This window comes from Eucalyptus grandis, chromosome 8, assembly GCF_016545825.1.
Source record: "Eucalyptus grandis isolate ANBG69807.140 chromosome 8, ASM1654582v1, whole genome shotgun sequence".
Classification (NCBI taxonomy): Eukaryota; Viridiplantae; Streptophyta; class Magnoliopsida; order Myrtales; family Myrtaceae; genus Eucalyptus; species Eucalyptus grandis.
Genome location: NC_052619.1, coordinates 37,985,046 through 38,045,993, shown reverse-complemented (window position 1 = coordinate 38,045,993; position 60,948 = coordinate 37,985,046). Strand labels below are relative to the sequence as shown.

At 37.6% G+C, this 60,948-nt stretch overlaps 5 protein-coding genes across 8 annotated transcripts; 4 read left to right on the top strand and 1 right to left on the bottom strand.

Annotated features, from left to right (window-relative positions):
* The first annotated feature begins 11,444 nt into the window (after positions 1-11,444).
* LOC104417115 (transcription factor FAMA) lies at positions 11,445-14,063 on the top strand. Of its 2 annotated transcripts, none has more exons than XM_018860809.2 (5): positions 11,445-11,575; positions 11,726-11,860; positions 12,021-12,668; positions 13,069-13,509; positions 13,795-14,063. In XM_018860809.2, exons 2-5 carry the CDS (start codon positions 11,837-11,839, stop codon positions 13,882-13,884), a joined length of 1,203 nt encoding a protein of 400 aa, XP_018716354.2. In that variant the 5' UTR covers positions 11,445-11,575; positions 11,726-11,836; the 3' UTR covers positions 13,885-14,063. The 2 variants fall into 2 exon arrangements, with proteins under 2 accessions (XP_018716354.2, XP_010026737.2); XM_010028435.3 differs by having other exon boundaries at positions 11,449-11,613.
* A 6,702-nt stretch (positions 14,064-20,765) lies between these two features.
* Positions 20,766-23,279, top strand: LOC104414337 (60S ribosomal protein L13a-4). The gene is given in 5 exon segments (XM_010025409.3): positions 20,766-21,115; positions 21,536-21,591; positions 21,594-21,651; positions 21,763-21,850; positions 22,810-23,279. Coding segments are annotated over 5 exon segments (618 nt in total). The 5' UTR covers positions 20,766-20,843; the 3' UTR covers positions 22,954-23,279.
* Positions 23,280-27,426: 4,147 nt separating this feature from the next.
* LOC104414336 (probable pectinesterase 29) lies at positions 27,427-31,888 on the top strand. 2 transcript variants are annotated; one of them, XM_018861920.2, is made up of 5 exons: positions 27,427-27,988; positions 28,361-28,523; positions 28,682-28,891; positions 30,947-31,194; positions 31,701-31,888. In XM_018861920.2, exons 1-5 carry the CDS (start codon positions 27,720-27,722, stop codon positions 31,804-31,806), a joined length of 996 nt encoding a protein of 331 aa, XP_018717465.2. In that variant the 5' UTR covers positions 27,427-27,719; the 3' UTR covers positions 31,807-31,888. The 2 variants fall into 2 exon arrangements, with proteins under 2 accessions (XP_018717465.2, XP_010023710.2); XM_010025408.3 differs by having other exon boundaries at positions 27,429-27,988; positions 31,681-31,888.
* A 274-nt stretch (positions 31,889-32,162) lies between these two features.
* Positions 32,163-42,192, bottom strand: LOC104414334. Of its 2 annotated transcripts, XM_010025404.3 has the most exons (14): positions 42,032-42,192; positions 41,885-41,961; positions 41,681-41,792; positions 40,792-40,874; positions 39,693-39,758; positions 38,443-38,543; positions 37,532-37,650; positions 36,633-36,673; positions 36,249-36,337; positions 35,553-35,730; positions 35,327-35,443; positions 34,535-34,579; positions 33,416-33,547; positions 32,163-32,731 (listed from the first exon to the last, which is right to left on the bottom strand). In XM_010025404.3, exons 1-14 carry the CDS (start codon positions 42,117-42,119, stop codon positions 32,597-32,599), a joined length of 1,383 nt encoding a protein of 460 aa, XP_010023706.2. In that variant the 5' UTR covers positions 42,120-42,192; the 3' UTR covers positions 32,163-32,596. The 2 variants fall into 2 exon arrangements, with proteins under 2 accessions (XP_010023706.2, XP_010023707.2); XM_010025405.3 differs by lacking the exon at positions 32,163-32,731 and having other exon boundaries at positions 34,535-34,622.
* Positions 42,193-58,394: 16,202 nt separating this feature from the next.
* On the top strand, positions 58,395-59,006 carry LOC104417114 (agamous-like MADS-box protein AGL62). The gene has a single exon (XM_010028434.2). It carries the CDS (start codon positions 58,395-58,397, stop codon positions 59,004-59,006), a length of 612 nt encoding a protein of 203 aa, XP_010026736.2.
* The last annotated feature ends 1,942 nt before the right edge of the window (positions 59,007-60,948 follow it).

The window sequence follows — 60,948 nt, the reverse complement described above, 5'->3', positions numbered from 1 at the left end:
TCTTCAAAAACTTCTATCATTTGACACAAATTGAAAAGCAAAGTGCAGTTGAAATTCATTAGTAAAATACAATTAAACCATAAAAAGTTCAAAATACTTAATATAAACCATGAATATATAACTTCACATCTTGTTAATTCACTTGAACTTCTAAACACCTTAAAACAAAACAAACGACACTTAATTAATACTCAACAAAAGTTTTAAATTGAAATTACTATTAGTGCTATAATATAATATAACATACATTTTACTTAGGTTTGAATATATAAAATAATTATAAATAATATAATATAATATAATATAATATACGGGGTTGGTCGTTGGACCGACTCAAAACTCTTAGGGCCAGGGACCAACCGCAAAGGTGTTGGTCCCGGTTTCAGGACCAAGGACCACCCAGGTCCCCTTAGGAACCGGACCAGGACCAGCAGGGTTGGGCCGGTCCAGGGTCGGTCCAGGGTCGACCCTAGACCGCTGCTCACCCCTAGCATGGGCCGTGAAGATGCAGACTGGGCTTGCTACAGCGTGCTGGGTTGCTGAAATTGCCGAGCTATGGGCTGAAGCGCGAGGAATGGGGCTGCTTCGTGCGAGAGACATCGGATGAACGGGCAGCAAAGAGAGAGAAGCAGCATCGACGGTTGAAGCTGGCTGCTGGCGAGCTGGTGGAGACCGAACAAGACACGAGCTGGAAAAGATGGACGCCGAAGGAGCTGCTCGGTGGAGATTTGTGGTCAACAAAGGCTTCGGGGGTTGACTGGATGCGTGGCTTCGAGGGATGTGGGCTGACAAACGTTCGGTGGAGGCTTTGAGCAAATGAAGAGAAGCGAAGGTGGAGAACGGGGGCCTTGGGTCTTCGGTGAGATGTGCTCACCTGCTGCTGGACGCGTGGGGGAAAGGGGTCAACAAAAGAGCTCCACTTGCAAGGATGTTGACTCACGTGGGGTGCTTGAAGTAAAATGAAAGAGAGAAACAAAAGAAGCAAATGAAAGGAAAGTGAGATCAGCTGGTTCGGTGGGTTGCAAAGAAAGAGAGAGAGGTTTCGCACGATGAAGAAGGAATGGATGAGGCGTGCGAAGGGGAGAGAGAAAGGGACACAAAATGTCCAATAGAAAATATCTAAATCATCATAATTTGGTCTCTAAAGTCTTCATGTTTATCATTTATTGTCCCCCAATTTTATTTTATTTTTGAAGTATAAATCCACTGTGAGATAGTCATGCTGTGAGGTGACATGAAATGAAGCTGCGGAATCAACAACTTAGGTAGAGTTTTGGCATGTAAGATTCACACAAGTGTCCTCACAAATAAACACAATATCACCATCGGATGCAACTGTCGCCATATCATGTTTCTCTTCTTTCTTTCAATCTTCATTTCTATCACAAGACTTATCTCTCTTTGGCAACTAGCACTCTTTGGCAAAGTGTTCCATCTTGCTACAATTTTAGTATTTCACCCTCCTCCTTGGCCTTGATTTCGGCCTTCCTCTTAACTTGCCTTTTTATCACTATTTTGGAACTTTCTTGGTTGACTTATTACACTATTTTCTATGACAAGAGCCTCTGATTTAGAAGCATAATTTAATCCTTTTTCTCTTTATTTCTTCATTGAGCTTTCTTTATTGATTCTCATAGAAAACATATCATAAGGAGCATAATTGTTTGATTTACACAATCGAGGTCTCCCAACTATCGGGGAGAGTGCCGAGTAATAGACATGGTTGCAACTAATCATCAAGGTCAATCTCAAGATTTGTCAATTAATTTATAACATCTTGAAACACCTTGAAACTCATGTTCCAACATGCTACTTCCCATCTTTGTATCTCAAATTCAGAAGTCTTTTAACTAGAAAGTCTTATTTTGTTGAGTTCTCCTCTCATAGAAATCTTATAATTTCTTCCACAAAGTGTCCACTTTTATTTCTTGAGCAACATAATGAAACACACTATCGTCAATCCATTGTTGGATAAATCCAACCATTTTTCCATTCATTCGCTCCCATTCATAATCTTCCTTATCTCCTTTAGCTTCAATACCCTCAATAAGATCAAACAAACCTTTACAATATAACATGTCTTCCATTTGAGGCTTCCAAATGGAGTAATTCCAAGCATATAATTTAAACATGATGCCACTTGTTTCCTTCATTTAACACTAGAATCTTAAAGTTAGCTCTAATATCACTTCGTTGGAGAGAATTGAGGCAACAATCAACGAAGAACTAAACCCAATCGAGATTAATTTCTCTCCCAAATTAAAGCGATCGAAATCAACATAACCCCAACAACAATCGGCCAATATAACATTGCAATAAGTAAATATAACGCTGGAATAATAAGGAGACAAGGCCAATGACAACACCAAGGTTTTACATGGAAACCTATTGTGGAAAAAAGATGGACCTTCCAAAAACTTTCACTAATCACTAAGAATAATAGAATACACAAAATGTTCTTATCTAGTCGTGCATTAGAACCTCAACGTTAACTATACAACTATATTTCCTTACCACAAGAATGGATTAATATAAACAGAACAAGAAAATCCCAACCATAATTGGAAAATTTAGAGGAAGTTCTCAACGAATGAAACTAAATAATTTGTAACTCTCGATCTCAAGAACAACATACTTAAAATTGAGTCAATTCTGTCAACGTTTGGCCTTCAAATTCGGATCGCAAAGTTGCACCCCTCCCTTCCCCTTTCTTCATGCACCCTCTCGGTGACCCGCTCTCTTACTTGCAGGAAGCAACCCCCTTCCTTTTCTTTGCTTTTTGACTTTTATTCTTTTTTATTTCCCTTTGTTTTATGCTAGCTGGCCACCCATAGAAGTGGATCTAGCCAACACTCTCGTACGCCAATACCTTCCGTTCAACTTTCGTCGTATGTCTATGAAACATCTGACACGGCGGTCTGCATAGTCCACTTCTCGTTTGTGATCCAGATGCATATGTCACGTCTGCGCGACTTGTGATATTTATCACCTCTTCCAATTAGTATGATCATTCCAAGAAAGCATTTGGTGTCTGGTCCAATAACCTTGCCTGTGAAGCGGGTTGATCTTCAGCTAATGTTGGTTGCATTACTTCTAATGAATTATGTAGCTTTTATTTTACTAACGTCAACGGAATATCAATAGCTTATGAATACACAGCGGCATAAAACATGTCTGAAGTCATGGTTGTCCAACGGTAATCTTTACACGATACACGATGCACTCACAAATCCACTTCATAGACATCTTCAATTGTAGGAGCACGAACACATAATCAACCCTTCATGTGGTATTGAGGTGTTACCTACTCTATGCCTTATGGAACTTCATTAAAAAAAAAAAAAACCCCCTTTGAGTGTGTTTTTGTTTTTTGTTTTTGTTTTTTTTTTTTTTTGGTAAAGAAAAACCTTAGAGTGTGTTTGTTTTTAATGAAAATGATTTTCATTAAATGATTTTCATAACCTTTATATATATAATTTGCTGAAAGTGGATAATTAATGGGAAAAAAAAAACTTGACAATGAAGGAAAACGACCATCTTTAAAATTGAGAAGAATAATTTCTTCTTTAGGATTGAGGAAAACGACCATACTTAAAATTGAGAAGAATGATTCCTCCATTCTTAAAAGAAGAAATCGTTCTTCCGAACTCTTTTTCCACATGCACGCTCACAAAGAGTTTCAATTTGCTTAATCTCTCTCTCCCACTCTCTATTGGTCTTCACTCATCTTCGATGCTTCTATAACTTTTCTTCTAATCATAATCTACTCTTGTGTTGTTTCATCTTCTCCTCGAATTCATTCCTACCATTAACTTCAAGCAAATATAAGTGTTCAATATGTCATAGGTATATTGGACAAAATGATCATTTTGTCGTATGAACTTTCACTTGGCTCTGTGTCTCATTTTGTCTGTGGACATGCCAATATAAGAAGTTGTTCATTTTCAATTTTACAATGAAATTTCATTTTCTTTGCTTTCTTTTTTTTAATGCTTACTGTGGTATCACTTTTTAATTACTTTTTGAAATGGAGGATCATTTTCATGTAAATTTTTATGAGTACTAAGAGATTTAGTAGTTATTTGCATTTTCTATTTTTTTGGCAACCTTTTTTAGTTTGCTTTAATTTAACAAAAATAAATAAAAATTCATACTCCATACATTAAAAGTATATTAGAAAAGCATTTCATTATCGTCTTTGTATCTTATATTATGAAAAAAGAATTACAAAGTGGACAAGATAATTTTGAAAGTAAAAGCAAGACATATATATATATATATATATATATATATATATATATATATATGTCTTGCTTTTAATTACATCGTTTTTTTTTGTCGGTCTGATTCATCTTACGCTACTCTTACACTCACTCGGACTTTTGTCCCGCCCGCTTGCGGTGTGTGAGCTCGAAACCCACTCCCGAAACTTACGCGTCCCCACCCCATCCTCCCGTGGGATTTGAACTAGCCTCCCCCTGCCATATAGGATAGTTGAATTACATCGTTAAAGAACTAAAACCAGCCATCTCCCTTGAAAATGATTCTCATGGAAAATATTTTCTCCATTCGGCATGTTTTGGCAAAAAGAAATTGGTGGACAACCACAAACATATATCTAGGGAAAATTTATCAAAAAAGTTATAAACAAATTGTAAAGGTGTCAATTCAGTTTTAAATATTTTAAATTTGTTAATTTAATCAAAAAATTTTTGACAATTTAGTCATTTTGCCTAATTTTGGGTAGAAATTGCTGAAGTGGACACTAGCTATTATATGATTTTTAACGTGAATAACTTTTATGATTTTTCTAATTTTTCTTTTTTTTATTCTTTTTCTTTTCCTTTTTTTTTTTTTTTTTTTTTTTAATGTCTTGACTTTACAAGCAAGGGCTCGCGGTTTGTGGCCTCTCGCTTAGATCTAGTAAGGGCATCCCGCCCTCGCCTATGGTTGGTGGAGGAGAAAAAATAAGAAGGAAAAAAATAAATAGATTCATAAAATTATTAAAAATTTGCAAAAATTATTTACATCATCGTAGGTCGTGCTATGTTGGATGGTTTGTATTCACGTCAACAATTTCCAATTAAAATTAGCCGGAATAGCTACTATTAAATTAATGTCTCGAGTTTAAATTCGGATAAACCGAATTTATTGATAAAGTTTTTTTTTCCGGAGGATTGAAAATCAGATGAAGAAAGAAGTAACAATTTTGATCTGCTTTTCTTTGGGACGTGCAAATTAAGACAAAAGAATTTAAAAAAAAAAAAAAAGGAAACGAATCCCTGCAGTTACGATTTCCCTTAAGAAAGGAAATCAGATCGTGGGGCCCAGAGTCAAAGTGTTGACTCTGGGCACACAAACACATCCGAAGAAAGAAGCCTCTGCAGCATCATTCTGCCGCGTGAAGCCAAAATAGGAGGTGGGCCCCAGGTCAAAGTTTGACCTAGGCGCACACACACGTATAAAAACAGAAATTTGTTTTTTTTTTTGCAGGTCTTCTTCCCCCATGCGAACAAGAAGTCGCCGAAGCCTACGTATAAAAAAGCCGTGTTCACGCCCGCAAGAAAAAGAAAAAGACGCAGGAGATTTTTCTTTTTGGCATATGGCTTGGATTCGCGATAATTTTGTATCATGAGTTTATATCCAAGTGAGTTATTTATTTATAAACATTTTGAATTTATTGTTAAATTTCTGATGTCTTTATTTTTATTTTTCGCTTATTTCTCTAGCGATTTCACATCGACGTAAATTTCCCGTGTATTTTATTCCAACAACTACAATGACAAATCGTCAAAATGTCAAGGATTAAATTAGTTAAATTGAAAGATTTGTGACTAAATTAACATCTATATAATAAATTTAGAACTTTTTTTTGATAATTTTCCCTATATTTAGTAGGGTAGAATGGGGACCAAATCTTCTAAGTTTATATGGGCACAAATTAATACGTGTTAACATATAGGCTCGATTTTTAGAGATAGAAAATAGAGATGCAAATATGCTGTATGGCAAAATATCTCTGACCATTGAGGCGGGGAGTAATAAACGGTCTACAGATATGAGTGTGTACAATTTTTAGAGTTTCATATTTCCTGGCGCTCTTATTGGACTCGTCAGGCTACTTGTCCCTTATGCTATCTGAGCAAGTACCAAACAAGTAAAATCAAGAGGTATCTCGTATTAAGTAAATAAATTGTAAAAAGTAAAAACTACTATCGAAATTCTAATATGGAGTACCCGAATAGTTGTAGCAGAATGGATACACTAGTTGGGACGACAACCTGACGGGGCAAATTACATATTATCCTCAAGTTTTTAGGTTTCTTGCAAATTGCCCTTTGACATTTAAATATTTGCAATTTGTACCCTTAATTTTTTAAACTTCTTGCAATGTGCCCAAAACCTTGCCTTCAACCAAATTATGCTGGGATAATTGCCCAAGAAGGTTTAGACCTATAGTACAACAGGCAATTTAGTCCTAAATTTTTAATTTGACTTTTTTTTTTGTCGAATAATTTTTTAACTTGAGTCATTTAACCAATTTAATTCTAAACTTTTTGACGATTTCTCAAAATAGTTATTCCCACTAACTTTGGCCATAAATCGCTATTGCAAACATCGGTCATCCTATGTAACACGACTTGCATTGATGTGAATATTTTTGCAATTTGCTTAATTGTCTTTTTTTTTCATGTTCTTTTCTTTCTTTCTTTTTTCCTATTTCAATTGACTAGTAGTGGGTGCCTTGGCGACGCCTGGTGGAGGTCGCCACATAGGAAAACCTAATATATAATTAACTAATACTACTTTTTGTTTGTTTATTCAACAAATTCGATTGATTAATATGAGTTGATTTTCTATTATGAAGAAAAGCTAACCCAATAGTTGGGCGGCTGCAATAGCTCTAACAAAAATGGAGAAAATTTCTCCTTTAAATTGTCGACTATAAAAAAAATATCTAAAAATGTTACAAAATTTATGTTAATCACGTTGAGAATGGTTCGAGACACACAAGGGCCCTGATCATGTTGTGACTCTTGACCAGTCCATGGATACCAACAGAAAATAAATAGGCACGCAAAATAAGTACATGTGCAAGTATCATTAACCAGCTCCCTATTAATTTAATATGAACAAGAAATCAACTAAGTCAATTGACTATAATATAAAATGTAAAAAATAAAGGAATATATTGATATTTGGTAACATATCAAAATAAATAATTAAAAATTTATACATTAATAGTTTTCAAATAGAATTGAAGATAAATGGATTTCATGATAGAAAACAAGCCAATATTGATTGAACTAATATGTTAGCAATTTCTAGTCAAAATTGTTTGGAATGATTATATTGAAAAATCATCAAAAAGTTTAGAATTAAATTAATCAAATTGAAAAAATTAGTATTGAATCGGCTATTGTATAATAGATTCAAGACTTTTGGGATGATTTCCCCCAAATTGTGCTCCGATCTTCTATCACATTACAACACCATGACTTATTTTGGAGGTGAAATTCATCAAATGAATATTTACATATTAAAAATGGGAAAAATTGAAAATACATTGCACATAAGAGCATATGACCAAAATTTTGACAAGAGTAACTGATAAATCTAGTTTGGAAATGTGAAAAGTATAAGAAAAGTTCTAAACTTATCGCATTTTGTGTCAATTCAGTTGTAAACTTTTCAATTGAACTAATTTAGTTATAAACATTTTGAATTTATGTCGGTTGAGTCCATCTAGCTAATATAAACAAGAAATCACTGATGCAAATGTCGGCCATCCTACGTAGTATGGTCAACACTGATGTGAACATTTTTTAAAATTTTAATTTTAATTTCATTTTCCTTTTTTCTTGTTTTCTTTTCCTTTATCTTGGCGAGGTTGCCGAAGTTCGTTGACCCCTTGTCGGCCATTGACCGAGGGCAACGAAGCCCTCATCGGTCACAATCCTCACCCGGCCTCAACTAAATGTGGACGCAGTGGAAGTGGGCCTTGCCCTCATGCCCTCAAATCTCGTTTCCTTTCTCTCTTTGCTCTAACCTGCACCTTTGAACCCCTTTCATACCTCAACCTGTAAGCTCTCGTATCAACGCCACCTCACTCTCCCCAGCCGTCTGCTCCCTCTTTTGCCTCCCTAGGACACCCACCCCCTCATCCTTTGGCCTCCACTTGTCCAAGTCCTCCTCACTTGGCGAGGGCGCGGGGTACGAGGATGAGGCCACCTCGCCCATCTAGGCAAGGTGACCTCACCTGCGCTCACCTTGGCCTTGCCCACATCTAGACTGTGTTTTGAGGGCCGGATAAAACTTTGAATGTGATAACTTTTATCATATTCAGTGTTTGGTGGAGTGACGCGACATCTAGATATGACCAGATATAGCCTACATAGTCTGGATAAAATAATTCCACCTAAGAAATGGATTAGACCTAAATAGGATATGTAAAATCTGGAAAAAATAAAATAAAATAAAAAACCAAATTTCAGATTATCAACAAAAGCTTTTGCTATCCTTGCAGCTGTTGCCCTCCCTTCCCGTCATCTTTCTCCCTCTTCGTATTTGACTTGTTCCTGTTCTGTTCACATTCACGACTCACCCACATGAATACAAGAAAGCTATGAAAAATCACTGAAATCCACCCTGCTTCACTCCGATTGGTGATCAAGATTTTGATTCTGGTCTGGATATTTCACGCCTGCGTACGAGGAAGAAGTTGGGGACAATCCATCATATGTGGGAGAGCCTCCTTGTTAGTGTCTTTAATTCCTCTTTTTTTCTTTATTCTTTTTTCCCTCTCTTTCTTATCTTCACCGTTCTTATCACGCCCTTCAAAATCTTGATTTCAAATTGATACCTTGACTTCTTAAAATGTAATTACCATCAATGAAGAGTTGGCGTCAATGGATATTTTTTTTTTTTTGTCGGTCCTACTCTAATCCTACTCTAACACGCTTTTGCCCTGCCTCCATGCAAGGCGTAGGAGTCTAAACCCACTCCTGAAATGAAATCGTCCACATCCCCAATCCCCCACCTCACCTCCCCCTTTCAAGTTGAAAGGGTGGCCACTGAGGCGAACCCTCAGTGGTTCGATGGATTTAGAGATGAAGAGGCATTCTCTCACGGTAGCCCACACATGAGGCGGTTTCGCTTGTCGAACAGGCTATGGGAGAGAGGAGCTTCCTCCAATTGTTAGTGAAATAATGAAGGCATGAAGAGTGGAGAGGTACAAGGATGATTAGAGAGAGATATTTAGAAGATTTTTAAAGATTTTTAAAAATATTCTATCTTGATTATACCATACACATGATAGGATTTTTTTTTTTATATAAAAAAATTCCGTACGATATTGAGAGAATTTCTAATCCTCCCTTATCCTATCCTATCCCAATTCAAATTCCGAATGATCTAACACAGGTAGGACTTTTGGGATAATTTCCCCAAGTTCCGCTTCAATATTTTGTCACATTACAATGACTTGTTTTGGAGGTGAAATTCATCAAATGTATATTTTCATATAAAAAATAGAACAAATCATAATATATTGAGAATATATCACCAAAATTTCAACAAGACTAACTGACAAATATTGTTTAGAAATGGAAAAAGTGTCAGAAAAGTTCTAAACTTATTACATTAGTGCCAATTCAATCTTAAATCTTTCGATTAAACCAATTTAGTCATAAACTTTTTGAATTTGTGTCAGTTAAGTCCATCAAGTTAATTTAGGTTGGAAATCACTAACATGAATGCCAACTATTCTATGTAACACGGCTAGCACCGACATTGACATTTTTTAATGATATTTTTATATTTTTATATTTTTTGAAAATTTTAATTTTCTTTTTCCTCTTTCTTCTTTTCTTTTTTCTCATCTTCTTTTCCTCTGTCCTAGCAAGGGTTGCTAGAGCTCATTGGCCCTCATTGGCCATTGGGCGAGAGTCATGAAGTCCTCATCGGCTGCTAAGGAGGGTTGACACTTGTGCCCGGCCTCATCTAAATGCGGGTAAACCAAAGGTGGGCATGGTCGAGGCTACCTCGCCCAAAGCTAGGTGAGGTGGTCTAGCCTTTATGCCCTAAAATCTTGTTTCTTTTCTCTCTCTACTTTGCACCTTCAAAGCCCTTCCATTTCTGAACCTTCAAGCTCTTGTATCAACACTACCTCACTCTCCCCGGCCGTTCGCTCCCCCTTTCGCCTCCCAAGGACACCCACCCCCTTGTCCTTTGGCCTCCGTTTGTCCAAGTCCTCCTCACCTGGCAAGGGCATGAGGGGCCGAGGGTGAAGTCACCTAAACCAAATCTAGGTAAGGCGGCCTCACTTGCGCCTATCTCCACCTCGCCCACATCTAGGCGAGGGTTGCAACCCTCACTGGTGATCGACAAGGGTTTTGTAGCCAGTGAGCTTTGATGACCCTTGCCCATATAGAGGGAAAAAAATAAAAAGAAAACAATGAAAACAAAAGAAAAAGAAGAAAGAAAATTAAAGTTAAAATTTTATTTTTTTTAAAAAAATAATATGATATTATTAAAAATTTCCATGTTAATGGCAGCCATATTTCGTAGGATGGCTAATATTCATGTCAGCAATTTCCAATCTAAATTATTAGATGAACTCAATTGGCACAAATACAAAATATTTATGACTATTGGCTCAATTTAAATTTTTGTGATTGAATTGGCACCCACACAATGAATATATGACTTTTCTAACACTTTTCTTTTTTTGAAATATGTTTTTGAGACATACATTTATTTGATGTATATATAGTTGACAGAAATCTTCCATAATCGTCATGAGTATTCAAATAGTGAGAGTACGGGTAAAGTTTGGCTAGAAATGTTAAAGGGCACATTACCACCAATCTCAAGAAATAAGGGAGCAAATTGCAAAATTGAAGTTTTGAGGAGCAACTCGCTTCAATTTCAAAATTTTGAGAGGCAAAATGTAGTTCGCCCGTGGGTAACCCGTTCCCACCATGCCGAAGATCTGAGCTGTTTTACGGATAGCTCGGATTATGATAGCATATAAATATTTTCACAAGTAAAAAGATGACCTAAATGATGGGAGCACATTTATCATTGTTGTCGAACCAATGCCCTCGTCAAAGTGAAATAAGGAATGCAGAAAACCCTAAATCAGTCGACCTGTAATGAGCTCAATTTCCATTGAACACGCAAGAAAACATCGCGGTGGACTTTGACATTTCAAATTCAACCCCACAGAACACCCAAGCCTCTTGATTTTAATAAGAGTCATGAAAAGCAAGAGAAAAAGAGCGTCGTCGGCTCCCTGTGACCCCCATTAATTAAAGGGTGGTGAAACTGTGAAACTTTGTGAGGTGGGCATTTATCTCCCCACAGGCTCCTCTCTCTCTCTCTCTCTCTCTCTCTCTCTCTCTCTTTCTCTCTCTCTCTATAAGTCAAACGGCAAACTTGGGCCTTCATAACACGTAACTCCATTACCTTATCTTTTCCAGACAAGATCCTTCTCAAACCTCATAAAACACCAAAACCCCACTTTGCTTCTTGTCCCATTACCATCTCTCTCTCTCTCTCCCTCCCCAATCAGGTTCCTGTTTTGTTCACATCACGACCCTCTCACCTTGAGTTAGTTTCATGAATTTGTCCTTTCAAGCAAAACATGATAAATATTTGTATTGGGTTAAACCAAATTTCAATTGCTTTTGGTGTAATTTGATGTGTTTGCTGCCATTTTCAGGTGTAAGGTCCAAGGTGGGTGAAATCTCACTAGGCTTTTCGTCCTTACTTGAAGAGCTGAGCTCTATAGGGTTTTTCTTTTGTTGAAGTGTATATATACATATATATACAAATGGAGAAAGAAGAGAACTACTCGGTACTGCAAACGACCCATCATTTGCATTTGTTTGTTAGTTTTCATTGACAGATCAAATCTTGTCAACATTGGATTCAGAGTCTCTCTCTCTCTCTCTCTCTCTCTCTTTCTCTCTCTATTGTTGCATTATTGCTCTAAACATGAACAACTTCTCTTGCAGGCCATCCCAGATCATAACGCTTTCAATGACCAACATCAGCATCACCATCAGTTCATAAGGTCACAAGTCGGCGAAATCCCAGTACACCACGACAGCAGCGGTGGCGGTGACAATAATGGAATGGTGGATTACATGCTGAGTCACCCTCCTCAACAAGGCCATCAACAATTGATATCTCCGCTTGGGTTCTCTGGCTCTGGCTCTCTTGATAAGTTGAGCTTTGCGGATGTGATGCAATTCGCGGACTTTGGGCCCAAGTTGGCCCTCAACCAAGCAAGTCACAACTCCGAGGACGAAGCCGGGATCGACCCAGTTTGCTTTCTCAAGTTTCCAGTTCTGAATGACAATAACGACGAAAGAAGAATCGATGATGAGGACGGAGTTAGGGAGGATCAAGAAGCTACTCAGTTTCCTGATAACGCTTCTGTGCAATTGCATTTTCTCGGGGAAGAATTGCAAAGCAACAAGAGTTCCACGGCAGCGGAGGCCAGCAAGAACAAGAGGAAACGGCCACGGACTAGCAAGACGAGCGAGGAAGTTGAGAGCCAGCGGATGACTCATATAGCTGTCGAGAGAAATAGGAGAAGGCAAATGAACGACCATCTCCGGGTTCTGAGGTCTCTTATGCCGGGCTCTTACGTACAAAGGGTATGCAATAAAACACTTTATTTTGAAGATTATGAAATAAAAGAAAGTAGCTGTAGAAAATATTTTTGAGAAACATTAGTTATATACAGAAATTATTGATCTAAGAGTGCGTCATGAGATCCAAGCTTTTGGATTGCGTATAAATAATATTTTCTCAACTCGTTTTATTGACACAAGCTGATCATAGAAAGGGGGAGATTTATTCACTAAGTCTATTACTATGTAGGGTTTATACCTTGTAATTGCCTCTATCATCGTATATCTTATTTAAGAAGCACAGTTAATAGATTGATAAATCTTTCAATTCCATTCCATGCAAATTTCAGTTTTGCAGTCCAAAAGAAAAAGACAAAAAAATTCAAAGAAATAATTTGAGGGGTCTTGCTTAATCTTTCCATAGGGAGATCAAGCTTCCATCATTGGAGGTGCCATCGAGTTCGTGAGGGAGCTGGAGCAACTCCTCCAGTGCCTCGAGTCTCAGAAGCGGCGGCGGCTCTACGGGGATGGTGGCGGGCCGCCACCCTCTCTCCCTGTGCAACAGCCACCTCACCAGCCGCCACAGCCACAGTTCTTTCCCCCGCTGCCCGGCCTCCCGAACGACCCGATCAAGGTCCCAGACTTCGACACTGGGCTCCATGAGGAGACGGCAGAGAGCAAGTCGTGCATTGCCGACGTGGAGGTCAAGCTCCTAGGGTTTGACGCCATGATCAAGATACTGTCGCGAAGGAGGCCTGGGCAGCTCATCAAGACTATAGCAGCTCTAGAGGACCTCCAACTCAATATCCTTCACACAAATATAACCACCATTGAACAGACCGTCCTCTATTCGTTCAATGTAAAGGTAAGTCGCTCACATACTTGAACGATATTAAATTTTTTTGGTGCTATGTCAAAATTTATGGAACTGGAATTATGTTGTGTACACTGGTCGATGTTGATGGAGGAATTTGTTCTACTGTAGAAATTGTGATGATCAGGTAGATCTTTCTGTGTTTCAATTGAATATCGTCTACCAAAAGTGACCGTAAACTACATGAAATTCACAATTCTGCTCACTTCAACCGAAAGACTTTTAGGAAAATATATGATTTCACTGGTCAGTTTCCTTTGTGTTGTTCTTGTGCAGGTTGCGGGTGAAGCAAGGTTCACAGCGGAAGACATAGCGAGTTCAGTTCAGCAGATATTCGGATTCATCCATGCAAATAGCGCGATATGATTACGATAATACATCAACTAGTAAGAGAGAGAGAATTCGCATAATGAACGTTGCATTATTTATTTATCTTTTTCCATTACATTCTGTTGTAGTTTTTGTCTTTTGACGCTAGAAAAATACTAGTGTATTACATAATTGTACTGGCCACAAATAAATTAATTACCTATTTTGCCGTTTAATATACTGCACTTATCATTCGGAATAATTATGGGCCGATACAGTGTTAGTAATATTTCCTATCCTCTCCCTCTCACAGACACCTTTTTTTTTTTCTGAGTAAATTTTCATTACACCGTATCATATGATATACTAATGTGATATCGCTAACCAAATCATGAGGTAACTTTTGAAAGATATAATAAATGTGTGATGCAAAATGTAAAAAAACAGGTGCCGATTTTGAACTTCATATACGGTGCTAGATATGATATCACTAATCAAATCAGTTGGCAATGTGCAACATGTTCCGCATGTGCAATCTTCAAAAGAAAAGATCATCATATGTATGAAACGAATGTAGTTATTAAAGACAAGATCTTACAATATTGTCTCTCGAAAATGAATTCCCACCATCTGTAATTGAAACAAGTTCTTTTTAACCCTTGATATTTTCCGTCGGAACAAGATTTCGGATTTGGTTAGAAATGATAGAAACATAAATACTATCCTATTAGTCTATTTTAATAATGTGCCACGAGAGAGACCACATTTTTGATATTGTAATCCACTATTAATGCATAAGTGTCTTAGTTGGTTCAACTCATTTAAAATTTCTTCATCATATGATCATTTGATGTTTAATATGTTTATTGCGCGACCAAGAATTTCTTTCTTTCTCTATGTACTAACTTTCGAACTCTAATGTAAGGATAGACCCAAAAAAGAAAAAAAAAAACTAATGTAAGGGTCAAAGATAGAACTCTCATAAATTCCTATATTCTCAAAACTATATCTGTGAATAATTAATTAAATATTGACATCATGTCAACCTATGATGGAAAAAAAAAAAAATCAGCTCGGTTGGGGTGATGAGTGGTTGAGGCGATCGATAAGATCTGTCGCCATTGCATGAGCTGCCGATGAGAACGATTAATTTTGTTGGTACGCGAGAGAATGGAAAGTCAACGAGTTGTCCTACATAAGTACCTTCTTATAATTGGGTTGACCTGTCAGAAATTGTTTCATAGTTTTTTTTTTTTTGGCTTTGGAATTGTCAGGCGACACTTAGATAAATGAGCCAATGCTTCGTGAGATCTTTTTCTATTGATGTTCGATATATTAATATTGATTTACTGTAACAAATGCTACGGATTTTGATTGAACCTTAAAAATAATGTTATAAATAATACCAACACTCCGTTTTATGGAAAATAAGTAATTTGAAATACATTTTTCTAAAAATGTTATTTGTATCATTTAAAAATAAATAAATGAACAAGAAATTATTTCATCATTTATGAAAATATTTAGGTATAAATTATTATCGATAAAAAAATTTTTTATTAAATAATTATTTCAAGAAATACAAACAATCATCTCGCATCTCACATCTTTAAAAAATATTTTCTAAATCATTCATTTTTTGTGAAGTAAATGAAACATAATTTTATTATTATATCATTTGATATCGTATGTTTTTAGACTTGTTCTTGGATGCCTCTTTGTCCTCTGCTAGCTCAACACCCGAAACTTCCTCCCTCTGTGGGTTGACATATGCACATGCTTGGGCTTTTGGCTTATCTCCAAAGTCTAGTCACTACCAAAGACCACCTTCTTTCGAAAGTCAAACTCTAGTACTGTCAATTGGAGCTTTCGAAAAGATAAATTGCGTTGTCCTTGTATGAGAACAAGAATTGCTTGGAAATTCCTCATGTACGCGTTTTTCCATCTTCTGTAGAAGAGTTGCGCGACGCATACTTGATACTTCATCGTGTTAAATGTAAACGATTCTGTCTTTACGCCAATTCGAGCTTTAATTTGACATGGTGAAGAAGGTTTTGAAGGTTGAAGTTTTTGTGTTTAGATGGGCTTTATTGTGAAAAAATTCTCCTAGCAGACAACGGCTGATGAGTCCACAGGCGATAATCTCATATTGAGCAGACGAAGACGTCTAGATGGACTCATTTAAAATAGTGTTTTTGAAAAATTTTCCTGACCTTTAATTGCCCTTGAAGATGTGCACGAGAAACAATTTAAGTGGGAACTAGCGGGAACCGGTTTTTCTCTTACCTCACTTCATTACAATCTTATTAATTCTAAAATTGCATGTAGTATGTGGGAACTGGCGGGAACCGGTTTTTCATTTACCTCACCTCATTACAATCTTATTAATTATTAAATCTAAAATTGCATGTTGATGAATGACTAACAAATGCGTAATTAGAAAATCTTTGACAAATCTAAATATAAGTGGTTTATGTAATGTCTCTTTCCTCCTTTTTAAGGTTTTTTTTTTTAATCAGAATGGTAGAACTTTCATTCAACTAAGAAAAACAAATGAGCCCAAAAAATGAGCTTTAGTAGATAAAAGTTCCAAAAGAGTTTTGGGAATGACGTTAGCAAATCTACATAGTCAGAGAGGAGGACTCAAATCTCCTATAGAGTAGAACTTGGGTTGCTTATGGCTTTTGCCATGGAAAGATTATTTGACTCAACAATTAGATTCTCTTACTCTTTCTTTATCTGAATAAGAAATCTTAAGTTACGTTGATTGTCCGAACTTCTAACCAAGATAATATTGGATATGATAGGATACAAAATCTAGAAATTTTGTTGTATCCTATTCATTATTTAATGACTATAATATTAAAGTTGGATATATTCACATTATATCATATACATTAGTGTAAATTAATCTAAAAGTTGAATATCCTCTTATGTACCTCTTTCCAAAGGAAGATTGAACCCTTGGATCCAGAAAGCACAAGTTGTGAAACAGTGAAGGGGAGTATTGGGAGCCCATGATTTGAAAATAACTAATGATTTGAAAATAGCCAAGGACCATTTTCTACTACTCAATTTTTCTCCCAATCGTTTCTGAATTTAAACAATAACAGTCCTACTTCCCTTTGTGATATTTCTTCTATCTCTACTCACCAAGCCCTTTTCATAGTGCTCTAGAAAGCTGGAAAATTAATGGTCTATCGAAACCACCAAAATAAGTCTATATTCGTCCACTATTTCCTTTAGTGTTTCATCCCATCCCCATATGACCATAGTCCCTAATCTTTTGCAGTTCTTCTTCTCCCTCGTTCACTTCCATAGTACCATAGTCCCTTAACCACATGACTTTTGCAAGTCACTTAGAGGATGAGGAGGGTTTTCTTCTAGAAAAGCTAGAATGGGAAGATTTAGTGGGGTTAGTATATTCTTGGGAATAAGGGTAGGGAAACTGTAATAACCTACATTCTTTTTAAAGCCATGAGGGAAAAGATCGTCGTGGCCGGGATGGCGGTTCGTCCGCGCCAGGACGGGTGACCCAAAGCGGACAATCCCTCGTTCACTTCCATAGTACCGTTATATGTTATGAGTGTAAATCCTCTCTTGTCCCAACTAATGCTTTGTTACGTGCCCATGGGGCCATAGCGAGGACGCTATTATGTTAAGAGGTGGAGAGTGTAATAACCTCCTCTCTTGTCCCACATCGGAACGCTGGACTTAACCTTTGGTCCATCTAACCGCTAACGCGTTTTAAAGACACAATAGCAGGACCAGTAATTGCCGAAGCTAAGTCACTTAGAGGATGAGGAGGGTTTTCTTCTAGAAAAGCTAAGAATGGGAAGATTTAGTGGGGTTAGTATATTCTTGGGAATAAGGGTAGGGAAACATTGAAAATGATTGTGTTTTATCAAAGGTTTTGTGAGGAAGATGCGGTGAAGAGAACCAACAGAAAGCTCATTTGATTTCATACTGCAGAAACCTCCAAAACTCATGCATAGGAGATGAGGGGAAGTGGGAGAAGGTTAGTAGCAAAACACCCAAAAGGGCTAGGGTTCTGAGAAGGAGCTACCATGGAGGTAGAAGAAAACTCTCTAAGATCAAGAGAGAAAAGGGTGGCAGATTGTCAGCCATGCCTACCTCCTTGTTAAGTTCACTCTTTTCATTTTTGTCAAAAAGTTTGATGTTTGTAGAAGTGAAAGTCAAAAATGATTTTTTTGGGGAAAAAATGAATGTAAAAAGTGGATATATGTAGTTGATTTGGCAATTAAAATATGATAGCTCAAATTTCCCTTCATTAAAAAGAAGAAGAAGAAGCAATAGCCAAGGTTATTTAAGGATGCTTATGATATTCCGATTAATTTCCTTGGTAAATTTACTCTTTCACTCAATGGTAATCTAGCTCAAACCATATTCCAAGTTAATGCCTCTCTAATGTTATGTTTGGTTGGAGTGATTAGAAAAGGAATTTTAATCAATTACTAAAGAAGATAAGAGATAAGAATTGGAGGAGGATGATGAGGAGCTAAAGACATGAGTGGAGTTAATTTTTTTTTTTTTTGGGAGGTTCAGAGAATGGAGTTAATTCAAGTGAAAGTAATTAGCTCCAAGATCATGAATGTAAACCATGGTTAAGGAAGGTCTTATTTCTATGTGAACTGTGCATCTGCTTCCAATGCAAGTTGCTTCTTTTATCAGCCAGTTAAAACCACTGCATTTTTTTTCATTATATCTTTGGTACAGTAGAATAATGAGTTTAACGTACAGCTTCATTATTCTTGAGCTCGATTTGTTTCATGAAAAAGATTTTTTCGAAAAACACTTTCCTCATTCTTTAACGTTTAAATCGCTCAAGAAAATGAATCAAGGGTAATTATTTAATCAACAAATCAAAAAGCATTATCTATAGTATGATTAGACATTGACGTTTGTACCGAATACGTCGGCACTTAAACCGGACATCTTGACATTTGAGCACTAAACCCTGATGCCTATACCCAAATCCACCACAGTCTGGCTTGAGTCCCAAAAGCCCGGCCCAAATCTCTTGAGGATGGGCTTGGGTCCTCGGCAATGCAGCTCGGTTACCTGGCTAGCACGCCCAAGTCACCGGTGCCTGTCCCCAGACTGAATTAGAATCTGGCCCGAGAATGAGGTCCGGGCAATTCGAGCTAAAGAATCTTCGGGGCGAGCCGGGTTGTGAAATGCACTCTCCGGTCTCCACTGATTTGTCACTTCTCACTCATGACCCAGACCACCCCGCCAGATTCCTCTCTCAAAACTCCCTTTCTTCTTTTTCTCCGCTGATCAAGAGCGATGTAACTACGGACAGGACCACTATTTTCTCTGGCGGTGTAGCTGTCTATCCGACATTAGTCAGGGAAGTCGACCGGAGGGAGGCTTCATGACCCAGTGTCAAGTCGAAGGGAAGACAGTGAAGGTTTGAGTAGGACATTCCATAAGTTCACGAATAAAAATAGAAGTTTTCAAACTTTTGATGGTTTCCTACCTTCACTTCTCCAGCAGCAAATCTCATTATTGACCGGATCTTAGGTTCGTTTTTGCTCGTTTCACTAATGTATATTCCTCGAGGGCATACACATCTTTGTGGTGAAGTTGATTTTAAAATCCATTTTTCGCATGTCGCGAAGAAGTTCATAGCCGTTGAATCCAACTTGTTACAGCACACACACTGTCACAAGCATGCAAGTGACCTCCATACTAAAATTTCATTCAATTCTGAAGAAAGGCATGAAAGAAACAACGCATTATAACTACAAAACGAAGAAAAATCCCAAATAACTGCAAAATAAAATAAGCTCCAGCTAACAAAAATTATCATAACAAGGTTAAAGGTCACACACTTAAATAGTAGATCACAAACCAAAATCGAGGCCGAAAATTGAATCCGTTTGTAGTAACGAGCACACATTGAAATTTGAAATTGTCGTTATGGTTTTATCTTTTGGTGGTGCACACTGTCCCTAACACCATTATTGTTCATAATAAGAAAGTTGAACGAATATATATCTAATACTCGTGAGAATGAAACCTTCTCAAAACTCCTCCGATCTCCTTCGAAATTGGACTTGTACACTAATAAAACCCGAGGGAAGTGAAATTTTGAAATCATATAAGGAAAAAACCTCAAATCTACACTAGATTGAGATAGAAACCTCCTCGAAATAGGAAAGAGAAACTTCTAGATCTAGACTAGATCAAAAGAAAAAAGCTCATTAAAACTTAAGGAAAGTAAGAAAGAAGATAGAGAGCTAAATCACCCCATGAAAAACAAAAAGGAAGCAGAGAGATCTAGCTCAAACCCTTCCCTCTATGGAGAATGAAGAAGACGGCCGTGCGAAGATGAGAGGGAAAGAAGAGAACCTATAAAGGGGAGAGAAAAAGATTTATCTTTTTATTTTTTGAGAATTTTCCCGACAAAATTTAGTCCACTCATTATTATATGATCAAGCTGGTGTATGCGCACCATATAGGACTTTGATGCAATAGAAGGCTTTGGCCTCCATATGTCAAGAGCTAAAAAGAAAAAAAGGTAAATGAAATTCATAAGCAACATAACACCTAAAACTTTTAGTTTTCTCTTTTAATCATCAAAAATCAAAACTGAAATTTAATGTTTGTCAATTTTTATTAAATTGAATTAATATTAAAAAAAACACAAATTGATAAAATGAATAGTAAAACTCTAAATTAGTAGACTTATTAATTGCCACGTGTTATTTAATAGAATTTAGTTGAAACTAAAGAATAATAAATTTACCGTAAAAGTATCCATTTGGGATTTAGTTTGGGGCGAATTTATTGCAAATGTATTAGGTTTTTGTGGTATTAGCCTTTGAAAAATGGAGAAAAAGGAGAATGCTAAATCCCAAAACTACCCCCACGGCCATCCCAAAATCACCATCTAAAACCCACTCTCCCGGGAAAAAGGAAACCCTAGCTTCTCACACAGAACCCACCAGCCGCTCAGCAGAGAGAGGGAGAGAGAGAGAGGGAGAGAGATGGTGTCGGGGTCGGGGATATGCGCGAAGAGGGTGGTGGTGGACGCGAGGCACCACATGCTGGGGAGGCTGGCATCGGTGCTGGCGAAGGAGCTCCTGAACGGCCAGAGGGTGGTGGTGGTCCGCTGCGAGGAGATCTGCATCTCCGGCGGCCTCGTCCGCCAGAAGATGAAGTACATGCGCTTCCTCCGCAAGCGGATGAACACCAAGCCCTCCCACGGCCCCATCCACTTCCGCGCCCCCGCCAAGATCCTCTGGCGCACCATTCGCGGGTAATTTCGGTCTTCTTCCTTTTAAAAAGAAAGATGTGGGTTCGAAGACGATGCTGGAATCGTTTAGTGGGATTAACAGTGTTGTGAATTGGTAAAAAAATTGGTGGGAAGATGATGAAATTGTTTAGTGGGTTGAAGTGTGGTTTGGAAAGAGAGATTCTCTCCATTTGTGTTTGTGCTCATTTAGGAGACGTTGGAATTGACACTGGGAGGTCGGTGCTGTGTAATGCTGCATTTGGTCATGTGGGACCTAAAATTTTTAGGCAGATGAGAGTTCTTGGAATGGTTTTCGATGATTTTGAAGTTCTCCCTGTCGAATGTTGTTTTCGATGATTTTCTGCATGTGGTTGACTGAATTTGTTTTCAATGCAATTTTTTCGGAGTCAGTCCCCTCCTATAATTGAACTGCTGTTATGTTAGGATGATTCCCCACAAGACGAAACGAGGAGCCGCAGCACTTGCAAGATTGAAGGCCTACGAGGAGTTCCTCCTCCGTATGACAAGACGAAAAGGATGGTCATCCCTGACGCACTCAAGTGAGTTTTGTCTGGCTAGACCAGGTTTACCATCTATTACGATTATCCTATTTGCACTATCCGCTTATTCTTTCCTTGAACAAGAACTGAAAATTTAGGGCTCTTGTTCAGGGTTTTGAGGCTTCAAGCTGGACATAAGTACTGCTTGTTGGGTAGGCTTTCCTCAGAGGTGGGATGGAATCACTATGATACCATTAAGGTGAGAACTGGCTACTTTTCTCTTTTGCATGCAGCCATCGCCAGATCCTTTTCAATCCTAAGAAGGGGTTTTGGCTTGCTTCCTGTGATTTGTATATCAGCACTGCCAGCAGAATCAATGACTGTTTTCTTATTGGAGATTAAAAAAATAATAGAATAAAGTTAGGATGCTGGTTTGAGTTTGTTTTGTAGTTGCCATTTGTCCTGTATACTTGAGGTTTGAATGTAAATATGTATAATTCTCCTTCCATCTTCTAGACTTGTTTGTTAGCTTGACAGGAGAAGTTGCAGAAGAGGTTTAGTCCCAAACTTTTGGTGCTGGATTTGCAGCTATTGTGACTTTATTCTGGCATGTTTTTTCCGAAAATCCTATAAATATAGCAGTATAGTCTCCACAAAGAACATGAAATAATTTATACCAGACCTACTATCAGGTTTGCAGGGGGCTTCTAGTTGTGGTCCATATACAGGTGTATAGGACACTGCATGATCTCAATTTTAGTTCCATGAGCTTTTGAAATTTGAACTAGCAGCTATAAATTGGTGCTTCTGTCGGTGTTGATCAGGTGATCATCTAGGAGAAGACAAATCATCTGCTGCCTGTTAATATCTAGACATATTGCTTCCCTATTTAATTGTAAAGCTGCTTGTATTTGGTCATTGAGTGTTCTCTTTAGGCAAAAGAAAATTAAGTTTGCTACGGTTAATTTGATCCTTGCATTTCCAGGCTGAGAATCTCTATAGGCTAAATGTGCATAGCAGTCTTTATGGGATTTACATCAGCACATGAACTTTGTACTGCTACTGCATATGAATAAACTGATTATTTTACTTGTTTTGTTCTATATGCATTGGTACACTGGAGTGTTTCTTGATTTTGGAAACTTTAATACTGCAGAGATTTTGGTCCTGCAAATTTATGAGTGATGACGGAACCTATATGCGTTGACTTTTTTGTAGGAACTTGAGAGAAAGAGGAAGGAGAGGGCACAACTAGTATATGAGAGGAAGAAGCAGTTGAACAAACTGAGGGTGAAGGCTGAGAAGGCCGTGGAAGAGAAGCTTGGTCCCCATATGGAAATTATTGCCCCCATTACGTATTGATTAGTCTTGTAGACATCTGCACCAATTTCGGGAAAGAATTTGAGGTCGACGTCTATTTCTTATAGTTATTTATACATATGCTTGGTTGGCCGGCAGACAGCAGGAAAATCATACTGGACAAGCAACAACGGCTGGAATTATCGCAATTTTTTGATGTGGTTGGAAAGTGGTTACTCAGAATCGTGGAGGACTTTTCGGATGATATCCTGAAACCGAGAGCTTAAAACAATCCATCGGTGCACGTTTGAGTCAAATGTTTGATCGAAGCTTAAAATAGCAGAGCGAAGTACATTCAATGAAAGCTTCCTGCTCGGAGCTATTCTAGTCGGGAACCATGCATTTAACTGACCCTAAGATTTAGAGGACTTGAGTGATTCCTGCGAATCTTGTTCCTCTGTCGTTTTTACAAAGACGATTGTGTTTTTGAAGTCCTTTCTCTTCCCTTCTAATCCTAGACGATAAACATAGTCTAAACCCGACAAACAAATAAGGATTCAGATTAATCTACCTCGGGTAGTCATGCTATGCTCGGTACTAACAAAACTGAATTGCTAGGGGATGCAATGATAAAGGTCTGGCCACCTTCCTTTTTCAATTTGAAGATCTAGTTTTTCTGATGGGTACTGCCGGCTATCAAAGAGTGCGAATGATAGTTCCACGCCGAATTTCAATGGTCCCCGTGTGGCATAGAAAGCATCTTTCAGAGGCTGGCTTATCGATCTGGTTTGGTCTAGTTTCAGGTGGTCCGAGTGATTTTCGATTTTTTTGTACACCCCTATTATTGGAGAAGGATGCGACACTTCTAGAAATGACGAAATTATTGAGATTCTGGGGCAAGAAAAAATGATTATAGGATGTAGTCCTGAGAATAATGACAATTTTCGGAACGATGAGTGGCAGGTCATTTCTTCTATACCAAACACTTGCGTTATCCATTGCTAAGCCAAATCGCGCCCGGCATAAGGCATGATTGCCTCTCTCGAGATCGCGGTCATGGTCATCACCCCACTCAAGGCACGGCACGAAGAAGCGCTGCAGCTGTCGTTTGGATTCAGGGGCTTCCGAAACTACATAAAACTCCCGTAAAATGAGGAAAGACGGCTCATCATCTCCCAAAAACCGTTGCCCCTTCAGCAAACCCAATCGAGCCTGCGAACTTCGTTTCAATAGATCCAATCAATGACCACCCCCCATAATGGGGCAAAGCGCATCCAGGAAGCAAACAGAACGAGAATCTTTCAGTAAAAGCAAAGGCAAGTGTTAGAGGGCATCATAAAACAGAAAAGAAGAAGAGGGAGAGAGTCAGACGAAGGAGAGGAAGATTAGAATTGGCAAAAGCAATGACAGTGCGCTGCACTAGTGTTCTTCCAAAAGGGCACCTTATTTTGAAAAGTCAGAAAAATCACTCATTCGAGAAAGAGGATTGATTGATTACAAGCAAAGAATGGTAAGTGAAAAGCCAGTACGGTCACTTGACTTATTTAACCCACGTCTAGAGTGCATGTCTTTTGCTGCGATCTTCTACATAAGCTATGAAGCTAGCGTATGTTATATCCCTCGGAAAGAGTAGGGTTTCTATCTACTTAAGGAGATCCACTGAAACCAAAAAGGAAACAGAACGAGGGAACGAGAGCGAATGAAGACGACAGGAATGGCCTCGATGATGACTTATGGCTTGAACATCGTGCATGTGTTTTGATGCTCTTGATCCTTAAGAAGGAACCCCTTTTGTTTAAACAAAAAAACAAAACAAAAAAAAAGAAATAAAAAAACGCTGAGCCTACTCAACATCCCTTAAAGAAGTCCATTTGAATCGGGCATTGTCAATTGATTCAAGAGAGGAAGATGATGTTAGTAATTAAACCAAATTCATAAATATTGTTGATTTAGTCACCTAATCGTCGATGCGCAAGTTTAACGTCATGTCTATACGAATTCCTAGATTGGTGCACAAGTTAAGAAGAGTAATTATTGTAGTGTTTTTTTCAAGAGTCTGTTCATATTTCCATGTTTTGACTATTCGTATTCCTAGGTCTAATCAATGTTTTGTAAGTTTCTAAGAGTTTATATCTTGGGATGTTAGATACATTTAAGAGTCATTTAAAAGGAAGATTAAGAGTCATGTAACAAATCTATAGATTGGAGTCTCTTGTAATCAATTTCGATAAGGTGAAATGAAGGGTACCAAAAGGCCTATTCATCTCCAACTTAGGTTGTATGAAAGGTGAGTATTTCGCATTCAAATTGTCCTATCAGATAAGTGATATGGGATTGAAGAAGTGATCACCAACTTTAATGCGGGTGCAAGATTCTTTGAGCTTGTTTCGATGTCGAGAAAATCCCCATTCCAAAGAGCCAAGCCATTACAACCTATGAAAAGACCGCTCTAATCTAGGACAATTGAACCTTCTCTTCTGGAAATGCTGAATTGGCACTTAACAACCTAAATGGGATTGAATTTGTTGTTATATGGCTCTTAAAGTTTTTTCATGCAAACTAGAAGGTAGAAAATGAAACAATGCTTCTTTTGTCGTCGAGAGTACGGGATAGAAAAGATTGTGAAGAAATTTACAATGGTTCGGACTTTTGAATCGACCTACTCCACTCTCTTGGCTCTAACAGCCTATGACAAAGCTAAAATACACTAGTGCAATCCTTAAAGTCTTTGACAACAAATGAAGTTGCCTCTCCATGAGGGATCGTAACTCACTGTACAAGCACTCACATTTCACTCTATGCTAAAAGTACTCTTTACTATGATTTGAACCAACACTCTCTGAGAGAATTTCAATCAAAATCATGAGGTTTTTCTCAAAGAATAAGCATGAGAAGTACGAACAAGCTTTGAGAGCATTTTGATACCTATGCAACCCTTTAACTCTTGCTTTGAAGCATATCCAAACTTCCTCAGCATGTTGGGGATTTCAAAGGTAAAAGTAGTCATTGCAAGGGTTGTTTTTGGGGTGAGTAGTTTCGAATTTCATCTAGGTTTTTGTTCAGATTTTAGGTAAAACCTAAAACCCACACATTGGAATAGGTTCCATAATTTTTGGAATTTGGAACCTACTTATATACCCAATAACTTGAACCTATTTGTCACAAGTATTAGGGTTGGTTCCAAGATCCACTTGTACTTAATTGACCGATTGTAGTAAATCATGATCTCTAATAACTACTATTTGGTTCAATCCTCTAGTCACATCTCTAATTTCAACACACGAAGATTATGAAATATTAACAAAGTAAAAAGCTCAATTATGAATATCGCCAACAATGGAAACTAATGCCAATGGTTTCAGATTACATATTTATTATTGGACATTATGGAATGTTGTATGATTGAGTGAAGACATAGAACAAGAAAAATACAAAGACTTGTTCTAGGTTTTAAGTTTCTAGATCCACCTGGAACTTGTAGCCTACTCATTGGAACTGGTTTTTCAATTTTTGAAACCTAAAACCTATCTTGCATATCTTAGAATGTGAGAACCTAACTAGTGGACCGATTTAGTTCTCAAGTTTCCGATTTACTCTAACATCATGCTTACCCCTAGTTGTTTTTAGCTCGGAATATTTACTTGGAGCTAATTAGTGATTCTTGCTTGAAATAGACCAAATTGCCTTTGCAAACTTGTTTGAATTCTTCATAAAGTTTCTTCATGGATTCCAAGGCTTGAAGTTTTCTCCAAAACACCAACTGAGTTTGAATCAGATCGATATTGCATTGGGTCTTCGTTTTCAAGTATGTTCACTATTATTGACTTTGTTTGTAGCATGAGCTTTCGTTTACTTCTTCTTGTTGTTATTATTGTTATTGGGAAAAAGCCGCTCCAAACCATGTCTATTATGACATATTTATCTTAACTATTTTTTATGATATAAAAAATTTCAAACTTATATTCTCATGACACATTTACCTCCCGTTAGGTGTTGCTAAATACATTTGTTTTGGCACAGCATAGTTATATCACAACTGCAGCTGTACCAAGTTAATGTCTCTTGTTTTCCAAATGACGGCTATCACTATAATAAATTATTCCATCATTTGTAGAAAGAAGCTTCCTCGTCACCATTGATTCATCATGATGAGATTATTCAAGAAGAAGTTTTCACTGCAATGCTATAGCCATTTGCAGTATGTCAAATAAAGGACCGTCCCTTAATTATCAAGTCACCGACCCATCACTCCATACTTCACTTCTACTTCAACAAGCAATCAATTCTCTCATCATAATCAACATGAGCCTATCATTATTAATCCATCCTGAGGCCTACCAAGTTAGGCACTTGCACGTTCCATCTCTGTGTGTGTGTGGAAAGTACATTTTAGTACTGGTCGGTTCATTTTCAATGATTTAGGGTTGTCCATGAATTTACCATGCTTATGCTTTCAAATAAATCACATTAGAGCTTTTGCTTTCCTTACTAACTAATTAGCCTTCAATTTCATTTAATATGCTCATAAATGCCAACTCCTTCTGGTCAGTGATTTTCCCACACAAAAAGACCCTGTGTGAAACCAACATGTATAGTTGACATTATTCACCAGATTGTGATTATTATATGAGGGTTTATACCATCACAGACACACTAGAATTTGGGCAGATTAGATAGTTGGATAACTCAAGGGTCAAGCTTTGATCAGCCAAACTCCCTCTAACAATCCTCACCTTTATATATGATCCCAAAAGCTTCATTCGGCATATACAGTTAACCTCCCTTATCAGTGATTCTTTCTCTGTCTCATCTCCTCCAATTGCATTTCCATGGCTTCTTCTAGATTGATCAAATTGCTTCTTCTCTATAATCTTTGCTCATGGATTCTTCTTCTTTACCTTCCAAAATCCACCGAGGGACTCACGGATGATAGTGATTGGCTTCGGCGGATTGGCGCAAATGCAGCGCCTTACCGGACGATCTTCGTCGACTCATCCAGACGGCTCAGCAACTTCACCACCATACAGTCTGCCATCAACTCCGTTCCTTCGAATAACATTAACTGGGTTTGCATCTACATCAAGAAAGGGATTTACAGGTACTCTTTTACCGATTTTTTTTCCCTCTCTAGTTTTTTTCACATCGAAATTAGAATATTCAAGGGGCTTGTCAATGTTCAAGCAGTACTGAATAATTTATATCTTAATTAAGCATGCGTTGAAAATTGGAGAAACAATAGTCTCTGTATGGTATCATGGACATGTCTTTTCTTTTAACCATATTTGTCGTATTTAATACACTCATTAATTTCCTCGTATGTTTTTAATCAAACTTTGAGAGTTAATCTTTGAGAGAATTTGTCACGTCTAATGTATGTGTATTCATCCTAATGAAAAGAAAAATGGAAACATTACAGAGGTCTGTCAAACTTGTGCATGAGTTGAGTAGAGTGGCTGATGTGAAAATGCAGGGAGAAGGTGAGAATACCGAAGGAAAAACCGTACATCATCCTCAAAGGACAAGCGAAGAGGACGACCCAGGTCGTGTGGGACGACCACGGCACCACCATCGGGCACAGCCCGACATTCACTTCCTTGGCTGACAACATCGTTGCCAAGAGCATCAGTTTCAGGGTAAGACGTAATCCCAAGAACTAGTCAAGTTCAACAATCTTGCGATGTGTTGAACAGGTGAATTTATATATATATGGGAAACAGAAGAATTTATGTAAATGGGCATACTAATGCTTTCCTTTCTTGCATTTTTTTTTTTTTTTTTTTTTTGGCTATAGAATTTGTACAATAACCCGATGAATAAGAAAAACCCTAGGGTCCCAGCAGTTGCAGCTAGGATTTCTGGGGACAAGAATATGTTCTATAGATGTGGTTTCTATGGTCTGCAAGATACACTGTGGGACGATCAAGGACGGCATTATTTCAAGCGTTGCACCGTCCAAGGAGCCGTCGACTTCATCTTCGGTAGTGGGCAGTCCATTTACGAGGTAAATTTGACTTTTATCTTACAAATAACCTTATTTATATCAATGTGTGTACCTTAAGGGTGCATTTATTTTCCAAAAAAGAAAATAATTGGTTATACTGCTTATAAAAATTAGTTAATGAAAGATGTTTTTATTATCAATAATAATTTATGCCTAACTATTTTCGTTAATGATGTAAATATATTGCATTCATTCATTTTTTTAAGCAATACAAGTAATTATTTTTTGCAAAAATATTTTTTGCAAAAATATTTTTTAATTTTGAGTTTTTCACGAAATAAACTCACTTTCAGTAAAATTCAGCCAAGATTATTTGGTGTGTAAAGCAATCAAAGTTTTGGATGATAAGATCTTCAGGGCCTAATGTCGACCAAGAGAGTTAGGTTCCATGCTATGAAAACCCTTATATGTAGATGCAGACATGTATTCATTTTTTATATTGCAATCATCATCATCATCATCATCATCAACGTTATGGTTAAGAAATTGGTCTCTCTGTGTTTTTCTTGTCCTTTGGTTTTCGCATGCCACCAATTCAACAACAAACCTTATGATACTTTAGTCAAGGTGTGATTATTTCATGAAAAATGAATGATTTGAAAAAGATTTTTCTAAAAATAATCGTTTGTATCATTTAATATAATTAGTCAATGAAAAATATTTTCCTATTCGATAATAATTTTTGTGTACACATTTTCGAGGACTTGAAAATATTCTTCATCCATTCATTTTTGTAAGCAATATAAATGATGATTTTTAGGATAGAAATTTTTGTCCAAATTAATTATTTTCCATGAAACAAATAGAGTTTAGATTTAAACACACTTTACAAGGATCACTTAACTTGAACAAGTAAAATTACCAAAAGAGGTCATAAACATATTGCATTTGTACAAATTCATCCTAAATCTTTTAATTGTGCTAATTTATGTCTAAATATTTTCATGTTATGCCAATTGAATCTATCCGATCAATTTTAACCAAAAATTGCTAAAGTGAATGCTGTTCGTCCCATGTGACCATGTGACATGGCTTGAGCTAACATAGACACTTTTAAATAATTTTTTCACTATTTTATTTTCCTTTACTTCTTTCCAACTCTTTCCTTTTTTTTTTTCTTTTTTTTTTGGGACTGAGGGTCAATCATTGGCCACAAGCTAGGACCAATGACCCTCATAAGCACTAGATGAGGGGTTGCACGATCTTGCTTTGGTCGACAAGGGCACAACAACCCTCACCCGATGCCCTCGTTGACCATAGTGAGGGCCCGGAAACCCTCATCCAATAGTCGGGGAAGGCTACACTCCTTCGTTTAGAGTTGGTGAGGGTTGGTTGGTAATTCCAGTTGGCCCTTTGCCCCCAAAATAAAAACATTAAAGAGAAGAAAGAAAGAAAAACTCAAAAAAATTACAAAAATTTTTAAAAACCTATGCAAATATTATTAAAAAATATCAATCTCAGTGTCAACCATGCCACATAAGACGGCCAATATTAATGTCAGTAATTTTCAACCAAAATTAGCTGAATAAACTTAATTAGCAACAAGTAAAATATTTAAGACTAAATTAGCACCTTTAAAATGTTTAACACTAGATTGACACAAATGTAATAGGTTTCGGATTTTTATTTTATTTTTTGTAAGCGATTGTTATCATGACCCTTTTCAATAGCAGAAGTATTTATCGGTTCCCCCAAGAGAGACGTTGGTCGAGCAGAAATAACTTTAAAAATGTTAGACATGTGAAGGAAACTCGGACCTCATATATTTTCGAAATCGAGCTCGACTTCATTGACTCCTTGCACATTTGAGTTTTCCACACGTCCGCATTATCTTGAATGAAGTTATGTTTAGGACGATTTTTATTTTGAATCTTTCTAACATTTTCAACTTTGCTGCTCTCATTTGACTTTTGTTTTAGTCGAGAACGCCTTAGACCTTTCAATATACGTAAGTAGTTGAAATGTGGAATTAAGCACAACTTTTTATTTCACAATCTTTCTAAACTCAAAATGTGTTTATCGCCCTTTTTCCATTTCTTGCGTTTTGTTTTGTAGAACTGTGCAATATCAGTACTTGGAAGAGCCCTAGGGCCAGGAGTTTCAGGGTTCATCACAGCGCAAGGAAGAAGCAACCCACACGATACGAACGGGTTCGTGTTCAAGGAGTGCAATGTGTTCGGCTCCGGGTCGGCCTTGTTAGGAAGGCCGTGGAGAGCCTATGCGAGAGTTGTCTTCTACCGCTCCAATTTCACCGATGTCGTGCATCCTCGAGGCTGGGAAGCCGGGAATTTCGCCGGACGAGAGTGTGTCCCTCTATCCACTATGCCCTTTCAGCTAATACGTCTTGAAAAATCTTCCAAAGTGAAAATTTGAGCATGATCCTTAAGTGCTTTGATCTTGCTCACTATATATCAATATTGACACATAGGTTTGCATATTAATTTTTCATAAGTCTTATGAACTCGAATAATATTTCAGATGCTCTTGAAAGAACATATCTTTTCATGACCCAACACAAACGTACCAAAACTGATAATGGTTTGACAAAATTAGCGAATTTTGAATTGGATCTGTGGACATAGTGGAGCCCCAGTGAGTCCATTTTTTGGGTTTCTATTTTACTCAATATTACTTGTGCTATTTTTTTCCTAGAGTTCAGTAAGACCTTTGCTGTTGACATCAGTTCAGAAGTTTGCTTGTCCGCAACTAACTAGCTAGTTTTGCATCCTCTAATGGAATTATTGAAGGTCGTTTTTTTTTCTTTCCTCTCTTTGATTAAATTGGATCAGGTCCCGATTGACATTTTCAGAATATGGATGCTATGGACCTGGGTCAGATACTTCTCGGCGGGTGGGCTGGGAGAAGAAGTTGAATCCGGCGGTGGTCGACCAATTGATCAGCACAAGTTTCATTGACTCCGAAGGTTGGCTAGGCGGTCAACCCTTCTAATACCATTACTTATTACTTATTTCTATTTATTATTTCCTTCTTTAGGGCTCCATGACATCGTTACATAGATTCAGATTACCTTATGCTCAATTATTTTTGCCTCTTCTGTTGCGGAAATGAGTGAATTACTCGATTTCAATTATTGGCACGAAACTAGACATGAGTGGTTCAGAAGTTAATGTGGTTGTATCCATCTTTTGGCGCATGTAATTCTATTTTTATAAAGATTGTACCTGTGCCGAAGTCTCTTCGTGTCTGTTTGTCTTTTGCTGAGTCAAAGAATTCGTTCTGCAACTATGAAAACGGTATACCAAAGAGGGAATGTCATGGAACCGAGCCTTATTGACTTGAAAAACCAATGTCATACAATATCGACCCGAACCACTGAAGATTGACAGTAGCTTGAAGAATTGAAAAATAAAGTAGCAGGTATGATCTATTGAGAATTGAGGACAGTTGTATCTTCGAGGATCAATATAAATAGCACAGCATCGACCCCCAACCATCCTCAACATCCTATTACCAATGAAACAGATAATAAGTTAAGAAATAGCAGCTGACATTTAATGGACCGCGCAGCATTGTTCTGCATGTGAGATGTGACGCAAAACATGTATCGGCTAATGCTCTGGAACTCCAGATTGAGATAACTTTTATCTGCTTTGAAGGATGCTGTATTTCCTCAAGGAAACCCGAATCAATCTTCTCCTCCATCAAGGTGGCAGTGCTCTCTGAAACTTGAGCATGCGAGATTCCTCACTTAACGTTGTGAGTAGGAACGCTAAGATAAAATTTTGTGTTCTTAAAGTCATCTAAAAGAGGGTTGTATCCATCCTTGGTTCGTGTCCTTGAAGGTAAGCCAAATTCCTCCATGAATGAAGAAGTATCGAGCTGCAACAGAAAAGGTCACATAGGCAAATCATGATTGTGACAGCAATAATGCAAATTCATTTCAGCAACTAAGGCCAAAAGACAGAATCAAAGAAATCCAACAGAGTATAGCATGCCTTTGGTCACCAAGACTACTTGAATAGATAGGATAGAATAGGATAGCATTGCTTATATATCCTGTACTTATCAAATTTTAAAATGGTGCATGTTGGACAAGACAAGATCAAATATAACATGCTATAATAAATAATGGTAATTTGACAAAGAAAAAAAGCTGCGGCTAAAAAGAGAGCTATGGCCTTATGAACTCTGTGACTCCCTCCAGGCCATGTGACCACTTTGAGGTGGTAGCCATCGTCCTTGAAGATGGCAACCACCTCGCAGTGAAAAGTGACTTTGTCTAAGATCACTGTAGCACCGATAAATATGGAGCGGTTCAGTCTCCACCCTTCACTGCTTGGATAATGCAGTGTCCCTATGTGCAAGTTCTTTCACTCACTAAAGGTACCTAGAGTATGTTGCTGGATTTAGCATATGAACACAGTAAACTATTCAAATGAGTGAAATTATTGTGCAATTGATATCCTACACAATGAAGTTCTACTTTTACTCACATAAAACAATTTCTTCTAGTAGAAGCAGCATTGCTAAACAAGATAAAGTAGCATGAAAAAGCAGTCTCACTGTAATTGTTCTCCTCTTTTTTCCTCGTTTAGAGGAGGATGCATCTTCATGAAGTTTCAGCGACCCTGAACAAAAATGGTCAATCCGTTCCAAAAGCCAAAAGTCAGTAGGGAAGAATATATCAGCATCACCCTGCATGAGAATGCAGCACTGTATTAACAGTAGAATGATAGAATCATTAGCATCCAATCTTTAGTACAATTAAAGTCTTGGACACCAATAAGACTAGTAATACAAGAATTTTCAGTCCTTTGGTCTACCAGCTGAGCTATCCTCACCATTCCTTATCCTCATTTTACTAGACAATTTGGTTCTATGTCAAAACTAATTTATAATATACTAGTTAAAAATACATTTTTTAGTTGATACTTATAAATTACTGTTCTAACAATTAGAATTTCTATATTCTAGAATGAATAGATTCTAGTCCGATTGATTGAGGAAACCTCTCACAAGAAAAATTGTCTTCAGAGTAAAATGACAAGGAACTGTGGCCCAAGGAGCATGGATCAACTTCAGGATATTATCTGAACTGATGCTTGACTAATGTTAGCACTAGCACATTAAAATATACTTTATGCATAGCCAAAGGTGCATAATACTAAATTTAAAAAATTACACCTTTAATTATGCCTAGATCTAAGATTACAGCATCATGTGAAAGTTTAATAACTATTCAGATATTGAAACGTTGTGATTGCTGATTCTGGTGCTCCAAATCATTACTGTACAGATGGAATGAGCATTTCAAAATATTGATTGCTTGGAGTTGTTATTATCACAGCTATGGCCAAAAGATTAAGAGACATTCGAGTATAGCTCATGCATACACAACCAAATACTCAAGGTTGGCATACTAGGCAGATTTCTGAATAATGAAACTAAAAGAACACAAACAAACATTTGGCAAAATTTCCAACACTAAAATGCACATTCCTGAATAACCTCCATTACTAAATTTACCCAATAGGCTTTGGCACCCAAAAGAAGTCACTCATAAGGCTTCTTAAAGCAGGACTACGTTCATTAAGTTACAGCAATCAGTTAATATGATGTCAAGAAGCATTCCATGGTGACAGACTGCTGGGACCATTTAAAGTGATTCTATGAATTACAAACCTTTGCATCCAAATAGCTATTATAATCTGAGCTCCTCCCATCCTTCTGCAGAACAAAAGCCAAAAATGGTCGAACTGTTTATTCCATGCTGTTAATAGAAAGTTTAAACAACCACTCCAGAACTTAAGAAAACTATATGAAAATAGCAATACAAATTAGTGGCTGCCAAAACTTAAGAAAACTATATGAAAATAGCAATACAAATTAGTGGCTGCCAATTACTGCATCAGAGGACAGACCACATGGATCCAAAACACAGTCTGCAGTCTGCTATGCTGTAAATTGGATTGAGATCCGTATAACCATCTTCACAACACTTCAGTTTAGAATTTCATTTCAATATCCTCAGTAAATTTATCAATTGCAGTCCTGCATAAGTTTATAACATCTGTCAATTTTTTTTTACCTACCATAGCATTTCTTCTTACAGTCCCATTATTAGCTCTTTTTTCCCAATGTACTGCATCTTTTGCAGAACTCAAAGAAACCAGTCGCATTATAAGACATACTGATGTGGAAGCCTACGTGAACATCATTAGTCTAGTTCATGGACAAATTATATGAGGAGGCACCACGGTCAAAGCATGCAACACGAGAATCAACTAAGGCAGCATGTGAATATAATGTCTGCGAGAAATAAGAATTGTCACTTGCGACTCGTCTCATAATAGATGCATGGCATGTAGATACAGTTCAATTCGAAGTTCGAAGCACTAAGACAGTCCACAGATAGCTTGAAATAGAATAGAAAAGCATGAGCAGCATCGCAAACAATACAGAGATTGGATGTACCTTTGTTGATACAAGAGGAGCTCTTTCACCAGGTATCCTTACATCAGGTAAGTAACTAAAATCTGAAGCTATCAAAGACATCTTTGGTAGAGCATCGTGTACCACCTCAAGTAGTTTCTGCATATTCGCAAAGGCAGTGTCATTGCCTACTGGGTTTGTCTCCAAGCTAGCAGACTAGAAGTAGAATGAAGTAAACAGCAGAAAGTATGCAGTTATGGTTTCCTACCAAGCAGCCCGTTGGCAGCCAACATCTCCGGGGTCTGGGAAGGATTTTGGACCACAAAGTATCTGCCATTAATCTTACACCACTAGGAGAAGCTGGTTTTTTTGCTGAATTCACGACCTCAAGACAATTCTTGATCAGTGGATCCTCCAATGGCTTATACAATTCAGATAGGGTTTCCCTGCATTAATTTGTTCGCAGAACTTGAGTCTCATCTCCAATACGCACAAAGTGGGAATCTAGGAGCTGATTAAATCCAAGGATTTTGTAGCCCAAACAAAAAAGGGGATAAAAAGGGAATATTATTAAAAAGCAATTACTACAAGAAAGTAAGTAGGTGGACCCAACTTGACCCAGAGAGAACTATGAAACCATATTATCTGTTCTTTCACTTACGGTAGATAATTCCAATCTCAGTACCAAATAGATTTCAGCCTAAACTGATAAAAAGAACAACCAACTATCTGACAGATAAACATGACATTATTTAAACTGTGGAACTTAGTTTGGCCTAATAAAATGTGAAACTGAGTCAAAAACAGAGTTTTGCAGAACTATTACTTTTTTTTTTCCCCAATAATAGAACTGCTCCAGCAGTTGGCCAATCTATTTAATGAACCTCATTACACCCACGTTGTAAAATTAAGTCTTCAAAATAGCAAAAACACATAGCTAGCATGCTACTTGCAATACTCCAACCTGTCATTTTGTTTATTGACCCACACTTCCATCCATGGAGAAATTTGATTTTCTGCATAGATAAGATCATGTGGAAGATTATCAAGGACCTGCAAAAGAAAAGGAACCAACTTTTGCTTAGGTGATTACTCAACAAAGACCAAGGATGTAACTACTGGAAATTAGCAAAAGATAGAGCAAATGCAGGTGAAATAATTCAATTGAAGAAGCTATATATAGACTTTGCAAAGTGAAGAGGGGGCAAAAAGAAAAGAGGTAGTTGCTTGCAGCCAGATTGCAATAAAGAAGGGAACAAACAAATATTGGAAATTACCATTCTTAAGAAGAAGAATCTCATGACTTGAGCAAAAGAGGAGAGAGATACCTCCAAGAAGTCAAGCATACCTCAAGCATAATAACCCAACAAGGTTGTTCTTGACGGTCCCCTGTGACAAAGGCATATGAAATTGGAAAATCATCAAGAAATGATTGATGCATCTCATTTGAATATATAGAGACACATAGACTTGGGGACAGAAGCTTAGTTTAACATAATAGGAAGCACATAAGCTGACAAGCACTATAAGCCAGGATAGCCAACATTGGCACACTATTTATCATCCAAATCCAAAATTCAGGAGAAGAAACAAACAGATCTGAGAAGAATATAACACTCTGTTGCAAAATTTGATCTAGTCAGAAAACACACTTCGGATGCACCAGAAAGCACAATAGGAAAAGATTATGTGCCTTCACCAGAGACACAAACAAAATAGTTCTCTAGTACATTGAGATAAAAAAGCAAAGATCAGTAAGTTGGAAACTGAATATAAGTTCCATAAGGATCTCATTTTAAAATTAGGAAGCCAAGAAAATGTCTTGTCCCTGATGATTTGAGATTGCACAGAAGTTTTATTATACACCAATCTGGACGAATCCCTATCAAAGCACATATGATCTACAAATTTACTCAGTAAACTGACGTAGAATGATATCTTTACGCTATTCTAAATCCCTCACAGCAAACCTAGAAATACTGTCATTCTAATCTCTCTGATCATAATTATTTAAACACTATCCCTGGGATGAGCAACCAATTTCAGCAGCATCAACACAAAATATTATCTAAAGATAGTAATGTTATGCTCTAATCAATGTGATTTGGAAGATGGCATGAGAAGGCTTTATTTTCAATTTTGATTCCTTTACCACTCAGATTTACGTAAAATGTTTCAAGTAGAACAATAGTTGACTCTCATTAAAGAAGTAAAGATCAATCAAAAGAAAAAAGCTTCCTACTTTACCCCATCCACTTCGGTCTGTGGCATCACGGCATTCCACCCTAAATTTTGAAGAGTGGCTGAGGACTTGTCCAACAGTTTCCCTCTGTATCTTTGCCAGGGAGGGACTAATTTCCACAGAGCTGCAAAAGATGTACAAAGTGCCATACTTATTTTATTAATTCCAGATGCAAAAGAATATTCGAAAGAAGGACGCTCAATTCTAGTCGTAAATGTCTGCATGCACATAAAGCAACTTAAAGCACAGACTGACCATACCCATAGGAACACGTTTCAAAGCTAGCCTACCTCACTGAACCAACTTCTTCAATTATTACTTGCAGAAAAAACAATTGTATTTGATGGTTGAACAGCATTTGGAAGCCTAGTGGAACTATTGCATATAGTAAATGCTTGCTTGAAAACACGATGGACTTCAAGAGTGTGAAGAGCATTTTATCCTATCTTTATTTAATAGGATTCATGCCACCAAAGGTTTGTGTGATTCTTTGTCCTGATATGGTACCTTTCATCCATAGTCAACCATCCACTAGATTATAGGGGCTTGTGAAATTAAAGTTATCTTTCCAACTATTAATTGATACTAAAATCTCCACGCTTTTCATCTTTGGAAATGGTTGATGATGAGTTATGGTACAAGCAGAAGAAAACATTTCTGCGTGCATGACCTTGAACTGTAGAGCAGGTGATGATTGCAAGAGGAAATTACATCCAGAGTCATCATTCTCACACACACACAGTTCATCTCAAACTTGTAAAGTACAGACAATCATACGCAAGATATGAACACAAGAGTGTATGTATAGTATGTGTCTGGATGCAAAAGCATTTACAAGATACACACAAAATATACTCTTTCAGTGCAGCCCATTATACACGATTTCAAGAATGAAAAGAATGGTTGTTGCACATACATATAAGTCATACTGTTGTAAACTCTTTCTGGTGCATTTAATTTCATGTAATCCATGATGCCCTTCGCACAAGTTCCTGATCCACCTCCAATTTCATATATCTGAGAATATCACAAAGTGCACATCACTTTCTTATATTAAAGAAGTAAGCAAGTAGATCTAAAGTCTGACAATTAAGGAGAGGTACCGTGTCATCCTATAGCAATAGACCAAAAGATATTCAATACTAATATGTTGAAAACCACAGCGACTTAACTTTGGTTCAAAATCAGGCAGGACATTGCAATGAAACTTTCAGAAGATTTCCAAAGTCACATCAACATAGAGGAAACAAAAGAAAAGAAAAAAAAAACAATTTCATCCATGTCAGGCCATCAACAGAAGTTTCATCCACCCAGGTGTAATGTAACAGAAGTGCTAGTGGCTGAAAACCAGCATCGGATCACTGAGTTAGCAAGTGCCTGTCCCCTTCTGGGACAATAGCTATGTGAAAGCTCTTGCTAAAACTATCCTAGTTGTTTATAGTGCTGTCCAAGGAAAACACTGCTCAGGTGAACGATGCTCTTCAAGTTTGTGACAGATGCACACTTGCATGGAAGATGCACCTGGGGAGAGATAGAGAGAGTCTCCACTCTGCCAGCAGTAGCTAAACTGCACTAATTTCATCCTTTTAGTAAATGATAAGCATTCATAAGCAGCAGTAGGAGTAAGTAAACTGCTTCATTGGGTAATCCCAGAATAGGCAACTCAGAAGTATTTATTGCACATTCAGGTAATCATCAAGTTGCAAAACCTCAAAATGCAAGCAAAATTGCCTCAAATCTGGAAGGTTGAACAGTCAAGCTGCAGTGCTAGTTCCAATTCAGCAAGAAAGAAAACTCTTTAAGCAAGTGAGGAAAGTAAGGAAAGCTATGACCAATTCAAACCCTTCTTTGTGCTTGTAAAATTATAGAAGAAAGCAGGACTCTAAACTACTTTTGTCATGACCATTGTTGTGTAAATTAGGACCTTAACTCTTAAGGCTGTATGTCTTGGTTCACAAACTCAATGACAATAATCATTAATGTCATTGCTATTCTAGGCAGAAAAGATAAGGATACAAAATACAACATTTCCCATGGAAAATGAAATGCCATGAAGCCTGTAAATTCGACACTTAAGTACAAAAATGGCCTTCGATGTTTCGTAAACAGTTAAACTTCTAGCATCTAGCAACAAGAAGAAAGACAAATATGTACAAATAAACTTACTTGCAAAGGAACTGAAAGGTTAGCAGTGCGCATTATGGCTTCAGCAATGCCATGGGCATACCACGGCTACAAGAAGAGAGAACATAATCTAATCAATTTGCAAAATCCACTGGCAAAGAAGATAACCCAAAAGAGATCTAGAGAAGAGCTCCAGATCTGATGTGAATGAGCATGGCATACCATGACGTGAAGAAACTACAAAAAACATGTTTATCAGCATGACAACTAGTCCTAAATCATCAATAAATTCGCAAGCAAAACCAGATAGATCCCCCTGGAGGTTTTTAAAAACCTTTAAAAAGAGAATCTTATATAAATTATGCACTTCACTTCAATAATGGATTCCATACAAACACAATGATGACCATTAGTGACAACCATATGATATTATGTGAAGTGTGAAGTCAGCATCAATTATTTGATAACAGTGATTTGATTGGCAATTCTCACATTGTAGTTCTCAAGCAAAATAGCACACCTCAAAGGGGTACCTTGGAATTCAAGAGGTACAAGTTCCCTATGTGAACGACAGCTTTTCAACATCACTTGCAGTGCCTATTCTATGCACAACTATCCTACCTAATGCCCTTGCATCAATGCTCGATAGATATCCCTTGAAGCCTCTATCTATTGCTTTGACGTATTCACGCCATTAACATTGATTTTGCCTTCATACCACTAGGATATCAATCTACTACTGCCTAAGGGAGAGTGGAGTTGCTCAGCTGATCCAAATTACCACTCGAAAACTAAGCTTCTATGACGTCGGCCACTGAGATTAAAAACAATCAAACACTAAGACCAAATCAAATATGTCTAAACTTACTAACCTCACATGATCATGTAAATACCACATTCACCCAAGCCCAGCCTACTATAACCATTAGATCATGTGGGCACCACGTGTGACCCATCAAATTCAATTAGTGAGATGTACTGAGCTCACATGAATCTAGTGCATGCTAGAAATTTTTCTTTGCATACTTGTGTGTGAATTATCACCCAGCCTCACCCTCCAAACACTAGGCACACAACCCTTACCCTAGAAAAAATTCATAGAGCATCGTGAATATGTCAACACAAGTTTTACTTAATATACCTTGAAAAGCTCGACAGGAGTAAACCACGAAATATCACTTTGCCTGTAGATTTGATCCAAATGCTCCATGTAATCCTTCCTGCCTAGAATTACAATATGTCAGTATATGAACAGAAAGACGGTACCCATATTTATCATATTTTGTTTCCTTCTTGATATTACTATGTTGATCTTCTAACCATTGCGAGGAATAGCATAATGACTTAAGTTATTAAGGAAGTAAATTGAGTAGTTGAAATAAGACAGTTGAAAAGCCATGCATTTGTTTTTTTTTTTTTTAACCGGCCCAAAGATAGAGTAGTAAATCAAACTATCCCACCACCATCAAGAGACACAGCTTCATCTATCTAATTATCATAGGATGAAAAAAACAGCATGACCAATACTCTGGTCAATGTAACTGATCTCCGAAGACCAGTTTGTGATTTAACTTCATATGCCCCTACGGAGAAATACATGCACGTAATCAGAAGGATTGATAACAATACCATTGAAAGCCCGTGGTAAGACAGGCTTCAATCTACTGCCCATATATAACATTCCAAAGCTTTTATACGTTCTCCATCATTCGAGCGAGTAAGTGTTGGATAATTAGGTTTGACTCGAAAGGCTGCCCTATATATTAAAGTTAAAATCCATCTTCCTCAGTTCATTCTGCCACTTGCCTTCACAAAAAATAACGAGTAACTTAACCATGAGAAAGCTCTAATCAATAAATACCTAAGCTTTTGACAACACCATCACTTTCCAGCCAACCAACAATAACCATATCATCGGAAAGGATACATATGCAATTTCTTATTCAACCGCCTTGTACACAACGCATTGCACAAGGAACAGAAGGATCTCCTGAGCAACCGAGAATCGAGGACTGCAAGCAAATAGTTACCTTCGAGCTGATTGAACTTAATGCTCCTCCCCAGCATGCCGACGGAGGCCGACCGCTGAGAGAAGTAACCATGCTTCGGGTCGTACAACGCCGAGCGTATGAAATCTCGAACCTGCACGAACGAAAAAAACCACGTGAATCCGGCGGACGGCGACGAAGTTCGACGGAATAAGAAACGCAGAGCGATCGGGAATGCGGTCTCACGAGGACAGGCTCGTCGCCGACGACGCGAGTGGAGAAGGGGGCACGAAGCGGAGGAGCTGAGACCTCGCATGGAGTCACTGCGCAGAGAGACGAAAGTCAGAGACGGAGAAGAGAGAGAGAGAGAGAGAGAGAGAGAGAGGAGAGGACCTTGACGGGTGCCGAAGGAGAGAGGGAGGAGGCGTTTCGCGGCGGGAGTGCGGCGGAGCACCGTCGATCGGAGGCGCCATCGGAACATCCTCGGCGGCGACGGCGGGGTTTACGGCTCTGCTCGCAAAACCTCTCCCCACCCTCTGACCCTTTTTCTTCATTTGTCCTTTTCTTTTGCGTGATTTTAAGAAAATAAGCACGAATCTCACTTATTACAAAATATTCAATTCGGGCATATGTTTATTTTCATTTTCCAAAAAAATCTTACTTATCCACCTTTTTGCTAATTTTAAGAGTACCATTGAAAATCTAAAATTATAAAAGTAAAAGATGCGTGACTACTTCAATGTTTAGTTGCTTTGAAATGTTTTAATTACATTGTTCTAAAAGAAATTACAATTGGGAGAAGTGCAAGATTTTCTTAAGAAGCCAAAAAAAAAAAAAAAAAAACTCTAAAAGAAGAAGATGACGTTATGTGTATGAGCGAAAGGATGTATCATTTTCAAGTGTTTAGGTTTCAACATAAGCCAAACTGTATGATAACATTACTAATCATACTATAATTCCAAGTAAAAGGTTTCGAAAAATGTAGCTTTTAAAGAGAGTAAACCTTCACTTATAAGACCATGTCATAAGCTTTTTCATCGTACTATAATTCAAGGAAAAGTAGAAAAAAAAAGAGTGAATCGCTGTCCTATTTTTGCATATCTAGCAAATAGACAAACGAAGATAAAGCAAAATTTGGATTTGTTTAATGAAAAATAAATTATTTGAAAATGTTTTTTTTAGAAATTGTCACTTAAGAAAAAATATTTTCATCATTCATGAAATAATTAGATATAAATATTGTTGATAATGAAAATAATTTTCATTGACTAACTATTTCAAGCGTTATAAATGATCATTTTTAGAAAAATATTTTTTTAAATTATTCATTTTTCTACGAAACACACGGAGTCTTGAGGTTAGATTGATGTATAGGAAGCATGTCAAAAAGATTTTAAGGTCGAACGAAGGCAAAGTGAATGTCAAATTATATTCCTTTCTTTTCTCCTTAGTGAATTGGCATAACTAATTACACTAATTTGCGCACAAGGAATCCCTGCCCCATAGTGCCTTAACCTTTTTTTTTTTTTTTTTGCACCAGCATAGTGCCTTACCTTGAACGTGGCAAAGTTTCCCCGTGAAAAACGCCTAGCATTGGAGAAAATGACAAGGACTACTATTGTTTTGATTACTGGATAAATCGGATCCATGTTGATATACTAATCTCGTGATTGAAGAAAGCCCACGGGGTCTACTCAGGCTAAAGATTGTATTTACCTGAAAATGTCATTATGTTAAGGTTCTAGCCGTTTCTAAAAAATATAATATTTTTAGAAAATATTTTCTAAGAAGTTATTTTCTAGAAAATAATTATATTTTTCGATGTTTGTTTGAAACTTGAAAATGAGTTAGAGTTAGAGTTAGAAAATATTTTCTCTATTCAGTAAGTGAAATCTTTTCCTCCATGCACCAATGTCAATAATTTTTTTTTGATATTATATTTTTAAATTGATTTTATTAATTATATTGTATTCTTTTCCTTCATGCACCAATGCAAATTTTGATTTTTTGCATGAAAAGCCCAAAAATAGTGTTAATTTCAATTTCGCATTGCCAATTTTTTTAAAAAGAAACAAAATTTGATCCCTTAATTGATATTTTCGTGACAAATAACTATAATGTTGACTTTTGATCAACACTATGTTAAAAAAATTGAAGATTTTCAAAATCTCCAAATCATCATTTTTTTCACCTTAATTTAACTTTGGCATTATCAATTTTGCAAAAAGCAATTTAGAACCAACTTTTTCCCAATTTGTGAATTTTGGTTCAAAATCAACCAAAAACAAAATTAGTTAATTTCTAGTCATTTTGTAGAAAAATGTCCTTTACAACATTTGATTACAAGGTTGTCCCATGTTCAATTTTCAAGCCAATTTTCAGATTCCAAGCAAAAAGTACAAGTGGAAGGGGAACTGAACTAGTTGCTGATCTCATTGATTCCACGCACTCGAATGGAAGTCATCCCTTGTTCTTGCATTCTTCGATGTCCGTGTCGGTACAAAGAATCCTCAATACTCCCATCAATGCGACCCTCCTTCATGATCAACTTATTTGGACGAGACACCTTCGGTACCTACACGTTAAAAGTTGTTATCATTTTGTCAACAAACTCTCAACCAATACATAAACCCTCCTCCTCTTACACTAACCCGCCCCGTTGTGGAGGAAAATTTGGCACATGCGTATGGCTCAAGCTTAAGGTTTTTCTCGGTTAGCATGCAAAAATGCACTTGCTACAAAATCAAACCTCTATCAACGCCATATCATTTCGAATCCCTCACATTCTCTCGCAATAATTACGTCCCAAAATCCATAGAGCACCTATTTTTCTTACGCCCTTGGACCAATGATATTTGGAATCATGAAGAAATTCGAATCGGATATCACCTACCTCGGTTAGCAGATTTGATGCCCTGTTGTTGACAGAGCTTCCCTCCCACAAGCGGCTCCAAATTTTGAAGTGATCGCTCACGTTCTGTGGGAAATCTGGCGCCATCGAAATAATGCTGTCTTCCGTCAGATTCCACTAGATCCGCTTCAAGTCGTCAATCTTACCCAAAGCACCATCTTCAAGAATTTACAGCCCTCGCCACAGAACACCCAAAACACTCTGGTCAGTCTCGATAATGTATGGAAACCACCTGTTGAAGGCTATATAAAGTGCAATATTGATGGGGCTTTTCGACAAGAATCAGAGCAAGGATCCATCGCTTGTATTTACCGGGATAGTCAAGGCATATTACGGGATGTGCTTACAGATCCGTGCCTGCCCGATCCGCATTCCAAGCCGAGATCTATGCCCTCATATTTGCTCTTCAACGGATGATCCGGGAAGGGACTCCCGCTTCATCGTTCGGTGATCGAATCGATTGCCTTAAGTTGGTGGAGATCATTCGTATGAAACAGCAGCCGCCATGGAAGGACCAACACCTCTTCGCTATCCTCAGTGATCGTATGCTACAATGCCCTAATCTCTCGATACAGCATATCTGGCGTCAGGCTAACCTAGCAGCCGACTGGGCTGCTAAAGCCCGCAAAGATCAAGGCCCACCCATCAACTGGCTTCTTTTCCCTCCTGCTATTTTCCTATCTATTCTATCTTCTGATGCTTCGGATCTAGCTTGTAATGTTCCTTAATATAATATAAGTTCTCTTTCGACCAAAAATAAAAATAAAAAATCACGAATGAGTCCATTTTCTTAGAGGCAACTCATATCAAATATCAATCTTGACAAGTTCACATCAATCAATTTGATTTGCTTGACTTAACTAATCAAAGGTTTACAAAATCAAGCGAACTTAGTCCAATTGGTGTGATTCAACTTAATCCATTCTAAGCTAGGGATCAATTTGATCAATTAAGATTCAATTTGACGATAAAACTTCATTTTCCTTTAGGGGTCTGCTCATGCAATCATATGAGGGTCAAATTGTGTGCATTGAAGTGTCTCAAGACCAATTAATTAAACCAATCGAATACTTTTCAAGTCAATTAGTTTCAATTGAAATTGGCAATTGGGAAAAAAAATCGCAAAATTTACATTAATTGAATGAAAACCCCCAATTCATGAGGCAATTCAATCAAAATAAAATTCATATCACCCATGAGGTAATTGGACTAAATTAATCCCACTTGTGATGTTAGTGATGACTTCGACTGAGTTGAACCGATTGGATTTGGGTTGTATTATTCCAATTTGGCTCATTTCTTTGATAACTGATTCCTCAATTCGAATCCCTATTTAAGACTGCGAGGGATAGACTAAGGATCGGTATGTTAGTAACGAAGACATGTCATGACTCAATCATAGGGATTGTTCACAAGTTGACTAGCTAATTAGGGGCCATGCAATTCAGAATTAGGGTTGCGATAAACCAGAGCAATCGACCATGAAAAGACAGCTCAACCACAAGAATCGCTGTAGATGACCACATACCATCACAAGTTAATCAAAGGACTAGTATAGATTGAGTCAGCTCAAGTATATACGATCGCGAGTGACATCGTACGATCGATGTATTGATTGCGAATAACCTTAATCCAATCCCGAATGACCATGAGTCAAGGCAGGCTGATCGATCATATTCGATTATATGACAATCGGGGGTCATTTGTGGATCGAATAAGCTCAACTAAAAGTCATGCATAAAACTCTAAACAAGTGTCGAACTTAGTTCGAGTCTGATCATGTGAATTCTGCTAATGCCACCTAAATTCACGTAGGTCACGTTAAAGTCGTTTTCGATTGAAACTTAGCTATAATCCTTGGTTTAATTGCGAGTATCAACGATAGATTTTATCAAGTCATTCATTTCCAATTAAAATGATTTTAGTGAGCCTAGTAGTGCATTAATTTGGGAAATGTGCTAATTTAAGGATACATACTTTAACGGACCGAAAGATGAGGTCAATTTAGCCTAGTAAGATATAAATTGAGGTGAGTCAAACTTTGTTTGGCCATGGACATAGGGTAGGCACCACTTTTTAGGATAGGAGGAATGAACCAAATTGCCCTTTGAGTCTAGTCAATAATTGAAGTCTCAAGAAGCAATCCTAGCTCTTGATCTTGGGTAAGGCACATGACTAAATGGATGGCCAAGATTGCTTCTTGAACCCCAAGTTTAGGGTCATCATGATGGGGAGTACAATAATTCAAGGAGCAATTAATGCTTGAGAGACAAGCTTTCCCTTCAAGCTTCTTCTTCTTCTTCTTCTTCTTCTTCTTCTTCTTCTCTCTCTCATTCCCTCATTCAATTGACTCCCCATCCCTCTCCTCTATCTCTTTTTCTCTTCCTTTTTCCTTCCTTTCCTTCACCATTTGACCGCCCACGCCCCTTTGCCCGTCCGCTGCCTACTTGGACGTCTCTGCTATCGTTGCTCCTCCATGAGTCACATTGAGCTACCTACTACCCGTGTCGCCCCGTGCTACCATCGCTGGCTGTCCATTGTTGTGAGTTGTTGCCGTTCACTCGTCGTCCTCGAGCCACCATGAAACATTTCTCGTCTCGTCTTGTCTCAATTGTTAGTAATTAGCTTTCCTAAACATCAGCTAGGCTGTTGTATTATGCGACTTGGATTTAGGATCGCCTTAGTGCCGTAAGATTTTACTAGGTTGAGGAATTCATGTTATTAATTTTGCATGGTTTTTTCATGATATGCTTGAACTATATAGTTCAAGATTGAACAAGGAACAATTATGTGAAGGTTGAGATTGCTCGAGTTTGGTGTAAGTTGTAGAAATGATTCATTTAGGCTAAATTTGCCGTGGTTGATGTTGTGGACCATTTACTATTACTACTTATGCTTGATCTTCATACTTGGACGCCATGAATGGTTGTATGAGTATTATATGAATGATTTTTATATATAGATGTCCATAGGTCATGGTCAATGCTTGAATTCACATCAAGTTGTTGAATCTAGAACGGCATTGATTCTTGGATGTGCGTTGAAGTGCGTCGGGCCAGATCATTCTCTTGGGTCGGCAATATTAAAGCGTATCATTCGATCCGGGTTTGACCTAAGCCAGCACTCAAGCATCAAGGGTCAAGCCACGATTCTAGTTTTGTGTATTAAGCTATGTCTTGTAGACCCACTTGACGTCTATGATCTTTTTGTCCTCGAGACGATTGATGAGCTCCCAAGTTTCATTTTTCTCAATTATCTCAACATACTTTATTGTCGCATATACAATAAGTCATGAGTTACACATTGTTTGACATACCCTTGGGGCATTAATACTTGGACTAATATGAGAAAGATAAAACTGATTACTTGAATGCTTGATTCGTGTTATCATACAAGGAACACCGTCACCGATGGATTTCGTGATGATACCTCCAAGTCAATAGGATGCCTCGTTAGTGAGAATGAGATGATGTTCCCACGTCAACTGGATGTCCCCATGCCAATAGGATGTTGTTCGCGGGATGTGTTATAATTAGAACTATGCTCAATGGATTTTGGATGCCATGCTCGTAGGAGTGAGACGATGTCTCGGAGGTTTCCAAAAGAGCCGTGGGGTTTCGGCTATGTGTGATTAATAATTAGACTTGAGATAGTGTGGTAGTATAGGATGCTATGTAATTCTCAAGATGCTAAATGTGTGTGAAGTATTTGAGTGCTATACGCATACTCTGAAAGTGATATTATGGCTTGCATATGTTTGACATGGACTTTTATGATATGCATGAGACCCGTGCATGATTTAAATGTTATTTTAATGACTTAGAAGGCATGTGCATGAAGTATCGGACACCGGAAGTGCCAAAATTTAGCATGAAGGGACACTAAAGTGCTAAAAGTTAGGAAAGTGACAGTTAAGTGCCAAAATTGGAACAAAATGGATCATTTAAGTGCCAACGGTGAGAAAATTTGGCTAAAATAATTACGTGGCAATTTTTTCAGCGAAGCAAATGCAAAACGATGTTATTTTGCACTCTTACGTGGCTAGACAAGTGCAAAATGACGTTGTTTTGCTGCTGACATGGATAAATAATTAATATAAAAATTAACTAAACTAAATTTAAAACTAAACTTATTTAAGAGAGAGAGAGAGAGAGAGAGAGAGAGAGAGAGAGAGAGAGAGAGAGAGAGAGAAATGGAGATTTGGGTGAGGGCTCGCGAGCCCTCTCCTTCCGTCGCCCGGGCTCGCGGCCCTTGGCTAGGGCTTGGTAACCCTGGTAGGCCCTTCCCCCACCGTTGTCGACGCTTCTCAGCGACGGTAGGGAGGCGGCGGCGAGGCATAGCCCTTTAGCCACTTGCAACTATCTTCCTTCTCCCCTTTTTTTCTTAAAATTTTAAATTTTAATTTTTTATAATTTAGTTTAATTAATTTTTTTTATTAAAATTCAAATCCATGCCAAAACGACGTCGTTTTTGCATTTATTTGTTATGTCAGTTCTCCGGCGAGTTATGTAGTTGAGCAAAATTAACAAAAAATTGACACGTAGGATTTCTAGCGGTGTTCGCTAGAGGTGGCATTCAAATATCCCATTTTTCAAAAAAAAAGCAACACTTCAGTGTCATTTTCCTAACTTTTGGCACTTAACTGTCCCTTTATACCAAGTTTTGGCACTTGGGGTGTGCTTTTGCCCACGTGCATGCTATGATCGACCTTGTTATGAATTGAGAGGCATGTGGATATCCTGAAGGTTGTTGTTTGAGTCTCGAAGGCTGTGATAATGTTGTGGATGCTAGTATCCATCACGTGTGAATATTCTGGCTATTATTTGCATTAATTGTGACATGTGTGGATTTGTATGCCTTTGATTAGGACTCGAGAGATTTAGGTTGAGGTTAGATCTCTTCATTTATAGTTAAGGCAAAATTTAAGCCAACCAACAATAAATACCTAAGCTTTTGACAACACCATCACTTTCCAGCCAACCAACAATAACCATATTTTCGGAAAGGATACATAATGCAATTTCTTATTCAACCGCCTTGCACTCAACGCATTGCACGAGGAACAGAACGATCTCCAGAGCAACCGAGAATCGAGGACCGCGAGCAAAGAGTTTACCTTCGAGCTGATTGAACTTGATGCTCCTCCCCAGCACGCCGACGGAGGCCGACCGCTGAGAGAAGTAGCCATGCTTCGGGTCGTACAACGCCGAGCGTATGAAATCTCGAACCTGCACGATTAGAATCCCACCAAACGAAAAAAAAAAAAAAACCACGTGAATCCGCCGGACGGCGACGAAGGTCGATGGAATACGAAACGCAGAGCGATCGGGAATGCGGTCTGATGAGGCAGGCTCGTCGCCGACAACGCGAGTGGAGAAGGGGGCACGAGGCGGAGGAGCTGAGACCTCGCATGGAGCCACTGCACAGAGAGACGAAGATCAGAGACGGAGAAGAGAGAGAGAGAGAGAGAGAGAGAGAGGACCTTGACGGGTGCGGAAGGAGAGAGGGAGAACGCGTTTCGCGGCGGGAGTGCGGCGGAGGACCGTTGATCAGGGCGCCATCGGAACATCCTCGGCGGCGACGGCGGGGTTTACGGCTCTGCTCGCAAAACCTCTCCCCACCCTCTGACCCTTTTTCTTCATTTGTCCTTTTCTTTTGCGTGTTTTCAAGAAAATAAGCACGAATCTCACTTATTACATATTACAATATATTCAATTCGGCCACGTTTATTTTTATTTTCCAAAGAAATCTTACTTATCCACCTTTTTGCTAATTTTAAGAGTACCATTGAAAATCTAAAATTATAAAAGTAAAAAATGCGTAACTATTTCAATGTTTAGTTGCTTTGAAATGTTTTAATTACTTTGTTCTAAACGAAATTACAATTGGGAGAAATGCAAGATTTTCTTAAGAAGCCAAAAAAAAAAAAAAAAAACAATCTTAAAGAAGAAGATAAGAGAAATATTCACCAAAAACCTCAAATTTTACTCAAAGTGACAAATTTATCTTAAACTTTTTTTTATGACATTAAAAACCCTAAACTTTACTAACCGTGACATATTTACCCCACCAGGGCATTTTTGTCTTATTTGTGCTATTTTTCCTTCTTTTTTTTTTTTTTTCTTTCTTCTTCTTCTTCTCTCTTCCCTCCGTCGGCCATGGCGGCGAGCCTTGCCTAGGTGTTGCCTCACCAGATTCGGTGAGGGCGGCCTTCGCCTGGGCCGAATCTGGCAAGGATAGACCTTGCCCGAAGCTTGCGAGGGCCATCTTTGCCAGATCTGGCACCCCTCGCCCTCACCAGCATCGGGCGAGGGGTGCCCTATTTGGCAAGGGAGGCCCTCGCCTAACTCAGCCAAGGGCTGCCCTCACTTGAATCCAGCTTCCCTCCACATGGCCAGCAAAGGGAAGATAGAAGAAGAAAAAAATAAAAGATAAAAATGCCGTAAATATGTCACGTGGATGTTTAGAGTTTTTGTGTCACGAAAAAAGTTTAAGGTAAATGTGTCACGGTTAGCAAAGTTTTGGATTTTTCATGTTACGAAAAAGTTTGAGGTAAATTTGTTACTTCAGATAAAGTTTAGAGTTTTTCGTGGCTTTTTCCCTTAATGTGAATGAGTGAAGTAGTAATATTTTCAAGTGTCTAGGTTTCAAGATAAGCCAATATGTATAATAAAATTACTAATCATACTATAATCCCAAGTAAAAGGTTCCGACAATATAGCTTTGCAAGAGAGTAAGCCTTCACTTATAAGACCATGTCATAAGCTTTTTCATCATATTATTATTCAAGGAAAAGTAGTGACTGATAAAAAGGAAGAGTGAATTGCTGTCCTATTTTTGCATATCTAGCAAATAAATGAACGAAGAAGATAGAGCAAAATTTGGGTTTGTTTAATGGAAAATAAATTATTTGGAATTTTTTTTTTAGAAATGATCACTTAGAAAAAAATATTTTCATTATTCACAAAATAATTAGATATAAATATTATCGATAATAAAAATAATTTTCATTGATTAACTATTTCAAATGATATAAGTGATCATTTTTAGGGAAATATTTTTTAAATTATTCATATTTCTACGAAACACATGGAATCTTGAGGTTAGTTTGATGTATAGGAAGCACGTCAAAAAGTTTTTAAGGTAGAATGAAAGCAAAGTGAATGTCAAAATTATATTCCTTTGTTTTCTCCTTAGTGAATTGGCATGACTAATTACACTAATTTGCGCACGAGGAATCCTGCCCCATAGTGCCTTACCTTGAACGTGGCAAAGTTTCCCCGTGAAAAACGCCTAGCAGGAGAAAATGACAAGGATTACTATTGTTTTGATTACTGGATAAATTGGATCCACGTTGAAATACTAATCTCGTGATTGAAGAAAGCCTACGGGGTCCACTCAGACTAAAGATTGTGTTTACCAGAAAATGTCATTATGTTAAGGTTTCGATCATTTCGCAAAAAATATAGTATTTTTGGAAAATTTTTCCAAGAAACTATTATTTAGGAAAATAACCATATTTGTTAGTGTTCGGCTGAAATCTGAAAATGAGTTAGAAAATATTTTCTCTATTCAAGTAAGGGAAATCTTTTCCTCCATGCACCAATGTCAATATTTTTTTTTGTTATTATATTTTTAAATTGATTTTTAATTACATTGTATTTTTTCCTCCATACACCAATGCAAATTTGATTTTTTGCATGTAAAGCCCAAAAATAGTGTTAATTTCAATTTTGCATTGTCAATTTTTTTTAATTGATCCCTTAATTGACATTTTCGTGACAAATCACTATAATGTTGACTTTTGATCAACACTATGTTCAAAAAAATTGAAAATTTTCAAAATCTCCAAATCATCCTTTTTTCACCTTAATTTAACTTTGGCATTATCAATTTTGCAAAAAGCAATTTAGAACCAACTTTTTCCCAATTTGTGAATTTTGGTTCAAAATCGACCAAAAACAAAATTAGTTAATTTCTAGTCATTTTGTAGAAAAATTTCCTTTACAACATTTGATTACAAGGTTGTCCCACGTTCAATTTTCAAGCCAAATTTCAGATTCGAAGCAAAAAGTACAAGTCCTCAATTTTGACACTAATTAGGGGTTTCAATAAGTTCTTCATAATTAAATCACGAACGAGTCCATTTTCTTAGAGGCAACTCATATCAAATATCAATCTTGAAAAATTCACATCAATCAATTTGATTTGATCGACTCAACTAATCACAGGTTTACAAAATCAAGCCAACTTAGTCCAATTGGTGTGATTCAACTTAATCCATTCTAAGCTAGGGATCAATTTGATCAATTAAGATTCAATTTGACGATAAAACTTCATTTTCCTTTAGGGGTCTGCTCATGCAATCATATGAGGGTCAAATTGCGTGCATTGAAGTGTCCCATGCCCAATTAATTGAACCAATTGAATACTTTTCAAGTCAATTAGTTTCAATTGAAATTGGCAATTGGGAACAAAAATCGCAAAAATTACATTAATTGAATGAAAACCCCTAATTCATGAGGCAATTCAATCAAAATAAAATTCACATCACCCATGAGGTAATTGGACTAAATTAATCCAACTTGTGATGTTAGTGATGACTTCGATTGAGTTGAATTGATTGGATTTGGGTTGTATTATTCCAATTTGGCTCATTTCTTTGATAACTGATTGAAAATTTTTGCGATTATATGACATCCTCGATTCGAATCCCTATTTAAGACTGTGAGGGATAGACTAAGGATCGTTATGTTAGTAACGAAGACAAGTCATGACTCAATCTAGGGATTGTTCATAAGTTGACTAGTTGATTAGGGATCAGGACAATTCAAAATCAGGGTTGTGATAAACTAGAGCAATCGACCATAAAAGGACAGCTCAACCATAAGAATCGTTGTAGATGACCACATACCATCACGAGTTAGTCAATGGACCAGTATGATTGAGTCAGCTCAAGTATATACCGATCGCAGTGACATCGTACGATCGATGTATTGATTGTGAACGACTTAATCCGATCCTAAATGACCGTGAGTCAAGGCAAGCTGATCGATCATATTTGATTACATGACAATCGAGGGTCATTTGTGGATCGAATAAGCTCAACTAAAAGTCATGCATAAAACTCTAAACAAGTGTCGAACTTAGTTTGAGTCTAATCACGTGAATTCTGCCAATGCCACCTAAATTTGCGTAGGTCACGTTAAAGTCATTTTCGATTGAAACTTAGCTACAAATCCTTGGTTCAATTGCGAGTATCAACAATATATTTTATCAAGTCATTCCTTTCCAATTAAAATGATTTTAGTGAGCTTAGCAGTGCATTAATTTGGGAAATGTGCTAATTTAAGGATACATACTTTAAACGGACCTAAAGATGAGGCCAATTTAGCCTATTAAGATATAAATTGAGGTGAGTCAAACTTTGTTTGGCCATGGACATAGGGTAGGTGCCACTTTTGGATAGGATAGGAGGAATGAACCAAATTGCCATTTGAGTCTAGTCAATAATTGAAGTCTCAAGAAGCAATCCTAGCTCTTGATCTTGGGTAAGGCACATGACTAAATGGATGTCCAAGATTGTTTCTTGAACCCCAAGTTTATGGTCATCATGATGGGGAGGACAATAATTCAAGGTGCAATTAATGCTTGAGAGATGAGATTTCCCTTCAAGCTTCTTCTTCTTCTTCTTCTTCTCCTTCTCATTCTCTCTTTGATTCCCTCATTCGATCAACTCCCCATCCCTCTCCTCTATCTCTTTTTCTCTTCCGTTTTCCTTCCTTTCCTTCACCATTTGACTGCCCACGCCCACTTTGCCCATCCGCTGCCTGCTTGAACATCTCTGCTATTGTTGCTCCTCCATGGGTCACATTGAGCTGCCTTTTGCCCGTGTCACCCCGTGCTACCATCGTTGGCTATCTTGTGAGGTGCTGCCGTTCACTTGTCATCCTCAAGCCACCACTAAACACCCCTCATCTCGTCTCGGTTGTTAGTAATTAGCTTTCCTAAATGTCGGCTAGGCTGTTGCATTATGCGACTCGAATTTAGGATCGCCTTTAGTGTCGTAGGATTCTACTAGGTTGAGGAACTCATGTTATTAATTTTTTTAAATAGTTTTCTCATGATATGCTTGAGCTATATAGTTCAAGATTGAAAAAGGAATAATCATGTGAAGGTTGAGATTGCTCGAGTTTGGTGTGAGTTGTACAACCATCAATATTAACATTATATTGATCATAGTCAATATCTAACATTATAAAACCATTCGATACATGACCTGAACCATAATAAATTGTTCCAAACAAAATATTAACATAAGCACCATGAAAATTCAATACATAACCTAGGCTAAGAAGAACAACTACGGAGATCAAGTTTCATTGAATATCTGGAGTGTAGAAGACATCATGTAGGAATAGACTTCGACTACCACGTAAAATTAATTTATATGTGCCGATACCCTTCATTTCAATTCTTGAATTATTCCCAACATATATCTATCTTCTTCCAAGCCGTATCTGACGATATTCCACAAATGCTTCTCGATCTCTAGTTACGTGATTTGTTGTTTTTGAGTCTACAATCCACATTGGATGAGATTCAATAAGCATCATAGTGCTAGAAACAAAAGTATTACATGAAGTAATGGAGTAATAGGATACATCTTTCGGTTTAGTGCATTCACGAGCAAAGTAACCCATTTTGCCATAATTGTAGCACTTCATTTTGGCCTTGTTATTCTTCCCACCACACTTTTTGCGTCGGAAGGTCTTAACCTTTTAGAGGTCTTAGCCCTTCTAGGTGCTTGATTAGTGTTCTTCCCTTTGTTGTTGAATTGATGATTCCTTTTACGCTTGAAGCCCTAAACTTTGTGCAACCTTAATTCAGCAACATAAGCATGGGTAGAGGATCTCGTAGCATCTAGGCACTATTTTCTAATTCCAAATGACACATAATATCATCAAAAGTGACAATATTCTCATTATGCATCATATTGATTTTCATATGCACCCAATTGTCAAGAAGAGACCTTATAATAGCCTGAAACAACTTGTTTCATCAGTAAGGAGTGACCTATCGATTTCAACTCACGAATCATATTTGACATCTCCCGAATATGCTACCTCATTGTTACATTTGGGCACTTTCGGTATGTGTTAAACTTGATAGTGAGTCTCCTCAACTTAGTGGCAGATGTACTTCAAATTTATCTTTTAAGGCAACCCACATTGCTTGAGCTTTATCATAACTTTCAAACTTACACATTAGATCATCTTGCATACAACTCAGCAACGTGATGTGAGCAATGTTATTTTTCTTTTTCCAAACTTGATAGGCTTTTGGATCTCTATTGTGTTGAGCTGAAGTTCCACGCTTATGTTCATCCATGTTGTGGTTGAGGGTTTCCAAAACCTCTTGCTCCTCAAGGATGTACTGAACTTTTCGGTGCCAAATATCATAATTGTCACCATTCAGCTTCTCACCCTTATTGAGGTCAGCTACAATGGTCTTGGATGCCGAAACCATAATCAATTTGTTATAGCACATTGACATAATAGACGTAGAATCAATACTAGCACATTTTTCAGAGTAACACACATATTTAATTTACAATAAAAACAAACTAAATTAATGATAATTCAACAAAAGATACAGAAACGAAAGTTCACTATATTCCCAATCAGCTCCTATGTACGATTGTTCTATTATCATTAATAAGTTTAATTTGCACAAATTTTAAGTTCTAGATGAGAATTCTTTTGAATTCTACCAACCTACGAACTCCCACTAGAAAAAATAATTACATGACTTTATGTAATTTCTAAAATTTTCTATTAACACAAAAGCATAGCATAATTTGAACCAACATACAAAAAACAATCATGCTGCAACTACAATCACTACCATAATTCAACATGTAACGGAAAAATAAGGATTTCCTACCATTGTTCGAATTTTTTTAGAACTAGAAAATTGCAAGTATATTAAACTATATACATGCTACCATCGAACCAACCTCTACATAACATATATGACATCATTTTCATATAGGCTAGCTACTGTATTTCCTAAAATATAAGAAAATACAAGTTAAAAATGAATAGACTATGCATTTATACCCTAAAAATACGTGTACTTAGGGTTTCATACACAATTTTATATATTTATAAAACTCAACAAATAAAAAATAAATATACTACAGTGTAGAGCTCAACAATACGAATCAAAAGCCACCGACCACGCTCCAATTGGAGCTCACACGCGCCCATATGCGCCGCCTGAGTGTGTGATGCACGTGACGCATGTGCTAGCGAGCCAAACGGCTCCTGGCCGGTCCAACCGGTCCAATCAGGTCCAACCAGCGACCGGTCTGACTAGTTTGACCACCCGACCAGTCCACCGATCCAATCGGTTAATCGATCAATGGCCGGATTGAGTCGGATCTCGGGTTGGGTCTCTATACGGGTTGGGTCTCGGGTCGGGTCGCCGGTTGACAATCGACAGGCCAACTGTGCCGGCAGTGACGTCATCGCTGACGTCATCCAGCGGTTATCAATTGTTGGATGACGTCTTGATGATGTCAGCACGCGTCGTTTTGTTGACGCGTGCATGATGCTCACGCACTGGCATGCCCAGCGTGTCGGCGCGTGGCTCCCATGCACAGTGACTTTGGCCACGCATGTGGGCGCATCCGTTGTCTTCCGGTGGCGCTCTACCCATCGTCGGACTCGTCTCGACAGTACTTTTATCCTGTATGTTTAAAAATCTATTTTGGCCAAAAAAAATATTCTGAAAAATGGCCAAAACTGTACGGGTGTACGCAACCCCGAACCCGTTCTTCACTTTGGTTCATTTTTGACGATTCAAATTGCAATTCCAAATAGTGAACATTCAAACAATGTAGAATTCAATCTCTGTTTCTGATGTCAAGTGGTAAATGAGAAAATTTGATGAAAAAACAAGGCAGAAATCTCAACCTGGTTCTGATACCAATGTTGGAAGAAAGTCGGCGGAAGACGACTTACCTATTTCCGATGCACAGTCAACAATTTACCCCGGAACGATCGTTGAATTGCGGATGAATCACGAACAATATTACCTCATGTTGGTCTAAATGTAATCACAAAGAAAAACATCTGATTTCCACGACGTAAATGCCAATTGTTCTCGTAAAGAAGAAATGGAACACCTTCGTTTTCTTTTGATGGAAAATGGAACAAGAAAATGAGAGAATTTTTGAGCGTATGTTCTGCCAACTGTCTCAACGGTTATCTTTAGGAGTCTTTTATATGACTCCCTCATACCCTTTCAAAAGGTGTCTTTCCATCGTAACATATCAAGATGAAATGGTGCGTTTTGATTGCACCTCATCATGAATGTAATAATTAAGTACAACACATGTGATATGCTTACGAAGCATATCCTCTTTTAATTACCTCTTGAGTACTTACAAAGAGTGATGGATGAAAGTTGGACCACTTGGACACTATTAAAGAATAGATAAGTTCATGGATCAAGTTAAAAAAAATGAGTCAAGAGTATTGAAATGAGTATCGACAATTTGAAGGACCAAAATCTAATAGCTCTCTGACTAATCTCATGCCTGGTCCTAATTGATAAAGAAATCTAACCAAACAAGACAACAAATTGAATGCTTATCTATAAATAGGTAGATAAAATATTTTTAGGATTTCGTATCTTGAAATTGGGGAAATGAATTAAATTCACCAATCGCAGAACGGGACGTGGGTAGGTTTAATTGGAGGCGCAGCCCTATAAATCGCTGTTAATCCCTACTCAAACATGTGCGAGTGCGAGAGTCAATCTCAAATATATACGGCGATGGACAATAAGACTCAGAAGAAGGATGCTCCAAAAAGTCGATCTCGTGATCCTAGCAGTGCTGCTGACCTCTACTCGGAATGTCCGTTGGAGTCGATAGTTGAGCTCTTCACCTTGGGTTATGCAGCCTTGTCTCTTGGCCGTCCTCGCAAGCAAGATACTAGGAGAGCTATTGACATCTATTCAGATTGTGCGTTGGACTCGATAATTGTACTCTTCCGCTTGGGCCAGGCAGCCTTATCTCTTGGTTGTCCTCAAAATCAAGCCAGTCTCGGCCGAGTCGAAGATCCAGGCACATCCCCTTCTCATGTTGTTAGCCAATCCGAAGGCGAACAAAGGGAGAATCTACATGAGCTATCTGAACAGAACTCAGAATTTTCGAAGAGACTGGGAGCTGCAAGAAAGGACCTTGTTGAACTCCGGCGAGAGGTAGAGAAATCCCCAATCGAAGGCTGGTGGCATGCACCAGTGGACCAACTCTCCTTGGAGGAGCTGAAACTTTATAAGAGAAAGTACGAGGAATTAAGCAAGATTTTAACAAAAGCAATTGAAGACCGGACAACTGATTCTCATGTCAACGATTCTGAAGAACCTCCTAGGATTGATCCCTAGTAAATTTCATTATATTTGAAATAAGCTGTTTGATAATGTAGTAAGTGAGCTCATGCCGCTCATAATCTTGAAATAAAGTGTGTTTTTTTATGATATATTCTTCTTGCACATCCACTTTTGAGCAATCCTAATCGATAACATAAAGATTTTTGGAAATGCATAGATTTGGTAAGTCAAAGGACTCAAATATGGTAGGTTTTGTTTTCTAGATGCTTATCATTTTATTTAATGGAAATGATCGTGTTCCTTATATAACTTTTGGCAACAATATGATTAATTACTTGCCTTTATAGTAAATTATGTGTTTTTAAGGATACTAAGAACAAAAGGCGGAGAGACTCAATTGTCTTTTAAAAAGAGACGTAGCTATGTTGAAGAGACAATTATCTCACTCGCAAACATATCTGGGCTGGATTAAACATATGATGGGGTTACTTGATATTGTAATTATCGTTGATCGACAAGAAGAATATACTCGTATCAATCAATCGAATTTGTTGAATGAATGAATAAATAAGTAGTATTAATTAATTATATATTATAAATTATAGAAATTATAAATATTCATCATTTCAAATTAGTATGTATAATACATAGGTTTGAGAAAAACGTAAAAAATTAAAGTATCTTGGGCCAATCTCTTTGGATAATGCTTGCATCTTCTGTATTACTGCGGCTGCTAGCATGAAGTTAGGTGATGCTTATTCCCCAAATACCATCACTGCTTCTTCTCCAGGAAAATAGGGCTCAAACCTGCAGTTTCAGCCTTGACAGGGCGGTGCTCCAATTGAACTACAATCCCTAGGAAATAAAGTGTAGAGTATACTGCTAATAACCATAATAACTTCCATGCTCAATCTTATACGGCTAATGTCTCTGAAAGATTAAGGAAGTTTTGCAATGAATAAAATTTCAATTAAGAGCCTAAAGTGGAACAATTTTCTCATGGACATTGCTCAAATAAGAACTTGAAGTGACGTGCAAATCTTACTAAAAGACTTTTTTTCTCTTTTAAAAAATAAATAAATTATTTTCTCCTTCTCTTTCTTTTCTTCATCATCATCGTGCGGCTAATGTCTCTGATCTCTATCTTCCTTGAAGATTAACCTCATTTGTCATTGCCCTCAACAACAATTCCAATACCTTTGAAAGATGGATTTGCGCTTCACCAAGGAACTAAATTGAATTTGAACAAATTAGCCCTTATGCACACAAGCCAAATTTATTAGAGTGCTTCTTGTAGTTTTAGTGAAAATTTTATACTTTTTCATCTTTTTTTATTCTCTCTCAAATTTGAGATAAATACAATTCTTGCCAAAAAAAAAAAAAACCAAAGGCGAGTATCTTCAATCATGGGTCGAAAGAGAAAAAGGAAAAGATAAATGTTTACATATGAATTTCGCCGAGGAGTTCATTATGTCTCTTCCAAATAAAATCATTATAGGAATCAAGTTCGTCAGTAACAACGGGAGTTGACCCCTTTGAAAAAACAATAAGTTAAACCAATCTTAGAACGAAAAGTGGGTAAGTTCAATTGGTGTCATGGTCCTGTAAATTGTTGCTAATTCCCACATAATCGTGTGAGAAAGTGAAAAATTGATGATACAACAATACCCTCACCTTTTTAAATAAGATTTGTAATTGTTTAAGTTTCGCGGACAAAATTTTATAAGAGAGAAAGAGTTGTGACATCCTAATTTTCAACCTTGTATCGATACTATGAATTGGGTTTTTCATCGATGCGCCTATAGTCTTTTTCTCTGAGTTGATCACTCACGAAATAACTAATCTATCAGGTGAAGCCATTAAGGAATATAAACGCGATTGACTTAAGAATTCAACCATAAATCAACTACTCGATCGTGCTAATTTGCAAGGGTCAATACGACATTGTTAAAATTGATTAGAGACTAGAGATAGGTTGATTTGACAAAAGCATGTA

Bases quoted from the DNA above. Each gene is read 5' to 3' on its own strand.
- LOC104417114 (XM_010028434.2), top strand. From the start codon at position 58,395: ATGGACAATAAGACTCAGAAGAAGGATGCTCCAAAAAGTCGATCTCGT.
- LOC104414336 (XM_010025408.3), top strand. From the start codon at position 27,720: ATGGCTTCTTCTAGATTGATCAAATTGCTTCTTCTCTATAATCTTTGC. The intron at 28,892-30,946 runs GTAAATTTGACT...TTTGTTTTGTAG, and splicing joins GTGGGCAGTCCATTTACGAG to AACTGTGCAATATCAGTACT. The intron at 31,195-31,680 runs GTGTGTCCCTCT...AAATTGGATCAG, and splicing joins GGGAATTTCGCCGGACGAGA to GTCCCGATTGACATTTTCAG.
- LOC104417115 (XM_018860809.2), top strand. From the start codon at position 11,837: ATGGAGAAAGAAGAGAACTACTCG. The intron at 11,861-12,020 runs GTACTGCAAACG...CTTCTCTTGCAG, and splicing joins AGAAAGAAGAGAACTACTCG to GCCATCCCAGATCATAACGC. The intron at 12,669-13,068 runs GTATGCAATAAA...ATCTTTCCATAG, and splicing joins CGGGCTCTTACGTACAAAGG to GGAGATCAAGCTTCCATCAT.
- LOC104414334 (XM_010025404.3), bottom strand. From the start codon at position 42,119: ATGTTCCGATGGCGCCTCCGATCGACGGTGCTCCGCCGCACTCCCGCC. The intron at 35,444-35,552 runs GTAGGAAACCAT...GCGAATATGCAG, and splicing joins GGCTGCCAACGGGCTGCTTG to AAACTACTTGAGGTGGTACA. The intron at 32,732-33,415 runs GTGAGACTGCTT...TTTCTGTTGCAG, and splicing joins AAAAGAGGAGAACAATTACA to CTCGATACTTCTTCATTCAT.